This window comes from Theropithecus gelada, chromosome 1 (assembly GCF_003255815.1).
Source record: "Theropithecus gelada isolate Dixy chromosome 1, Tgel_1.0, whole genome shotgun sequence".
Lineage (NCBI taxonomy): Eukaryota > Metazoa > Chordata > Mammalia > Primates > Cercopithecidae > Theropithecus > Theropithecus gelada.
Genome location: NC_037668.1, coordinates 59,495,384 through 59,556,331, shown reverse-complemented (window position 1 = coordinate 59,556,331; position 60,948 = coordinate 59,495,384). Strand labels below are relative to the sequence as shown.

The 60,948-nt window shown below is 44.4% G+C and overlaps 1 protein-coding gene across 5 annotated transcripts; it reads right to left on the bottom strand.

The window, feature by feature from the left end:
- Window positions 1-783: 783 nt before the first annotated feature.
- Window positions 784-46,512, bottom strand: KHDRBS1 (KH RNA binding domain containing, signal transduction associated 1). Of its 5 annotated transcripts, XR_003118499.1 has the most exons (11): window positions 45,834-46,512; window positions 30,924-31,048; window positions 29,700-29,816; window positions 28,009-28,155; window positions 24,966-25,099; window positions 23,972-24,173; window positions 23,392-23,459; window positions 22,438-22,496; window positions 18,972-19,164; window positions 16,309-16,368; window positions 784-1,477 (listed from the first exon to the last, which is right to left on the bottom strand). XR_003118499.1 is itself a non-coding variant. In XM_025378589.1 (10 exons), exons 1-10 carry the CDS (start codon window positions 46,213-46,215, stop codon window positions 19,067-19,069), a joined length of 1,272 nt encoding a protein of 423 aa, XP_025234374.1. In that variant the 5' UTR covers window positions 46,216-46,512; the 3' UTR covers window positions 17,823-19,066. The 5 variants fall into 5 exon arrangements, 3 of the variants coding, with proteins under 3 accessions (XP_025234374.1, XP_025234363.1, XP_025234385.1); XM_025378589.1 differs by lacking the exons at window positions 784-1,477; window positions 16,309-16,368 and having other exon boundaries at window positions 17,823-19,164; window positions 45,834-45,938; window positions 45,999-46,512; XR_003118503.1 differs by lacking the exons at window positions 784-1,477; window positions 16,309-16,368 and having other exon boundaries at window positions 17,823-19,164; window positions 23,889-24,173.
- Window positions 46,513-60,948: the final 14,436 nt, after the last annotated feature.

The following is a 60,948-nucleotide window of genomic DNA, read 5'->3' as shown; positions in this document are numbered from 1 at the left end:
ACAGGGTAACAAACTCATCGAGGCTGGCCTGTGACTTTTCCAGTTTTAGCACTTAAAGTCCCATATCCCAGAAACTCTGTCTTGGGTAAACCTAGATGATCTGTCATCCTAGACGAACCCCTTATGCAAACAAAATGCTTTACTATTTCAAAGCACTTGTGGCTGTGAGAGGTACAAATAGGTCAAAAGAATAGGCCATGAAGTCTGATAGTATAGACCATGAAGTCTTTTTCTAACCATAGGCAAGTTTTTTTATTCTCCTTGAGTCTCAGTTTTTCTCATTTTCCTGGTACATACTAAGAAATAAGTAAATTATTAGCTGTTATTTACAGTAATCAACAATGAAGACAGAAACAGGCTCAGAGGTTAAATAGCTTGCCCAGTGTAAATCAATTGACTTTAAGGAATCCCTTTCCATTATACTTCTGTTCCTGCTAAGGACCAATCCAAGCTCACTAGAATGCCCCAGGCACAGTTAAAATGCAGATAAGCTCTATTCTCTCCCTAAACTCAGTTCTTCCCCTTGTTCCTTTGTTAGGGTAAATAACTAGAAGGCATTAGGGAAGAGTGCAGTATCAGAGGTCCCTAGCCTCTCAGGAAGCTGAGTATAAATCAACCTAGAAATAGGCCAGAGGAAACCAGAAGCCTATCAAAGGCTGACTTTCCAATCCTTCAAGAGAAAATGTCAGAATAGCTGGCCTAGTATAGCTGGAAGGAAAGTGAGAGCTAGACGGGGGCTTTGGCTCTCTCCCAGAGTTGATAGAAGCTACCAGAGTGGGGCCATTCATCACTTGACCAAACCTTTATTGAGCTCCTCAGGGGCAGATACTTGCTGGGGAGAAATATAGTACAGAGGTGGAACAGAAAAAGCCCTACTAGCCTTTATGACCTTTTTGGACAAGGTAAGTAATAAACAATGAAGAGAAAAACAGGTTCAGATGTTAAATAACTTGCCCAAATAAACTGAATCTTCTCACTTGGCTTTCCTCAGTCTTCAATGGAGGGGCGGTGATCACCGTCCTTTGGGAGCCCTCTGGAAGGGTTCAAGGACTCACAGGCTGATACCCGTAACGCAGGTGTGGTAGTGGGGAAACAGAAAACGGTCGTAGGGTGTTTCAGCCAATTCTCTGGGAGGCTAAAGGGAACCACATAGACTGGGAATGGCACAGTCGGAGTTGCCAGTTCATTCCCATCTAGGAGGCCATGCTAGGGATACCCATTAGTCCCCTTCAACTCTTTAAAGTCTTGAACAGTTTAATTGTTAGCACCACAGTCCCCTGCAGCCCTGAGAACTCCATTCTGGGCCTAAAGACTCTTAAGGGATCCTGACTGGCTTTCTCTGGGTAAATCTGACAGATCAAGTAGAGTGAAAGAAAACTGCTGATGATCTCTCCTGGGTTTCTCTGTGTTCAGCAAATGCCCTCAGGCCAGCCTTTATACAGCAGGTAGCTCTCCAGGTTTCCGAGTCCTCTGATAGCTGCAAAGACACAAGGCAGAAAATTAAGAAAGCTCCCCTATTAGGAGGCTTCCCAGCCTCCCACCTGACCAGGCTGCTTCCCTTACAATTGCCCCATCCCACAGCACAACTCTAGTTGTTTCATTCAGTACACAGGTTTCTTGGGTACACAGATGGGTAGAAAACAGAAGTCCACAGCCTATGAATTCTCTTTTTGCTGTCAGGTAATGAAAATGCAGTCTCACACTCAGTATCTCCTGTCCTTGGTCATATATCAGCTGAGTGACCCAGGGAAGAATCAACAAAACCTTTGGGGGGCCTATCCAAGCTTTGAAGCCTCTATAAACAAAGGGAAAAATGCTTTCTGCTGTCCTAGAGATGTGAAAAAGATCAACAAAAATCTTTAAAGTCTGTTGAAGAATGGAAATCAGAAAATAGGCATCTTCTTATCACTATTATTGGTAACTCAATGTTAGGCTCAAGGAGCCATGGATGTTATGAAGGATTCATCCCAGCACCAAATAGGGTGGACTAGAGGAGACACATCTTAAATCTGGGGCACAGGGAAGGGGCTTGATCTCATGCTAAAACCTGTAGCAATGCTCCTTCTTCTTCTTCTTTTTTTTTTAAAGACAGTCTTGCTTTGTCACTCAGGCTGGAGTACAGCGGCAACATCATGGCTCACTTCAGCCTTAGTCTCCTGGGCTGAACTGATCCTCCAACCTCAGCCTCCAAATACGATCACACACACACACACCAACATCCTTGGCTACCTTTTAAATTTTTGTCTCCGTATGTTGCTAAGACTGTTCTCAAACTCCTGGGATCCTCCTAATGGCCTCCCAAAGTGCTGGGATCACAGGTGTGAGCCACCATGCCTGGCCAGTGCTTCCTGTCTTTTAAATGGCGCTACCATCTCCCTAGCTGTTCCAGTCAGTAACCCGGAACCTCACTATGTTCATTCTATCTCCTAAAATATATATATATATGTATTTTTTTTTTTGGAGACAGAGTCTTGCTCTTTTGCTCAGGCTGGAGTGTAGTGGCACAATCTCAGCTCCAGTACTGCAGCCTCTGCCTTCTGGGTTCCAGTGATTCTCCTCACTCAGGCTTCCAAGTAGCTGGAATCATAGGCATGCGTCACCACGCTCAGCTAATTTCTGTATTTTTAGTAGAGATGGGGTCTCACCATGTTGGCCAGGTTGGTCTCAAAACTCCTTACCTCAGGTGATCCACCCGCCTTGGCCTCCCATAGTGCTAGGATTACAGGCATGAGCCACTGTGCCTGGCAAAAGTTCTTGAATTCATTTACCTTCTCTACATTTGCAATATTACTCTACTATACCCTTTTTTGTTATTGGTAAGACAGTCTCACTCTGTCACTCAGGCTGCAGTGCAGTGGCACGATCTCAATTCACTGCAACCTCTACTTCCTGGGTTCAAGAGATCCTCCTGCCTCCACCTCCCGAGTAGCTGGGATTACAGCCACATGCTACCATGCCCGGCTAGACCTTTCTTATTTCTTGCCTAGACTAGCAAGTTTCTTAATAGGTCCTCATAACCATTCTCCACTCATCAGCACATTGAATAATTTCATTTTCCACACCCCCCTCCTCCCATTTAGTTGTCTTCAGTGGGATGTTAGGACTGCCATGTGTTAAGGGACTCTCCTCATATCCTATTCCTTTCCCCCACCCTGTGAATTGGAAACCAAAACTCTATGAAACTTTGCTTTTTTAAAGTCAGCCAAGTGCAGTGGCTCACACCTGTAATCCTAGCACTTTGGGATGCTGAGGTGGGAGGACCGCTTGAGGCCAGAAGTTCAAGACAAGCCTGGGCAACATAGTGATACTTTATCTCTACAAAAAATTAAAAAATAAGCTGGGCCCATGCCTACAGTCCCAGCTACTCTGGAGGCTGAGGTGAGAGGATGGCTTTAGCCCAGGAGGTAGAAGCTGCAGTGAGCTATGATTGCTGCAGTGAGCTATGTTCACTGCAGTGACACCCCATCTGTTTTTTTTTTTCTTTTGAGACGGAGTTTTGCTCTTATTGCCCAGGCTGGAGTACAGTGGTGCAATCTTGGCTCACTGCTACCTCCACCTCCCGGGTTCAAGCAATTCTCCTGCCTCAGACTCCTGAGGAGCTGGGATTACAGGCACCCGCCACCATGCCCAGCTAATTTTTTGAATTTTTAGTTGAGACAGGGTTTCACCATGTTGGCCAGGCTGGTCTTGAACTCCTGACCTCAGGTGAGCCGCTCGCCTCAGCCTCCCAAAGTGCTGGAATTACAGGTGTGAGCCATTGCACCTGGCCCCTGAGACTCCATCTCTTAAAAAAAAAAAAAAAAAAAAAGAATAAGGTCCAGCTAGGTGGACTTTACACCTATAATCGCAACACTTTGGGAGGTTAACATAGGAGGATCAATTTTGCCTAGGAGTTCGAAATCAGCCTGGGCAACATATTGAGATCTTGCCTCTACAATAAATAGAAAAAATCAGCCACCTGCCTGTAGTCCCAGTTACTTGGGAGGCTGAGGTGGAGGATCACTTGAGCCTGGGAAGTCGAGGGTGTAATGAGCCATCATCTTGATACTGTGCTCCAGCCTGGATGACAGAACAAGACCTGTCTCAAAAATAAAAATAAAAAAGGTCCAGATTCTTACCTTGGCTTCAACTTGCTTCAGTCCTATCCTCTGCCTATAAAGTGCTGCTCTATGTCCTTTCCCCAAGCCCTCTGCCTAGCTAAGTCTTCCTTCAGATGTTGGCTTAAACATCATTTCCTCAAGGAAAACCACAGTATTAGGTTGTATACCCTCATCGCACCGTTCTTTTCTTTGTAGAACTTGACACAATTGAAATTATTTGTTATTTATGAGATTATTTGTTTAATGTCTATTTCCACAAATAGACTATAAACTCCACGAAGCCAGGGACCATTTTATATTGTTCACCAGCCACTGGATCCCCAGTGTCTAGCATATAGTAGGTGTTTAATGTATAATAGTGAATGTATTTTTCAAAAGAATGAAAGGAGACATTTGTACTGATTTCTGGAGAGAAGCTTAAAAATAATCACATCAGAGAATAAGATATTTCTCTTTCTCAAAGGCAGATGCAGAATGTGTTTGCTACATTCCAACCCCAGAGCCTGAGACCTGAGGAGCAACCATCTTATACCTAAAGCTAGGCCATGAATAGGAACCATGAAGGCTGCTGGAGTTAGAAGACCCCTGGGAATAATTAGCCCTGTATCTGAACCCAAACTCTTCTATCTCAAGTTTTCACACACATCACGGTGCCTAGAAGAAAGAGACTGGCTACCCTGAGTTTGACAAGGGAACAGTCAATTCAGGCATCTTAATGCAATATTAAGATCAGAAATAGTACCCAAATTTCTGGCAAGGTGCCCTTTTTAGCTGATTAATCTGGGCTGATAGACTGGCTGTGCCTCATACTCTATCTAGAAACATCTCAACTAAGCTGTCTTTTTTAATGAGTCCCTGGACGACCCCCCCCCTACCCCCAATTTGCCCTGAAAGTGACAAGGCCTCCTTGAAGCAAGAAGCTCCCCAAGGTCTAAGGATGGGGTTAGCTTGTGTACACGAGAACTCCTATCAGCCCATTCCCTGTCTGAGATGCAAATACAATCACCACATTACCAGCTAGGAATGAGAAGTATGGTCACTGGTGAGAGGCTAGGGAATCTGTGATCACGGAATACCAAGAAGCTAAACCTCAGCAGCACAGCTATGAAATTCACATCCCTTTCAGATACACGTCTCTCTCCTTTTAGAAGAGAGAGCTGTACACGAAAGCAGAAATTACATTCAAAATAAACAAACAAACAAACAAAAAACCAGAGTGTGAACTGCAGTTTGCAGAACACTAGATGAGAGTGCATCCTCAGCTTCAGAGCCAGAATAGACAATAGAGTAGAAGACCTCCAGCCCTGGGACTGGAAAATGGATTCTAGAGGTCAGTGAACATTCTTCCCCATTACCTCCCAAAAAGGGTTGAGTCTCCTGCTTGAAGGCAGCCTCCTTAGGAGCCAAGGGCAGCAATCAGGCTACAATAGGACTAGGGTGCAGTGCCCCCATAGGCTTGTGCTCCTAAGGGGCCTTGAAAAGCCAGGTCTATTTTCTAGGCCAGGGAACAAAAGAACGGGTAGTTAAGGCAGTGCTGTGCACTTCCTCCCCTCCCCCTAAGCAGCTGCTGTCTCAGACAGCTGTTTGCAGCCTGTCTGCTTGATGCTATTAAATATTCATCAGATGCTTGCTAGCTTTAAACATGCAACGACTATTAATCCAGGGAGCAGGAGGTACATGTGGGTCTGAAGAGAAGAGGGGAGGGCTCATAAGGATCCAAGTCTTTTTTTTTTTTTTTGAGATGGAGTCTTGTTCTTGTCGCCTAGGCTGGAGTGCAATGGTGCGACTGCGGCTCACCATAACCTCTGCCTCCCAGGTTCAAGCAATTCCCCTGCCTCCGCCTCCAAAGTAGCTGGGATTACAGATGTGCAACACCACGTCCAACTAATTTTTGTATTTTTAGTAGAGGTGGGGTTTCACCATGTTGGCCAGGGTGGTCTCAAACTCCTGACCTCATGATCTGCCCACCTTGACCTCCCAAAGTGCTGGGATTACAGGCGTGGGCCCCCGCACCCGGCCCAGAATCCAAGTTTTTTAACTTCAGGAATCTGGAAACCAAGCCAGGGGTACCAGTCCTATACACCAAAGCCAGGAACTACTTCGGTGTAAGCTGATCATGTGGCCACCCTAGGTACAGAGAAGACCAGCAGCTGAGGAGGAGCATAAAGACTTCAGTCTAATCTCCATCTCTTGGACTCTATGGTTATCTCAACTTCTAGACATACATTTCTCACTCTGTATGCCACAGATAATCATTGCTTCACAGGGTTGTTTGTGAGAGTTAAATGAGATACTGTGTAATTCAGAGGTGTCCAATCTTTTGGCTTCCCTGGGCCACATTGGAGTAACTGTCTTGGGGCACACATAAAATACACTAACGACAGCCGATGAGCTTAAGAAAAAAATTGCAGACAAATCTAATCATGTTTCAAGAAAGTTTATGAATGTGTGTTAGGCTGCATTCAAAGCTGTCCTGGGCCACAGGTTGGACAAGCTTGCTGTATATGAGACTCCCAGCACAGAATTAGCACATAATTAAGAGCTTAAAATGGAGGCAGAGACCTTATCCATTGAGGACTTTTAACAATCTGTTAAGAGCAAAGTTTCTATTAGTAGACACTCAGGAGTTTTGGTTTCCATTTCACAGGGTGGGTGAAAGGAATACGACACGAAGATTCCCGTAACATCGGGCAGTCCAGACATCTCATCCTCAAACAACCCAAGTACCAGACAGGAGAGATGAGTCTCCTTTCTGAAAAAGGCAGGAATTAAAAGGCCTTCAGGCAGAAGGGAAGGCGGGAGGACAACAAGGGGAGAATATCTCCTTCACTCTCCCACAAAGAAGTAGCGCCACTTTACAGAAAGTTTCCTTCCCTTATTTTCCCTACCTTGCCGGCACACTGGTAAACAGATGTGATATAAGTCACTCTCATGCTTAAGGCATTAAATAGCTCAAACTTTAGAATAAAGTTCAAACTCCTTGACTAATATGTAGCTTCCAAAATCAGCACCAACTTATTCTTCCAATCTCTATTTATAGCTAATATTTGAGTGCTTACTACGTGTCACGTTGAATGCATTTTTTTTTTGAGATGGAGTTTCGCTTTTGTCATGTGCAATGGTGTGATCTTGGCTCACTGCAACCTCTGCCTCCCAGGTTCAAGCGATTCTCCTGCCTCAGCCTCCAGAGTAGCTGGGATTACAGGCATGCACCACCATGCCTGTCTAATTTTTTGTGTTTTTAGTAGAGACGGGGTTTCTCCACGTTGGTCAGGCTGGTCTCGAACTCCTGATCTCAGGTGATCCACCCACCTCGGCCTCCCAAAGTGCTGGGATTACACACGTGAGCCACTGTGCCTGGCCTGTTGAATGTTTTATATGCATTAGCTCACTCGATCTTCCCAACGATGTTGTGAAGTATGTATTATCCCCATTTTACAAATGATGAAATTGAGACTTGAAACTGAGGCAGAATTTGAAAGTAGTCTGCTTAGGCAGGGTATGATGGCTCATACCTGTAATCCTTACCACTCTGGGAAGGTGCTTGAGGCCAGGAGTTTGAGTCCAGCTTGGGCAACATAGAGACCTGTTTCTATAAAAAAAAAAAAGTCAAGTGGGCATGGTGGCCCATGCCTGTAGTCCCAACTACTTGGGAGGCTGAGGCAGGAGGACAGCTTGAGCCCAGGAGTTCAAGGCTGCAGTGGGCTATAATCACACCACTGCACTCCAGCCTGGGTGGCAAAGCAAGACCCCACCTCTAATTAATTCATTAAATTAGTCAGCTTAAAGCTATAATAAAGTGTTATTATGCTAAACTATCCATTTGTCTGCCTGGCAAATTTTGGTTATCCTTTAAGATGCAACTTAAATGCGATCCCCTTTCTCTGGCCCTCCCTAAGCCTTTCTCAGGCAGCTCCTCCGGCCCTCCCTAAGCCTTTCTCAGGCAGCTCCTCCAGGCTCCCTGGTATTCAGTTCTGCAAGAGAACATGATGATACACTACTATGATATTTTTTTAATTTATTATTTTATAGATATATTAGTATTTTTTGAGACAGAGTCTCACTGTCACCCAGGCTGGAGTATAGTGTCATGATCATGACTCTCTGCAGCCTTGACCTCCTCCTGGGCTCAAGCAATCTTCCTGACTCAGCCTCTCAAGTAGCTGGGACTACAGGCGTGCACCACCACATCTACCTTTTTTTTTTTTTTTGGTAGAGATGGGAGTCTCACTATGTTGCCCAGGCTAGTGCCGAACTCCTGGACTCAAGTGATACTCCTGCCTTGAGGTTACAGGGTGAGCCACCAGGCCTGGCCTATTTAAAATTTTCTGGTCTCAGTTTCATCATGTGTAAAAATGGGATAATAACATTTACCTCACTAGTAGAGAAAACTACATGGCACAGAGTAAATAGTCAATACATATCTGAATTCACAAAATGTGGTAATAATATAATTTTTTTTTCAGGATGCATCTTGTATTTGATGTGAAAAGAAACCACTATGTCAGCTTAATTGGCAGTCTTTTTCCTTCTCTCCCTCCCTTCCCCTCCTCCCCTCTCCCCTCTCCCCTCTCTCCTCTGTCTGTCTCTCTCTCTCTCTTTTTCTTTCCAGCACTTAAAGACACAACTTACAATAAGCAGTCTCTTGGGGTCAATGAAATTTGGAATTACAGAAGCAGCAAGCTTTCAGCACAGAGAATGGACTCTGCTGTACAAAAATGTTGATATGCACCCTGTCCTAACGTGCTATGCAACCATGGGGTAAATTACCTCACCTCTTCCAGTATCAGTTGCCTAATCTATAAAAATAGGGACACACAGTAGGCATTCAAATTGGGCTCTTCTCCCTTAGCCAAGCAAAGCTGCCTATTTTCCCTATCTCACTTTCCTCTTCTTTTAAATGTGGTCAAGATCAGTGATGGCATAAACTGAGAACAAAATGAGGGAAAAAAATGAAAATGACTACTTACTAGTAGTACCGCCAGCAAACAGCAGCCTCTGTAGGGTCATACAAAGTACAGAAACATATCAAGAAGACAGTGAGTCCATGTGTTGCCTAACACACTCTGATCCATATCTTTGGTGGCCACAAAGTCCTATCAGGTGTTAATGCATCTCTAACTTCATTCTTAGCCTGGGACAGGAGATGGGATTTGGTGGAAGACAGTATAAAGGCGGGACAAACCCTAAGCCTGTATCTGTACTGTACGTAAAGAAGGGTCAGAGTATTCCCTCAGTAGTAACTGTCACTGCCAAGTGTCCACCCTGGAGACTATGGACAGTGGTGGGGGAAGAGAGGGCTAGGAAGGGAGGAAGTTGATGGTGGGAGATGGGCATGCTGGAGCACAGCCTCTGAGCCTCTGGAAAACCACCACCTATGACCAGGCATGGCAGCTAGAACAGCCTCATTCCCATTTTAGCGCCTGCAGTATAATACAGAAAATAAAGGCATGCTTTGTAGTCACCCATACTTGGGATCAAATCCTAGCTCTATCACTTACAAACTCTCAGTGATGTAAAAATAATCTGATCGGCTATTATTTATTATTGAACAGCAACTGCCAGAAATTGTATTACCACTTTAGGTAATAACTACTTCAAAAGGCAGTAGACCTACATACATCTGTGGTTAACTGATTTTTGATAAGGGCGACAAGACCATTCAATGAAGAATGAATAGTCTTTTCAACAAATGGTACAATGGGATATCCACATGTAAAAGAATGAATTTGGGCCAAGCACGGTGGCTCACGCCTGTAATCCCAGCACTTTGGGAGGCTGAGGCAGGCGGATCACCTGAGGTTAGGAGTTCCAGACCAGCCTGGCCAACATGGCAAAACCCCATCTCTACTAAAAATATAAAAATTAGCTGGGCGTGATGGCGGGCGCCTGTAATCCCAACTACTCGGGAGGCTGAGGCAGGGAGAATTGCTTGAACCTGGGAGGGAGAGGTTGCAATGAGCTGAGATTGAGCCACTGTACTTCAGCCTGGGTGACACAGCGAGACTCTGTCTCAAAAAAAAAAAAAAAAAAAAAAAAGAATGAATTTGAACCCCCACCCCAGACCATGCACAAAAGTTAACATAAAATGAATCATAGACCTAAACGCAAGAATTAAAGCTTAGCATGGTGGCTCACACATGTAATCTTAGCACTTTGGGAGGCCAAGGTGGGTGGATGGCCTGAGCTCGGGTTCAAGACCAGCCTGGCCTGGCCAACATGGTGAAACCCCACCTCTACTAAAAAATACAGAAAATTCGCCAGGCATGGTGGCACGCACCTGTAGTAGCAGATACTTGGGAGGGTGAAGCATGAGAACTGCTTGAACCTGGGAGTTTGAGGTTGCAGTGAACTGAGATCATACCACCGCACTCCAGCCTGAGGGACAGAGTGAGACTCTGTCTCCAAAAAACAAACAAATAAAAATAACCAAAACTAAAAAATGGAGAAAAACACAAACAGGTACAATCCTGACCTTGAATGAGACAATAGTTTCTTATTATTTATGACAAAAAAGAAAAAAAACATAAACTGGACTTCATCAAAATGGAACATTTTGGTAATTTAAAGAAAGTAAAAAGATCACTGAATGGGAAAAATATTTGCAAATCATGTATCTGGCAAGGGTTTAGCGTCCAGAATACATAAAGAACTTGGCCGGGTGCGGTGGCTCAAGCCTGTAATCCCAGCACTTTGGGAGGCCGACACGGGCAGATCACGAGGTCATGAGATCGAGACCATCCTGGCTAACATGGTGAAACCCCGTCTTTACTAAAAAATACAAAAAACTAGCCAGGTGTGGTGGCGGGCGCCTGTAGTCCCAGTTACTCGGGAGGGTGAGGCAGGAGAACGGCGTGAACCTGGGAGGCGGAGCTTGCAGTGAGCTGAGATCCAGCCACTGTACTACAGCCTGGGCGACACAGCGAGACTCCATCTCAAAAAAATAAAGAAAGAAAGAACTTACAACTCACTAATAAAAAGACAAATTATCCCATTTAAAGGTGGGCAAAGTATTTAGATAGACATTTTTCCACAGAAGATATATAATTGGCTAACAAGCACATGAAAATATGCTCAATGACATTAGTCATTAGGGAAATGCAAATCAAAACCACAGTGAGGTACCACTTCACACCCACTAAAGATAGCTATAATAAAGTAAATGCTGGTGAGGCTATGCAGCATTTGGAACCCTCATACATTGCTGGTAGGAATGGTACAGGCTCTGCAGAAAACAATTTGACAGTTCCTAAAAAAATTAAACAGGCCGGGCATGGTGGCTCACACCTGTAATCCCAGCACTTTGGGAGGCTGAGGCAGGTGGATCATGAGGTCAGGAGATTGAGACCATCCTGGCTAACACGGTGAAACCCTGTCTCTACTAAAAATACAAAAAATTAGCCAGGTGTGGTGGCACGTGCCTGTAGTCCCAGCTGCTTGGGAGGCTGAGGCAGGAGAATCACCTGAACCCAGGAGGCAGAGGTTGCAGTGAGCTGAGATCACACCACTGCACTCCAGCCTAGGCGACAGAGTAAGACTCTGTCTCCCAAAAAAAAAAAAAGAAAGAAATTAAACAGAGTCCCAGTATGACCCAGAACCCAGAAATTCTTCTAGGTATATACCCAATAAACTGAAAACATGTCCACACAAAAACTTATATACAAATATTCAAGGCAGTATTATTCGTAATAGCCAAAAAGTAGGAACAATCCAAATGCCTGTCAATGGATGAATGAATAAATGAAACGTAGTATATGCACACAGTGAAATCGCATTTAACACTAAAAAAAAAGAAAAAAAAAAGAACAAAGTACTGATACATGCTACAACATGGATGAACCTTGAAAACATCCTAAGTGAAGGAAACCAGTCGGCTGAGCATGATGGCTCACATCTGTAATCTCAAACTTTGGAGGCCAAGGTAGGTGGATCACCTGAGGTCATGAGTTCCAGACCAGCCTGGCCGACACAGTGAAACCCCACCTCTACCAAAAATACAAAAATTAGCCGGGCATGGAGGCACGTGCCTATAATCCCAGCTACTCAGGAGGCTGAGGCAGGAGAATTGCTTGAACCTGGGAAGCGGAGGTTGCAGTGAGCTGAGATCATGCCACTGCACTCCAGGCTGAGTGACAGAGCAAGACTCCGTCTCAAAAATAAAAAAATAAAAAAAAAAAAAAGGAAGCCAGTCACAAAAGACCACTTATTGTACTATTTCATTTGTATGAAATTTCATTTGCATGAAATTATACAGAAAGTGGTCTTCTGTGATTGGTTGAACCCTTGGTCTTAGCCTTCTGGAGGCTAAACCCTTGTCATCTTTAGTGCATGTCCACAGCAGGCAAGTCTATAGAGACAGAAAGCAGAGTAGTAGCCTATGGCTGGAGGGATAAATTGGTGGGAGACAGACAAAAGGCATGGTGTTTCTTTTTGGGATGATAAAGACATTTCAAACGGACCATAGTGATGACTGAATGACTCTGCATATACTAAAAACCACTGAATTGTACACTTTAAGTGAGAGAACCGTATGGTATATGAATTCTATCTCAATAAAGTTGTTATTTTAAAACTCCCCCAAAACTCTAAACTTCTTTGCCACTAGGACAGTTATGTCTGTCCAAAAAGAATCACTTAAAAATGCTAACATGAGCCGGGCGCGGTGGCTCAAGCCTGTAATCCCAGCACTTTGGGAGGCCGAGACGGGCGGATCACAAGGTCAGGAGATCAAGACCATCCTGGCTAACACGGTGAAACTCCGTGTCTACTAAAAATACAAAAAAAAATTAGCCGGGCGTGGTAGCGGGTGCCTGTAGTCCCAGCTACTCGGGAGGCTGAGGCAGGAGAATGGCGTGAACCCAGGAGGCGGAGCTTGTAGTGAGCCGAGATCACGCCACTGCACTCCAGCCTGGGTGACAGAGCAAGACTCCGTCTCAAAAAAAAAAAAAAATGCTAACGTGGCCGGGCGCAGTGGCTCAAGCCTGTAATCCCAGCACTTTGGGAGGCTGAGACGGGCAGATCACGAGGTCAGGAGATCGAGACCATCCTGGCTAACACGGTGAAACCCCGTCTCTACTAAAATACAAAAAAAATTAGCCGGGCGAGGTGGCGGGCGCCTGTACTCCCAGCTACTCGGGAGGCTGAGGCAGGAGAATGGCGTGAACCCGGGAGGCAGCGGAGCTTGCAGTGAGCGGAGATCGCGCCACTGCACTCCAGCCTGGGCAACAGAGCGAGACTCTGTCTCAAAAAAAAAAAAAAAAAAAAAAAGCTAACAGGACCTTTAATTTATACTAACAGAAGCTAACCAGAGGTTGCAAACTGGTAGGCTAAAGGCCACATTTGGCATGCAGGAAATGTATTTTATTGGGACCAATAGTATTTTAAAAACTTTCTACCCAGGCTGGAGTACAGTGATGTGATCATAGTATACTGTAACCTCGAACTCCTAGACTCAAGTGATCTTCCTGCCCCTGCCTCCTGAGTAGCTAGGATTAGAGGTGCAAGCCATCATGCCCAGCTAATTTTTTTACTTTTTGTAGAGACAGAGTCTGCTATGTTGTCCAGGCTGGTCTTGAATTCCTGGCCTCAAGTGATCCTCCCACCTCAGCCTCCCCAGGTGTTGGGATTACAGGCATGAGCTGCCGTGCGCAGCCAAGCCAAGAAAATTTTTAGAGATGGGAAAGACACAGCAATGAAAACGATCTTCAAATACCTGAAAGGATATTGCTTCAGGGGTCCAAAGCAGATTCAGTTTAAATTACTGAGTACAGGTCTCATTCAAAATGAGAGATAAAATACTTAGAGCCGTCTCTAATGAAACGGGCTGCTTTTGGAAGTAATGTTTCCTATGACCAGTATGAAGTACTATGTTACATGCTATCAACTGGATGAACCAAACACTATGCAAAGTCAAAGAAGCCAATTCCAAAAAGCATGTATTGTATGATTCCATTTATATGGAATGGTCAGAATAGGCAAACCCACAGAAAGATTAGTGGCTGCCAACAGCTGGGGAGAGAGGGGAGTTGGGAGTGACTATTAGCAGATATAAGATTTCTTTTTAGAGTGATGAAAATATTCTGGAATTAAATAGTGGAAATGGTTGCACAGTACAAATATACTTAAAACTACTGCATTGTACACTTCAAAATTGTAAATTGTATGCTGTGTGAATTTTTCCTCAAAACAGAAACAAAGGTAGAAAGGGACCAAATGAGATACTTATTAACTCTGTTAGGATATTATGATGCACACAGTGATAAATGTCAGGTATTATCAACTTCATTTGATGATAAATGAGGCACTGAAAGGGTTTTGTTTCTAAGGTGACAAAGGCTCACATGAAGCAGAGCCAGGATAGATACCCAATCTTGATCTTGCCTGTCTCTAAAGCTTACAGAATTGTAATAAAAATTTACAGGTTGGCTGGGTGCAGTGGCTCACACCTATGATCCTAGCACTTTGGGAGGCTGAGGTGGGTGGATTACTTGAAGCCAGGAGTTCAAGATTAGCCTGGCCAACATGGTGAAACCCCATCTCTACTAAAAATATAAAAATTATCCAGGCGTTGTGGTATGTGCCTATAATCCCAGCTACTCGGGAGGCTGAGGCAGGGGAATCGCTTGAACCCGGGAGGCAGAGGTTGCAGTAAGCTGAAATCACACCACTGTACTCCAGCCTGGGCAACAGAGTTGAGACTCCACCTTAAAATAAATAAATAAATAAATAAATAAATAAATAAATAAATAAATAAAGTTCACAGGTTGTGACAGACAGAATTTTACAGAAAATACTTGGGTCAATGGGCGAAGCTAAACGTCCAGAACAGGCAGAACACCAGCAGGCCTGGGTCCACAAACAACAGAACCTGCCTTTCCAAGCACAGTCCAGATGAAAGGTTTCCCCAAACTTCTAATCCATTTTTCTTCTTCAGACTACCCTAGGAAGAGTGGAGACTAAATTCTCTACATTCAGGGATTCCCCCCTGCTAAATTTCCTAGCCATTCATGTGACCAACATCAAACTTAGGACTTGCCAGGTGCCCAGAAACTTGTTCAGCACACATACCCCTCCTTAAAGCTTCCAGATCTCTCAGAGGCTGAGAGGCAGGTTTGGAAGAAAAAGAAATTCCAAGAAGTCAAATTTCACTGTGAAAGGTTCTATGTGCCTTTGGCTTACCTAGTTAGGCCTTTCTCCTCAGTGTCATCCTAATCCTAACACCTCACTCAGAGCAGAGACAAAAATCAGCCAGTTAGTTGCTTAATGGCTTCAATTAACAGGAAAGCTCACTGTTGTCACAGCCCCCAACTATACAAACCAGGGAGTTAAACTTTAGGAAAAGTGTTCTGTAGGCTCCATGTCCTTTCTTCTATACCACAATTATCCCTATGAAGGATCTCCTAATAAGGAGACTAAAGACAGTATAGTCTCCCTAGACTAAGGACAGTATAGTACAGGGTTAAGATGACAGGTTTTGGCAACACAAATCTTGGGCTTGAGTACTAGCCATACTAATTATGTGACCCTGGGAAGTTACTTAACTTCATTAGGTCTAAGTTACTTCTGTAAAATACGGGTATTACTGGACAATTGTTTCTGGTCTGCCCAGCATCCATTTCCCTTTCCTAATAACTCCCCAACTGCCTTTTGAGGAATTGGTTTTTTCTTACACATGTGACTCAGCTAATCCAGTCTGATATTCCTTCTCTAAAACCTGACTCTTGAGGCAGAAAGAGACCCGACATAGTTTCAGCTGTGCCCAAGGAGCCAGTTCTTGTTTCAAGATCGTTCCTTTGGTCTACCATTGTTGTCCCAGTTCCCTGTAGCCACTACAGTTCCCACACCAGATTTTTTAGCCTTCACACTAAACGTTGAGCCCCTAACACCTTTCTAATAAAGTCTCTTTTATTTACATTAGCCACTTCATTGCTTGCAACCAATGAACTCCAAGTGGAATACCGCCTCATCGGGTTATTAACAGGATAAACAGAGTGGGATTCAACAGATCCAAGTTGATATTGTCTGGCCTTATCAACCATTAGATGTAAATCCAGTATGGACATGTAAGTGTGGTCATGTTGTAAATAAGGTAGAAATGACCACAAGAAAGATTAACCCATTGACCACCTTATAGTCCACCTCCTAGCACAACTGTTTTACAGTTATGATACAGTTACATGGTCCTTAATAGAAAACCACCTTAACATACCTGACATGGGTCTTCACTACCCATTCTAGTCCAGGTAATGCCTCAGGAGTTTTCAATCACCTGAAAATGGAGAAAGAACAGATCAGTCTTTTGAAGAGGAAATTTTTTTAAAGACATACAAAATAAAAGATAAAGAGATCCTGCATGCAGTTTACACATTACAGGAGAAACATGCAACTTTTAAGAAATTTTAAGTAAAGTTTCATTGTGAACATCAATATGGGGACCTACAGGGACTCATCCTTACACAGTTTTAAATAGCTGAGCAGAAAGCTTTTGGGGTGCAGCAGGAGGTCTAATCTACAGTCATTGAAATTTTACAATGTGTCATTTAAGATGTCAGACTTTGTGCCCAGGTTACATTACAGTTCACTTGTGATGGGCAGGATTATTAAGAGTTATGGCTAATTTATGCGGCAACATATGGTTTTTCTTTTTACAGCTATTTTTATTAAACAAGTTTTGCAAAGTTTTAACATTAAAATTAACAGCTAAAGAATTGTTTATGCAAGTTGCTGTCACAGTTTATGTAAAAGAGAAATATGTGCTATTAAAATCAGACATTTAGGTTACCTTTGGTTTTTTGCGATGCATGTTAGCTTTACACATCCTGATTCTCTTGCGATAATTTTCCTTTAAAAAGGGGGGTATAGAGTGATCTCTTTTCATCAAAACAAGACATAATGCCCTGAAAGCTGACTTCAAACCATGGTTGAAAATTCAGTTATTTACATTTTATCACAATCTACAAATACATTTTTTTGTTGGTGTGTTTTAAAAAGAAAAAAAATGTCCATCATGCACTGCTGCAGGCAGCTTGGCACTTCAATACAAGAGGATTTTTCACCCCCGAGCAGTTTAGGTGGCTCTTAGGGAAGCCATGAGAACCCTGAGAATCAGCATAGAGTAGAAGAGGGACCAACCAATTCTATCACTTCCTCTCTTGGTCTCTTACGAGGGGGTTCAGAGCCAGCCTATCATGCCAAATCCTGCCCCAGCCCAGCTGAGTTATCAGCATTTCTGGGATTCAAAGAGAAACCCTCAAGGGCACCCAGAGTTGGCTGAACTGTCATGTCTAAAGGCAGGTGCTGTCCCCTTCTGAGCTCATACAAATTATTTGGTGTCACACTTTAGAGCCACCTAGGGGCTCTACAGAAGGTGCAAACCAGGCTGGCTCGCACTTTTAAATACTGAGACCTATGTATGGAAACCAATCCAAGTTTCAGCTCAGCTGAGTTGAAAACTCTCCATAAATTATAATTTTTGATAGGATTGGATACAACTGCTTCCAACAACTTCCAGGGGGTGAAAAAGCTTTGGTTATTTTTAAACTAAAACTTAACAACTCCATCAACTTTTTTTTTGGTAAACTTAAAATAAAATCCCCCCCCACCACTTTTAAGAATGTTTCCAACTTTTAACAAGCCCATTAACTTTAGAGTTAATTTAAGTTTATTTGAAAGAGAAAACTATTTTATGGTCCACCCAAAAAAATGACAATTCATCACATTTACTTTGATTAAAAAAGGACTAAACTTTATTGACAAACTGCTGCAGACATTTTGACATAAGTTTAAGCTACCTATTTAGGCAGACTTACACATGTAGCATTTAACCTTCCGAGAACAAAATGGGAGGACGGTACAAATCCAATTAGGACTTTAACTTATGTACAAAGTGGATTTTGATTCCTTTTTCATTCAGCTGCAGTGTCCCTTTTTATATCATGCTAGTGTTGAGACATACTTGACTAACTTGGGAACAGTTCGATATTGACAACCGTCAACTTAAGAAAATCATCAGCTTTTGGCCCCAGCGTCCAAGTGAGCCTTTCATGGAGTGCAGAATCTCAAATGGACAAAATATTTTGTCTTTTTAAATACCGAAAATTTAATTATTAATCCTATGACTGAAAGATTCTTCATGGCTAAAAAGGTCTGCATCAAACTCAATTCAGGAGGCCTTCCCTCCCCACCACCATCAACCTCTTCAAAACCTACTCCCTCCCCCTAAGTATCTCTCAACACAGTATGTCTGGGGCTAGATTTCAAAACCCACGTAATGAAAAAGTCAGTTTTACAAGCCTAATTTTGTTGTTGTTTTATATCAATTAACGTTAAAAATTGCATCAACTATTTAATTCATGAGGATCTTTCGTATTAAAATTTAACCTTAAGATTCAACCGCCATGTGCTTTTATAAAGGAAACATTTTTTAGAGACGTCTGAGCTCACTTTTACATGGTGGTGCCTACTGCCGTTAACGTTTGTGATTTTAAATCTTAAACAGCCCTGAATTTTGAAATGTAGCCTAGTTTGGGATTCTGCAACTACAACTTTACGGGATGCCTCAAATCAAAACTAAGAGAAAGTTAACAAGCCTTTACTTCAGAACCTTTAAGCAAGCAAAGTCACTTTTGAAACTAACAGGTTTGTGTTTTTTTTTTTTACTCAACTTCTTTTTTTATTATAAAAGGTACACTTCTGTTTATATTTAAACAACAAAGAAAAAAGCATCTACACACTTAAAAAATTAATTCAATATTCCTAAATCTATTTTAACTCATTTTAAAATACTACGTACAGAAGCCAGAATGCAGAGTTAAGAATGGAATAAGGTGGGGAGAAGAAGGGGACCACGAAGAAAAACACTTAGACAATTACTTGTCTGTTGTGGGTAAAGCAACAGGAATCCTGGGAGATACAAGAAATCAGTAACAACTTTGCTCATAACTGATATTTTCCCCTCATGTTTGTTTTTAATAACGTCCATATGGGTGCTCTCTGTATGCTCCCTTCACTGGCCTAGCAGGAGGGGCCTTCAGCGACGGCCTGGTCCCATTCCAGTCGTCCTGGCCTGTGGGGAAAACAAAGACAGTTTATAAACCATGTGGCACTTAGGGATGAACAGGGATAGGTCACATAGTAAACATCACCAAAAACACTGCGTTTCTTCTAATGTCTTGACACTTCCCCGGTGTTCCTTGCTTTCTACTTGGCTTGGCCCTATTGGGCAGTCTGGGCAATTTTTCAGTTTTGAGTGGAAAGACAAAAGGGAACAAATTCAAAAAGGCTGCCATTGACTCTGGAGTAATCTCCCACAACAAGGTTCTTCATAGACAAACGTGATCTATACTCCAGTCCCCAAACCTGGAGATACCCAACACACCTTGCTTGAGATAGTGAGAAAGTCAATTTTATGAGTCTGCAATGGCCTTTCCTGTTCCAAAAACAATTTGGCAGGCAGCTCAGGTAAGGCGGGAAAACTTCTCGAAGTCTTTCAGATTGGAAGCAGGCAGCCAGCCCCACTTCCACGCAACAGTAAGTCATGTTTCCTTTTGGAGAAGTGTCCTCTAGCTCTCTGGGAAAAGCAAGCAAGGGCCACTTTCCATGGGGCCCTCCACCAGCAGAGCTGATACTGCTCGCTCTGGTAGAGGGATGTGCAATCAAATGCTGCACTGACAGCACTGTTTAAGATAATTCCAAGGCTGGGCACGATGGCTCACACCTGTAATCCCAGCACTTTGGGAGGCCAAGGCAGGCAGATCATGAGGTCAGGGGTCCGAGACCAGCCTGACCAACAGGGTGAAACCCCATCTCTATTAAAAATACAAAAATTAGCCAGGCATGGTAGCGTGCGCCTGAAATCCCAGCTACTCAGGAGGCTGAGGCAGGAGAATCGCTGGAACCTGGGAGGCAGAGGTTGCAGTCAGCTGAGATTATGTCACTCCACTCCAGCCTGGGCGATAGAGCCAGACTCCATCTCAAAAAAAAAAAAAAAAAAAAAAAAGGTAATTCCTTATCTCCTTTCTTAAGTCGACAGTTGAGAGAAGCCAGACAATGTGGTTCACATCCTCAAATGTTTCTCCTTTGTGACAGGGAAAAGCCTGAGGAATATGATCACATATTTCTAGAGGTGACCTCTTACGAAAATAAATTGCATTTAAGCTTATTCTTCCCACACCTTACACACTCTAGTTCATCCTGAAGTATTTTTCCAGCTGCCTGTATTCACAAGTATCTGCCTCCATCTTTATAGGCCTCAAACTCCTATATAGATCTAAAGTCACACAGAACCCTAATTATACCCCTAGTGTAACACATATGTCCATCACTTTCCAAGTGGCTTCTGGGTATCAACAAGACAGTTTCTTTTTTTTTCCTGACGTATACAGATCATCCTGGACAGTTTATTTTTCTAATTCTGTTAATCAAAGCAGAGATCAGAACAGATTAACTGTGGCAACATCATATCAGGAGCACAAAGAAAAGCCTGCCTCTTCAGTTTGGTCTTTTCTCCAGCAAAACAGAAATGCAATTTAGTCAAACACATACAGAGGCCCCACTGTACTGCCTCACTGATGGTGGGAAATACTTGGGTGCAATCACACTGCCCTTCTTTTTTTTTTTTTGAGACGGAGTCTTGCTCTGTCACCCAGGCTGGAGTGCAGTGGCCGGATCTCAGCTCACTGCAAGCTCCTCCTCTCGGGTTCACGCCATTCTCCTGCCTCAGCCTCCCGAGTAGCTGGGACTACAGGCACCCGCCACTTCGCCCGGCTAGTTTTTTGTATTTTTTAGTAGAGACGGGGTTTCACCGTATTAGCCAGGATGGTCTCGGTCTCCTGACCTCATGATCCGCCCGTCTCGGCCTCCCAAAGTGCTGGGATTACAGGCTTGAGCCACCGCGCCCGGCCTTGCCCTTCTAAATAGTGGTATATGAGCAGAGCAAAGCCGTCTTAGTGACTGGCAACTGTCCAGTGCTATTTCACTAAAACTGGTAAAAACAGTTTCCTTGGGCAAGCAGCTGATTGGCTACTTCATACTGTGCTGAGTTGGGCTCAGCTTGTCTGTCTCTGGGAGGCCCTAAGGGGCTCCTCTTTTTCAGCTAGGGATAAGGGGAGATTGTCAACCAGTATCTTAGTGTGAATTGTCAATTGATGAGCCCCTGCCAAGGACTCTCTGGAAGTCCCTCAGGTATGCTGAAAATACCTCACACTAAAAAGGTAGCTCTAGCTGCATCCACTGCCACACAGTATTCCCAATGAGGCCTATTAACACAGGGCCATAACTGGCTCTTGAGGACACACATGAGCTATGTGTTTTTAACCAAACCTCAGGGAAGGCACCCTTGTCCTGATGCTGCTGCAGCCTCCATAGCTCTTTTGGGATCAAGGACTGTGTGGAGATGTCTTCAAACCAACAAGGAGCTTGGTGCCAGTACTGTCCTGAATTGGCTCTTGCCCCTACAGCCTCTAATCTGATTCCAATAGGCACTATTTCTTTTTTTTGAGATGGAGTTTTGTTCTTGTTGCCCAGGCAGGAGTGCAATGGTGCGGTCTCAGCTCACTGCAACCTCCGCGCTTCCCAGCTTCAAGTGATTCTTATGCCTCAGCCTCCCGAGTAGCTGGGATTATAGGTGCCTGCCACCACGCCCGGCTAATTTTTTGCTAATTTTAGTAGAGACAGGGTTTCACCATCTTGGCCAGGCTGGTCTCGAACTCCTCACCTCAGGTGATCCACCCACCTCGGCCTCCCAAAGTGTTGGGATTACAGGCATGAGCCACCACGCCTGGCCCTAATACTATTCTTGCCCCCCACACCTGGTCTGGCTAGCTGCTTGCCATCTAGGTCCCTTTCAGCTGACATCTCCTTTACAATGACATTCTTTTCAATTAGATCTAAATTTATTTTTTTAATGAAATGGGGTAGATGAGTACAGTTGTGTATGATTAAGTTCTTGTTATCTACCAAAGTGGCCTAGATATTGGCAGCAAAGGCCCAGAAATACAACCCAGGTCTAGCTATTTCCCTGCCTAAAGTAGAAAAAAAATCAACATTAGCTTATAAGTCTGCTGCTCCAATCAGACCAAGCTGGTCTTGAGCCTTCGTTTAAGACACACACTACCCTTCCAAGAATGGCGATACCCCACCTCACTTTAGCAGTCCCTCTTTCTACCATGTACTGCAAAATTGAAGTACCGTGGAACTCTCACTGTCACATCTAGCAAAATCTTGGCCTTCTAAAGGTTTATCCTTAGGTGTGTTTGCCTGACTCTCAATACTTTAGTCACCAGCATTCTCCCAGGCACTTACTTGTACATTCTGCCCCACCACAGAGATAAAGACATACCATAAGCTTCATAAGAATCCTGAACCTCCCCATGTCCATAGTCATAATATTCTGAGTCCCTGAAAGCCAAAGACAGAGTGTTAGGAAGCTACAGAGTAACTATGTTTTAGTTTCACCTTTCTCTCAAATACTTCCACATTTCAGTCATTTTACTATGTGTATTAATACAGGAAAATACTTATTCTGCCCCATCCCTAAACCACAAAATATTTCCAATATATGTATATAGTATGTACTTATAAAATAATTATGACAACTACTGCAAAGAAAAATGGATACCACAGAATATAAAGTGAAAAAGCACAATCCTAAATCGACCCTTTTAATATAGCATACATATACATGTACTCATAGGGCTCACCAGAAGGAAAAAAGAACTGTCTTATCACTGCTGTAGAATTCTGGGACTCTTTTTCAATCAATTCACAGGTAAGCTATATATATGGACACACAAGGAAATAGTCTTAAAGAGAAATGCAGAAAAGAAGCTAAGTTATGGTAATGGAATTCAAGTTTCTTGTAAAATTTTATCAACTTTAATGTGGTTTTGATATTTTAAAATAATAAATCAAAATAATGTCAAGGCATTTCTCCTTGTTTCCATGTAGTCAGCTTGGAAATTTTTCATCTGTTACTCTCAGGTTCTAAATTAAAATTTAAGGTTCAGTTATCCAAATTTACAAACCCAAGTGTGTGCTTCACAGATGTCAAAAGCAGAGGAAAGCATTGCATGGTGGCATGCACCTGTAACCCCAGCTACTAGGGAGGCTAAAGTGGCAGGACTGCTTGAACTCAAGTTCAAGACCAGTCAGAGTTGTGGGGGTTGCACAGGAGATATCCTCAAAAGGTGAACCATTCTGCTCCTCAGGGTTGTGCTGTCTAAATCTCTCTGTTCCTCCAACTCCCTCCATCCATCCTTAGGACACAAAACAGTGCTTATACTGCCTGACTCACCCTTGACTCTGGCTGTAATAGCCTTCGTAGCCTTCGTAACTTTGTTCTGCATATGTATCATCATATCCCTAGAACAACAACCAAAAAAAAAAAAAGAAATAAAAGATCAAAATCATAGAGTAGGAAAGGTAATTACATCCCATGGGAGTAGGTAGGCTTCTGAATTAAAAGGACATGACATTTCCCTCCAAAATGTTAATGCCTAACTGTAGGATAGCCAAAAGAGAAAGGGTTACTAAACAAAGAAAACCCAAACAAATACGATATGCCATAGAACAAGTGTGGGCAGGAAGTACAAAATCGAACTTTAGTATTATCAGTACTAGTAGTAAGAAATTCATTATAAAACACTACATTAAGGTACATCTTATTTCTTGTTTAATCTACAGGCCTATAGTAAAACCATGCCTAAAATGGAAAAATCTTCTAATAGTTCAACATTCACTGCAAGAGAAGAGGGCAGATTGCAAATCTTACAGGCAGCCCATGACACCCACATAAAGGACCGAGGCCCTGTCATTCAATTTCCTTTGGCAGCCTTCTAGGTATTGGGAAAGGGCACATTGTTCAAATTTCTTACATATTCTTCATATGTTTCTGGTGCAGGAGGTGGAGGCAAAGGTATCCTCTGGATGCCCGCTGTCCGTGCTCTTGGTGCTGGAGCACCCCTCACAGTAGGTGGGGGTGGCACGCCTCGAGTCACAGTGGCACCTCTGGTGATGGCTCCCCTTACTGGTGTACCACGTACCAAAGCCCCCCGAGGTGGTCCAACACCACGGCCCCTACAAAATGAAAGTTTATTTTAAATGGAGCTTTTTATAAACAGACTTTTATGTTCTGATTTGTTTATAAATTCTGGAGTTAAGCAGATTTCATGAAGCCTTAACTATTATTAAAGCACGGAGGAATTTACAGGGTAAAGGACCCACACTGCAAGATCCCCCAGGTCCTACAGTGGACCAGTTCATCACTGCACTGCCTTGGGTAGGTCTGGAGAGTCTGAATACTCCATAAAGGTCAGTCACAAAAGGTAGAATTTTAAAGTCAGACCATTAGAAAATGCTAGGATTGTCCAAAATTAGACGACCAAAAGTTTCAGCTAGACTGCAGCACTTGGCTATCGTCAAAGTGCCCAAGAGCTAGAACTTTTTTTTTTTTTTGAAATGGAGTCTTGCTCTATCACCCAGGCTGGAGCGCAGTGGCATGATCTTGGCTCACTGCAACCTCTGTCTCCTGGGTTCAAGCAATTCTCTTGCCCCAGCCTCCTGAGTAGCTGGGATTACAGGTGTATAGCACCACACCTGGCTAATTTTTGTATTTTTAGTAGAGACGGGGTTTCGCCACATTGACCAGGCCGGTCTCAAACTCCTAATGTCAGGTGATCTGCCTGCCTTAGCCTCCCAAAATGCTGGGATTACAGGCGTGAGCCATCATGTCTGGTTGTAGAATTCTATTCTCGATGCAACGTACAAATCCTGAGACCCTTCCTAAGCGAGACATAAGAGCACCACTAAAAGAGATGATACTAGTAGTCAAATTTACATCTTATTTCTGGGTGTCTCCATTATTTTTACCTGGGAACAGGTGGTGGAGGAGGTGCAGCTCCTCGGCCTCTCACTGGCACCCCACGTCCACGAGAGGGTTCAGGTACTCCATTCAAGTAGGACAGCTCTAGAAATTGCTCCTGGCAGATATCATCCATCATGTCCTGGGAATGAAAGATACGAGTATTGTGTAATATCTACAGTTTCTACTGAGAAACCATCCGGCCCATGGGAGCCTTGAATTATAAGAACAGCTTTGAGAGCCCAGATGAGGTCTCACATCATTCATTCTCTGAAGTCAAATGGCACCCTACCTGTCACCTCTTTGAGAAAAGTCTTGACGGCAGACTCCTCATTATTCATAATGTGCTCCCTGCCTAGCTCTCTGGATCACTTCCATTCGTTCTATATATATATATAACCTCCCCACAAGCCAGACTGAACAACTTGTAGTTCAGAGCCTGGCATACTCTTACACATCCATTCTTTGCAAATAGTTTCCTCTTCCTGGAATAATAAAAGCCACTACCATTAATGGAGCTGTATGCACTTGGCTCCATATAATAAACTTTATATAGACTTTTCAGTTTTATCTTCAAAATGTCCCTGAAGTAGGCAGATCTCCACATTTTACAGTTAAGAAAACAGACTCAAAGAGTATACATCAACCAGCTTAAGAACATAGAGCTAATAAATGGCAGACTCTAGATGTGAATTCAGAATTACCTGTCTCAAAATCTAGGTGTTGGATCAACAGGCTTTTTTGTCCTTATACTGTCTTTTTTGTCCACCTGAGGGATTCTTAACTCATCCTTGTAAGACTTGTCTAAATAAGTGTCTCTTGAAAAACCTTCTTTGATGCCACTCCTACAACTCCTCTTTTCTCAAAGTACCACGTAATTCCCTACATGCAAGCACTTACCACATCATTTTAGAATTGTCTGTCACTAAACTGTAAGCTCTTCAGGAGCCATTTTTGTAACTTTACACCGAAGCATAGTCTCAGACATCTGACAGATATTTAAGAAATGTTTGGATGAAAAACCTGAAGTTCAGAAAAATGAAATGATAACCTGTCCAGGAAGACATACAGAGACGGATATACATGGTCCAGTGCTCTTTCTACTGCACTGTGAGGCATTACTGGTAAAATTAATTATTCTAAGGGGAAAATGGAGGGCTCTGGTCACAGATGCAAAAATCATCTCACTTTTTTTTCCTCCACAAGAGGGAAAAATCAAGCCAAATGCCATTTGCAAATCTTTTCACACTTCCTGTTGAGAGCCATTCAGTCTTAATACTTCATGCATTTTTACACATCCCAGATGTATACAGTTTCAATAGATGATGCTAGTCTTTGATGCCCCCCTCAATTGTCCGGCTCCTCCTACCTTACACATTACTGCTGCTTGAGACTCACACCTTGGAGAATCAAGTAACTAATGCCAGACCATTCCTCAGACTCCTCCAACTACCACAGCAACACTGAGGAAACCCACATCTCCCCGGCAGGCATCTTTTTCAAAAGATTCACTTACATGGAAGCCTCATAAACCTAACCCTTCTGAGGAATATGAGGGAGACTAACAATAAAGAGAGGAGATGGGTATTCCCTCTGTAGTCCTTTGGAAATTGAATGCTTGGGTGATCAATAGAACACCCCAAAAAGAGTAAAAAGAATTCCCTTGAGTAAGATTAACCAGCTGTGTTTTTCTCTAGGATACGTCAAATGGTCTGTTTCACGTCGAACATTCTAATGAAGATGAGGTACTTGAAAGCAAAGCAGCTGCGAAGACATTTGAGACTGTTGGCATCCTTGGAGTTCAGCATTACGGGTACAAAATGCCTGAAATTTTTATTTTCTTTGGAGAAGGAGTTTTGTTGCCCAGGCTGGAGTCCAATGGCACAATCTCGGCTTACCGCAACCTCTGCCTCCCGGGTTCAAGCGATTCTCCTGCTTCAGCCTCCTGAGTAGCTGGGCGCCACCACGCCCGGCTAATTTTTAGTAGAGACGGGGTTTCACCACGTTGGTCAGGCTGGTCTCGAACTCTCAACCTCAGGTGATCTGCCCACCTCGGCCTCCCAAATTGTTGGGATTATAGGCGTTACCCACCGTGTCCGGCCCACACTGCCTATAAATTTTTGCTCTATCAATTTTCACATCCTCTGACACTACATTTAGTTCCAACTCCCTCATTTAACATTCAAGAAAACCAAGGACTGTATCTTACCTCCTCTCAGTTTTCTGATGAACACATGACACTTACTCAATTCTAGTTGAATAATATTCCAAATCCTTCATAAGCTTCCAGATTCATCCTTGTTATTAAATATTCAACAGTAGTATGTTAACTCTGACAACCACCTGGCCTTGCTAAAAGGCAAAAACAGTACCATTTCCTATTTATTCAAAGTAACGTTCCAACCAAGTATTCAAAGACAGTAATAAGCAAGATAGATAAACTGGCCTGTCCCATCTCTATCTAGTCCTCAGTTATAGTCTGAAAAAAGCTGCTCACCAATCCGTGAAACATCAACAGTCAACCTCTTCCAAACCAAACTCGTCCTCAGCAAACTCCTCCAGGAAAGAAATCCCTGAGTGTGCTCAGGTCAGAATTTAACTCAGTAACACTAGATGCTATAAGCTTCTTGCTGCTAGCCTCTACTCTCTACAGCATAAACTTCTCGAGTGCAGGGACGCACCTTAGTCACCTTCTTAATACAATCTCCTTGTTCCACACTACTACCAAAATACTCAGCTAGGTGAAGACCCTGTTAAACCGTAGTTAACCAAGTATCAGAATGCAGGCACATTGTGGACCCGAGATACTGACAACAGATACCGGTACACAATGACTACCACATTAGACAAGGAGGGACAGAGTGGCCTTGGAGCATAATGCTTGGAGAACTAGGTACAAGCAATGAACTACCGCAGGAAAATGAACATAAATGCAGAATTTGGTATACATACAGGTTATGCAGAGACCTTAGTTAAGAAACCCTACCTTCACAACAGCATAAGATCCCAGTTCTCTTTTGCTCAGAAGACACAGGATATGGATTTCCTTACCGGTACTAGAAATTTCTTGACTTCCTCCATGGCATGGGCCATAAGAGCATAAGCCTCACATGGGGGTCCAAAGACTTCAATGAAGACATGCAGATCCATATTCAAGTGGGCATATTTGGGGTCTCCACCTTTGCGCAGCTCTTCCTCCTATGGAAAAATGCAGAGAAACGTCACATCACATGGACTAGGGAGAAAACAACACCTTTACCCCTAAGCCAAAGGAACAGCAAGAAATATCCCCAATGTCTAATTAAACTAACAGTAAAGTTTAATTGGTATGAGCTGAGAAGAATTTAAAAAAAAAAAAAAAAAGAAAAAGAAAGAAAAACAGTAAAGTTTAAGAAAGTAAAACAACAGCCAGGCATGGTGGCTCATGCCTGTAATCCCAGCACTTTGGGAGGCCGAGGTGGGCGGATCACTAGGTCAGGAGTTCCAGACCAGCCTGACCAACGTGATGAAGCCTCACCTCTACTAAAAATACAAAAATTAGCTGGGCATGGTGGTGCTTGCCTGTAACCCCAGCTACTCAGGAGGCTGAGGCAGGAGAATCGCTTGAACCCGGGAGTTGGAGGTTGCGCCACTGCACTCCAGCCTGGGCAAGAGCAAGGCTCCGTCTCAAGGAAAAAAAAAAAGTGAAACAAGCTCTGAAGAACAGTAATTTGCACAGCCTGCTAAACTTGCACATGGTCTGCTGCTAACAGTTAACTGTCATCTTAAATCCCTGAGATATCCACTGGAGCTCTTACTAAAAGCATAAAGAAGAAAAACTTAATTCTAGTCTCTATTCAGATAATAGCTGTGTGCCAAGCATTTGTTTTTAAATCTCAGGTAGAGCTGTTAATCACCACGAGCTCTGCTTATCTGCTTATATGGTCTAGGGAGTGCTAGGGGAAGAAAGAAGTCAGGACAGAGAGAAGAAAAGCTCATGTAAATCTCATTAGCTAGAACAACACACTTCAGCCCTAACTATATGCATCTAGTAAGAAATGACCTGAGAAAACAAACACGTGTCCATTAGGCTACATAAAAGGAGGATTGAAAGAATAGGTTTTCGGACTGTAGCAGGCATATCTCATCAAATAAGGTGACCCCAGAAGGCTAAGACCATTCTGTTTTGGTGAGAAGTTTCTTGTCACAGAGTACACAGTATATGCGGCTATGGCATGGGAAAAGACTCATTAGATTCTGTAGTCAGGATTACTCATGGCTCCTTTTGGAATACATTCTTTTAGTGAGCCTCACATTCCAGCCGGCTATAAAACCAACCAACTCATCCTCAAACTCTTCTGCTCTCACAACACTATTGTTCTCACTTTTCCAGGTTACAAAAAAGGGGGTGTGCTGTTTGCCTTTTAGTGTCTTTTGTCTGCTTTAGACTAAGTTTTAGTATATCCAGCTCCCCTTTCAAGTTTTCCCAGACAATCCTACCAATGCGCAAGATGCTACTGCTGTGTCTATTACTATGCAGTCAAAAGTCCAAAAGAAAACTATCACCAGGGCACACCTAGGCTCTTCCAGGGTTGCCAAGCAAGTAAATTAACTTGGTGTATAATCTCTTGCACCCAATGCAAACTTAAAGGAGCCACATTCTGTACATACACAAAATTCTTGCCTCTATAAGGCATCTATACTGCATTCTGGACAAGTAGAAGGCATTAGGATGTCCTCTTGCCTCACTAATGTGAGCTTACCTTGGCTTTGTCTCTCATTGAGCCCTTTCCCAACACAGAGATCTTTGCACCAGTTTCTTCCTGCAGTCTTTTGATTGTATTCCCTTGTGGTCCAAGAATCTTCCCCACAAAATTGAACTGACAGAAAATAAAGGATTTCTAAATATACATGCTACTATATAAAAACATCTCCACATAAATTACCTCATTTGATTTTAAACAACCCTGCAAAGGTAGAGTATTACCATTCCCGTTTTACTGAAGGACGCTGAAGCCATATTAATAAAGTGATTAGTTTAAGATTATGAAACTAGAAAGTGGCAGTTCCTAGACCTGAATTTGGCTTTTCTGATGTATTCTGGCCATCTTCCATAATACACTAAGACCTTTACTATTTTATTTTTTACTTTATTTTGAGACAGGCTCTCACTTTGTTGCCCAGGCCAAAGTGTAGTGACATGATCATGGCTCACCGCAGCCTCGACTTCCTGGGCTCAAGTGATCCTCCCGCCTCAGCCTCTGGAGTAGCCGGGACTATAGGTGCACATCACCATATCAGGCTAATTTTTGTATTTTTTGTAGAGATAGGGTTTTGCTATGTTGCTTAGGCTGGTCTTGAATTCCTGGGCTCAAGTAATCTGCCTGCATTGGCCTCCCAAAGTGCTGGCATTACAGGCATGAGCCACTGTGCCTGTTTATGCATGCCTTAACATACATAAACATTGTTAACGCAGTGACCTCAGAACAGAAGAGACTATATAGCACCCTTTGATAGCATGCTGGATAAACTAAATGTAACTAATTGCTTTCCTTAAAAAAAAAAAAAAAAAAAAAAAAAAGGAAGAAAAAAAGCATTTACTTAAAAGTAAACTTTTAGTAAGAAAATAAAATTAACTTCATCCAATTGAGGATTTGTATTATATTTCCTTTTATTTAGATTTCAGGTTAGTCTTTTGACAGAGAGCAACTCTTCAGGTTTTATTTTTTTTTTTCTTTGAACTTGTAGCCTGAGCAGTCATTAGAGAAAGAAACTTTTTGATAATAAAAAGATTATTACATTTCCTTCCTGGCTATAACTATGTTTAGTTAAGAACTTAGATATTTCAATTGCCAGAAACAGGTACTGCAAGCATGAAAGAGAAGCTTCACAGGCTTAAGTTTCTAAAGCATCACAATCCCCAAGAGTCCATGATTCTCTCGTAACTATAAAGATAACTCAAAGATGCAAGGCACTTTTTGCCTTACCTTGGGATACTGCTTGACAGGTATCAGCACTCGCTCTTTCAGTTTCATGTTCTTATGAGAAAATAAATCCAAGTAATTCTCTTCATCGTCCTTTTTTGAGTCTCCTTTCTGAATCTTCTCAATTTCTGAATAGGAAAAACAATTTAAATTTTTGCTCTGGTAAATAAAAGCAAATTTTGAAGTCTGCTTAAAGCAATAACATGAAGTACCATATAGTGAGACCAAATAGTACACATGAATGTGCCAATTTCAGAAAGAAACTAGCTGAAAGTACTAAAGTTATATGAAGTTGATTAGAAAGCCCAAAGCCTGCTTCTAATAAAAGCAGTGCTCTTCTAACCTCACCTGAAGCCTCACGTGAGAATAGAGACATTTAAATGTTTCTTAAATCGATTTAACAAAATTAATTGGGTGAGATGGGGAAAGGAGAATAAAGAAACAAACAAAAAATTAAAATCTGCATCAAGACAAAATATAATCTTACCTTGAAAAAAGCAAAAATCAATAATCTAAATATACAATGGATAGTTCCATTAAAGTTCCACAGTGACATTAGTACTCTAGATACTAGTCCTTAAGAGTCTGAAAGACCTTGTTCTTATTCTGCTCTCACTAGTCGTGTGACGTAAGAGAAGTTAATAAAATATGTAGATATGCCTAATTAAAGGCAATTTTTCATAAAGTACTTAATATATTGTCACCATTATCTAGCCCAAATTCAGCCAATGTCTAAACGATACAAAATGCACCAGGTACTTTTTTGAGACGGAGTTTCACTCCTGTTGCCCAGGCTGGAGTGCAATGGTGCAATCTTGGCTCACCGTAACCTCTGCCTCCTGGGTTCAAGCGATTCTCCTGCCTCAGCCTTCCAAGTAGCAGGGATTACAGGCATGTGCCACCATGCCCAGCTAATTTTGTATTTTTAGTAGAGACGGGGTTTCTCCATGTTGGTCAGGCTGGTCTTGAACTCCCGACCTCAGGTGATCCACCTGCCTCAGCCTCCCAAAGTGTTGGGATTACAGGCGTGAGCCACCGCGCCCGGCCAGCCACAAAGTACTTTCTAAAAAAACATTTTATTGAAGTATAACTGATATGTAAAAACCCATACATAATTAATGTATACAATTCATGATGAGTTTGGAGATAAGTATACACCCATGAAACTATCACCACCATCATGGCCACAGACATATCCATCATCACCCAAAAGTACTTTCAATTCGCAGGTTAAGACAGTTTCATTAGATAGAAACTTGGCATACAAAAAGATTTCCTACCATTAAGGAACTTCATTCATTGAGTGACTGCAAGTGTTTGAGTGCTTCCTACGGTATGGAGAGGCAGATGAAAGGAGAGCTATAATAGGTACAATCATTAACCACTATGGAGGACTTACTAAGAGCCAGGCATCTGTCTTGCAAAGCACAGGAGATACAACAGAGCGAGTCAGACTGGTCTCTGTCTTCACTGTTTATATACTGGAGTTCCCAGACTATAGGGGTGGCAATGAAGTATAGTTAAGTGCTATAACAGGAGTTCTAATAGAGATGAGGGAAAAGTGCCAAGGAATGAGCAGCAACTGAAAGCTTATATGATTCACTGAGGATAGTTAAAATACATATACTCCCTAAAATCAGTGGAACATTCTAAATATCAGAGAATAGTCTGTAATAGAATATTACATAATATTCCCATGTTCTAGAATTTTAAGACTAGGGTTCCCAAACTTCTTCATGCATCAGAATCACCTAGAAGAGGGCTTATTAAACTAGACTGCTGGGCCTCAAACCCAGTCTGGGATTTGTGTTAGGAATTTGCAATTCCAACAAGTTCCCAGGTAATTCTGATACTGCTGGTGCAGGGACCATACTTTGAAAATCATTGGCTTAAAGTATAAACATACCCTACCTCAAACACGTTCTGCAAATGTATACCCTTAACAGTTTTTATTTATTTACTAATTATTATTATTTTTTGAGACACAGTCTCGCTCTGTCACCCAGACTGGAGTGCAGTGGCACAATCTCTGCTCACTGGAACCTCTGCTTCCCGGGTTCAAGCGATTCTCCTGCCTCAGCCTTCCAAGTAGCTGGAACTACAGGCATGCACCACTATGCCCGGCTAACTTTTTTTTTTGTATTTTTAGTAGAGATGGGGTTTCACCATGTTGGCTGGGCTGGTGTGACTTCAAGTGATCCACCCACCACAGCCTCCCAAAGTGCTGGGATTACAGGTGTGAGCCACCGCACTGGGAGTTTTTAAAATAAATGTTGAGAGAGGTGCAGCTCTGAAATATATAGATGAAGCAAAGTAACGGACTCAGACATGCTATATAGAATTTAGAATTTCAGACTGAAGTCTTGTTTGTTAAAAAGCCTAATTTCAGATGCTATACTATACCATGAACTAATAGAGCACATAACTCTCTGGTTTCCTGACAATTAAAATTGCTGACGAACTATAAATATCCTTAATTAAAACCTTTAATCCTACAAGAAGAACTGTAAATGACAGTACTCTTCACAATCTTATGTTTCACTGCCTGGAACAGAAAACAAATTTGACCTTACAATTAATAGAGTAATGCTTCATTCAACACTTTACTTGTGAAGGTAATCCTAACCCTAACCCCTACTGTTTGGTGGCAGATCCTGACCTCTACCTCTTTTCTCCTGCTGTTAATATAAACTTTTTCTGATCAATCTTTTTGAGCCTACTGTACTTGACTACACCACTTTCTAAGTTCTCAGACTGGAAAACTTAGGTACTCAATCCTCGAAGTCCTAGAAGAACAAAGATGCCATAATTCTGATCTGAGAACATCGCCAAGGAGTTTTTAATAACATGGAACAGGCCGGGAGTGGTAGCTCACGCGCATAATCCCAGCACTTTGGGAGGCCAAGGTGGGCAGATCACCTGAGGTCAGGAGTTCAAGAACAGCCTGGCCAACGTGGTGAAACCCCGTCTCTACTAAAAAAAAAAAAAAAAATATATATATATATATATATACATATATAGGCCAGGTGCAGTGGCTCACGCCTGTAATCCCAGCACTTTGGGAAGCTGAGGTGGGCGGATCACTTGAAGCCAAAAATTCGAGATCAGCCTGGTCAACATGGTGAAACCCTATCTCTGCTAAAAATACAAAAATTAGCCAGGCATGGTGGCATGTGCCTGTAATCCCAGCTACCCAGGAGGCTGAGGGAGGAGAATTGCTGGAACCCGGGAGGCAGAGGCTGCAGTGAGCCAAGATTGTGCCACTGTACTCTAGCTTGGGCGAGAGGGCGAGACTCCATCTCAAAAAATTATATATAGGCCGGGCGCAGTGGCTCACGCCTGTAATCCCAGCACTTTGGGAGGCCGAGGCGGGCAGATTACGAGGTCAGGAGATGGAGACCATCCTGGCGAACACGGTGAAACCCCGTCTCTACTACAAATACAAAAAAATTAGCCAGGCGTGGTGGCGGGCGCCTGTTGTCCCAGTTTCTTGGGAGGCTGAGGCAGGAGAATGGCGTGAACCCAGGAAGTGGCAGAGCTTGCAGTGAGTGTGAGCAAACATCGCACCACTGCACTCCAGCCTGGGCGACAGAGCGAGACTCCGTCTCAAATATATATATATATATGTGTGTGTATATATATGTGTGTATATATGTGTGTATATATGTGTATACATATGTGTGTGTATATATGTACATATGTGTGGGTGTGCACACATATATACACACACACATATAAATAGCCAGGCATGGTGGTGGCTCACACCTGTAATCTCAGCTACCTGAGAGGCTGAGGGCATGAGAATTTCTCGAACCCAGGAGGCAGAGGTTGCAGCAAGCTGAAATCATGCCACTGCACTCCAGCCTGGGCAACAGCGCGATACTCCATCACAACAACAACAAAAGAAATGTGGAACAAATTAGATACTTCATTTTATCTATGTCGCTTTGTGCTTCCTAGGGCTACCATTGAGTTAGAACTTTCGGCTATATTTTATACCACTTTCCAGAAATCTTGGTCAGTGCAAGACAACTCAAAGTCTGTTAATCTGTTATACTCCTACAGGAAGGTGTGTTTATATGCAATGTAATACACTCTGTGAATTTAAGGCCTTTCATTTTTTCATTTCTTAAAGACCATTGTGATAATATAAGACCTTTCTATAACATGGATTCTTCTATTTTTGAACTAGTCAGATCTTAGAATCCTTCTGTCATATGATTTCACAACTTTTTAAAGAACAGCAGTGGCCAGGCATGGTAGCTCACACCTGTAATCTCAGCATTCAGGGAAGCTGAGGCAGAAGGATCACTGGAGCCCAGGAGTTTGGGACCACGGCAGGTAACATAGTGAGACCCCTTCTCTACAAAAAAATAACAAATTAGTCAGGCATGGTGGTATGTGCCTGTGGTCCCAGCTATTTGGGAGGCTGAGACAGGAGGATAAGGAGTTGGAGGCTGTAGTGAGCCAAGATCATGCCACTGCTCTCCAGCCTGGGTGAAAGAGTAAGGCCCTGTCTCAAAGAAAGCAAAGCAAAGCATTTTTAGAGAATTCAGAGAAGGATCATTTAAATAAAACAGAGGGTTGAAAAGAGAATCCGAATTTTAACCTACAAAGCAAAACACTGGTTGGGCACAGTAGCACGTGCGATTGTAATCCCAGTGCTTTGGGAGGCTGAGGCAGGATGACTGCTTTGGGCCCAGGAGCTTGAGATCAGCCTGGGCAACACAGCGAGACTCTGTCACTACCAAAAATAAATATATAAATAAATAAATATTTTTTAATTAGCTGGGTGTAGTGGTACATGCCTATAATCCCAGCTACTCAGGAGGCTGTGGTGGGAAGATCGCTTGAGCACAAGAGTTCAAGGCTGCAGTGAACTATGATGACTGTGCAACTGCACTCCAGTTTGGGTGAGGAAGGGAGACAGGAGAGCAGAAGGGAAGGAGAGGGGAGGGGAGAGGGGAGGAAGGGAGAAAGGGAGGAAAGGAGGGAGAAAGGAAAGGAGGAGGGAAGAGAGGGGGAACGAGGGAGTGGGCAAGGAGGGGATGAAGGGAGAGAGGGAGAGGGAAGAAAAGGAAGCAAGCAGAAGACTAAGAAGCTACTTGAGCTTTCAAGACAGGTGGAGGGGGCCAGGTGCTGTGGCTCACGCCTGTAATCCCAGCACTTTGGGAGGTTAAGGCGGGTGGATCACCTGAGGTCAGGAGTTCAAGACCAGCCTGACCAATATGGTGAAACCCCATCTCTACTAAAAGTATAAAAACGAGCTGGGCGTGGTGGTATGCTCCTGTAGTCCCAACTGCTTGGGAGGCTGAGAGAACTGCTTGAACCCGGGAGGCGGAGGTCACAGTAAGCCGAGACTGCGCCACTGCACTCCAGGCTGGGTGACAGAGCAAGACTCCGTCTCACAGAAAGAAAAAAAAGGGGGGGGGGCACTTCATTGTTCTCTTTTTTTAAGACAGGGTCTCACTTTATCACCCAGGCTGGAATGAGTGGCACAATCATGGCTCACTGTAGCCTCAACCTCCTGGGTTCAGGCGATCTTCCCACCTCAGCACCCCCAGTAGCTGCAACCATAGGCGTGTGCCACCACGCCTAATTTTTTTTTTTTAATAGAGACGGGGTCTCCCTATTTTGCCCAGGCTGGTCTTGAACTTGTGGGCTCAAATGATCCTTCCACTTCGGCCTCCCAAAGTGCTGGGATTATAGGCGTGACCTACTGTGCCCACCTTTTTTTTTTTTTTGAGACAGAGTCTCGTTCTGTCGCCCAGGCTGGAGTGCAGTGGCGCGATCTCGGCTCACTGCAAGCTCCACCTCCCGGGTTCACGCCATTCTCCTGCCTCAGCCTCCCGAGTAGCTGGGACTACAGGCGCCCACAACCGCGCCCGGCTAATTTTTTGTATTTTTAGTAGAGACGGGGTTTCACCGTGGTCTCGATCTCCTGACCTTGTGATCCGCCCACCTTGGCCTCCCAAAGTGCTGGGATTACAGGCGTGAGCCACCGCACCCGGCCTTTTTTTTTTTTTTTTTTTTAAAAAAAAAGATGGGTTCTCTACTGCCCAGGCTGAAGTACAGTGACACCATCATAGTTCACTGCAGCCTCGAACTCCTGAGCTCAAGGGATCCTCCCACCTCAGTCTCCCCAGTAGCTAGGACTAAAGGTACATGCTACCTGACCCAACTGGGGCTGAATATTTATTTGATGCCTACTATGTATCAAATATCATAGAACTATTACCTCACTAATCCTCAAAAATAACTCAGTGAACTGAGTTACCTACATCTGAGGAAACAAAAACTCAAAGAGGTTAAATAACTCAGTGAACTGAGTTACTTACATCTGAGGAAATAAAAACTCAAAGAGGTTAAATAACTATCTCTAGGTCATAAAATTGTTAAAGTAACAGATTAAGAATTAAAAACCCAGGCCTGGCTGGGCACAGGGGCTCACATCTATAATCCCAGAACTTTGGGAGGCCGAGGTGTGAGGACTGCTTAAGCCCAGGAACTTGAGACCTGCCTGGGCAACAGAGTGAGACCCCATCTTTACTAAAATGTAAAAAAAAAAAAAAAAATTAAATTAAATTAGCTCGGTGTGGTGGTGTGTATCTGTTGTCCCAATTACTAGAGAGGCTGAGGCAGGATGATCACTTGAGACCAGGAGTTGGAGGCTGCAGTGAGCTATAATGGCGCTACTGCATTCCAGCTTGGGTGACAGAGCAAGACCCTGTCTCTAAAAAAAATTTAACAAAAAACTTTAGAAAACCCCCAAAACTCAGGCCTTCTCGCTCTTTTTTTTTTTTTTTGAAACGAAGTCTCACTCTGTCGCCCAGGCTGGAGTGAAGTGGCGCAATCTTGGCTCACTGCCACCTCTGCTTCCCGGGTTCAAGCAATTCTCCCTGCCTCAGCCTCCCGAGTAGCTGGGATTACAGGCGTCTGCCACCATGCCCAGCTAAATTTTGTATTTTTAGTAGAAACAAGGGTTCACCATGTTGGTCAGGCTGGTCTTCAACTCCTGATCTCAGGTGATCCACCCACCTAGGCCTCCCAAAGTGCTGGGATTACAGGCGTCAGCCACCACACTGGGCCTCTTCTAATTTCATGCTTTTCCTATTGTCTCTTGATGAGTGTGTGTTTGTGGGGGCACACTTTATTTAAGCAAGGAAGAGCTGATTTTAATAAAATTTTGGGAAGTACAATTTATACCCTCAGACACTGGTATGTAGCCTAAAGGTAATAAAGAGGCTTTATGGGTGTCTCAGATGTTCAGTGGTCTGATGGTCTTTCTTTTTTCTTTTTCAACTCTGTATGTCTCTCCTTGTCCTTGCTTTCCCTGGAGAGCTAGGGTAGACTGAAACGGGAAGAAAAAAAATCAAGGAGGAGTTTCCTAAAAATGGTTCAACCTCAGGCAAAAGTACTTTCTAGATAACCCTTTTGGAACTGACTCCTTTAAGTAATCTCTGCTTGGGTCTCTGGAGACCTTGGATGTCCCAAGAGCCACAGAAAACAAAGCTGAGGTGTAAACTACACAAGAGGTGACCCATTTGTTTCCTGGCCACTTAGAATAATCATCTTATCCACTGCCTTCTATATGTCAGGAATTTTGTATTTATTATCTCACTTCGTCTTTGTAACCAGTATTATCTTCATTTGACAGATGAAGAAACTCAGGCTCAGAAAAGTTATATAACTTGTCCAAGATCTCAAAACTAATTAGTGACATAGCAGACACTTAAACCCAAGTCACTTCTTATACCAAAGAGAGTAAATTCAATTAACCTTTTGACATTTCCTTCATCTTTTACTATAACTTAACCTTTCCCACCCCCCCCTTTTTTTTTTTTCCCCCAACCAGACTGCAAGCTTCCATGTTGCTTAATACGTCTCCGAGGAAAGAACACAGGTTTTGAAGCTAGACAAAACGGGTTTGATTCCCAGCTCTCCTACATGCTTGGTGTATGACTTTAAAAGAGAATGTTAATAAGAAAAACGGTAAGAGAAAAAGAGAGAGGGCGAGAGAGAGATGTAATGTATTAAAAAATGTTAATACTAGAGAAGTTTGGGAAAATTACATACGAACTTTATCAACTAGGCTGGGTTAACTAAAAACAAATTACTACAAATATATCATTAACTGAACTTTTTTTTTTTTTGAGACAGGGTCTTGCTCTGTCGCCCACACTTGAGTGCAGTGCACGCTTGAGTGCAGTGGCGCAATTTCAGCTCACTGCAACCTCTGCCTCCTGGGTTCAAGTGATTCTCCTGTCTCAGCCTCCCAAGTAGCTGGTGACTACAGGCACGTGCCACCACATCCGGCTAATTTTTCTATTTTTAGTAGAGGCAGGATTTCACCACGTTAGCTAGGATGGTCTCGATCTCCTGACCTTGTGATCAATCCGCCTTGGCCTCCCAAAGGGCTGGGATTACAAGCGTGAGCCACCGCGCCCGGCCAACTGAACGTTTGATATGGCTTACATAAGGAATAAGATAATGGTCAAGATTTTCTAAGGTGTCCAGAGCAAGTGTTTCTAGAAGAGCAAGATTCTCAGCAGAATTGATCTAAAAGGTCAGGGTTCATTTCATACCCCCCTCTAGAGCCACCCAATATACTTGGTTCCACACTTCTAAACACAGCACTTCTCCTTTGCCTGTTGTTTAACAATCTCTGGATTCCTTCCACTGCTGAGTATCTATAATTCTTAGTACAGAACAATGCTTGATACACAATAGGGATCTATAACCATTAACCAAATTAAAGAAATGTACTGGCTGGGGCGCGGTGGCTCACACCTGTAATCCCAGCACTTTGGGAGGCCAAGGTGGGTAGATCACGAGGTCAGGAGATCGAGACCATTGTGGCCAACATGGTGAAACCCTGTTGGGGTTTAGTTAAACCCTTTAAAGATTTAAAGACTTACTCTAGCTAAATCTAAAAATTGGGCGTGCTGGCGTGTGCCAGCATTTGCCTGTCGTCCCAGCTACTCAGGAGGCTGAGACAGAAGAATCGCTTGAATCCGGGAGGCAGAGGTTGCAGTGAGCCAAGACTGCATTACTGCAGTCCAGTCTGAGTGACAGAGTAAGAACCTGTCTCAAAAAAAAAAAAAAAAAAGAAGTACTGTTAACACCCTCAACTTCCCTTAAACAACTCACATAACTTTATCATCCCCAAATTTGTAATTCTCACCATTTCTGTTGGTATCATCTTTTAGAATCAGAAGTCCGGTAAGCTTACTATTACGAAACAACTTCATTCGTTCTATTTAACAAATTACTGTTTCGAGCAAGAGCACAAGGCCAACAGGTTCTTTACCTTTTTTGGAATCATGGGTCCCTTTGAGAATTTGATGGAAGCTACTGATTAGCAACCCAGAAAAAAATACAAATTTACAATATATTATATACAATATTGGCTATGGGTATAGAAAGCTTGGGTATTGGTTTAAGAAAAAAAATCCCCCAAAGGCCTGTTAAGAGCCCTTTCATAGGGGCTCAAATGTTTACATTCCAGGACAGTAGAATACTCTGCCATACCGACCATGGTCTCCCAAATCTTTTCCTTAGTGCACAATTTAGAGCTTAGAGCTTCGTGTCTTTGAAAAAAGTTTTTTTTTTTAAATTTTAAGGCAACTGTAGATTTATGTGCAGTTGTAAGAAATAACAGTGATCCTGTATACTTCAGTTTTCCCCCTAACATTTTGCATACCTGTATCACAATCAGAAAATTAACATTAAGAAAATTTGTTGTACAGGTTTCATTAAAAAAAAACAAATTAAGAATTCATTGACTTTATTAGGATTTCACCAACTTTACATGCACTTATTTGTTTGCTTAGCTCTATGCAATTTAATCAGATTCATGATTCATGATTAAACTGACCACCACCACAGTCAAGATACAGAACAGTTCCATCGTGAGGATCCTTACCCTTTGATAGCCAGTCACCGTCTTCCCTCATCTCTCACCACTGGCTACCACTAATCTAGTCTTCATCTCCACTATTTCATTTCTCAAGAATGTTATATTCATGAAATCATACAGTACATAACCTTTTGAGACTGGCTTTCTTTACTCAGCTTAATTCTCTTGTGATCAATCAAGTTGCTACATTTATTAACAGTTCCTTTTTTTTTTTTTTTTTAAACTGCAGAGCACCATTCCATGGTATGGGTGTGCCAGTTTATTTACCTACTGGAGGCATTTGGTTTGTTTCCAGTTTTTGGCTACTACAAATAAAGCTGCTGTGAACATTCATGTACAGGTTTTGTGTTAACCTGAGTTTTAATTTCCCTGAAATAAATACCCAAGAATGCAACTGTTGAACTATATGGTAAGCACATTTATTTATTTATTTTTGACACAGGGCCTCACTGTTGCCCAGGCTGTAGCGCAGTGGCATGATCTCAGCTCAAGGCAGCCTCGACCTCCTGGGTTCAAGCGATTCTTCCACCTCAGCCTAAGACCAATCTCCTGGGTTCAAGCGATCCTTCTGCCTCAGACTACCGAGTAGCTGGGACTACGGGTGTGTGCCGCCATTCTCAGCTAATTTTTAAATTTTCTGTAGAGACAAGCTCTCACTGGGACTCAAGCAATCCTCTCACCTTGGCCTCCCAAAGTCCTGGGATTATAGGCATGAGCCACCAGACCCAGCCAATAAGCACATTTAGTTTCGTTAAAGACAAACAAACAAACAAACAAACAAAACCTGCACTGGTCTGGGCGTGGTGGCTCACACCTGTAACACGGGTAGTCTGAGTGTTAGTACAGTGGGAGGCCAAAGCGGGAGGATCACCAGGTCAGGAATTCGAGACCAGCTTGGCCAACATGGTGAAACCCCATCTCTACCAAAAATACAAAAAGCAGCCGGGCATGGTGGCGGGCGCCTGTAATCCCAGCTACTCGGGAGGCTGAGGCAGAATTGCTTGAAACCGAAAGGTGGAGGTTGCAGTGAGCCGAGATTGCACCACTGCACTCCAGTCTGAGTGACAGAGCAAGACTCCGTCTCAAAAACAAAAACAAAACTGCATTATCACAGACAAATGTATACTTAATGATATTCTGCTTAATCTTACTAGGCTTTGTTTTACAGAAATAGTATTATACCATATGTAGTCTTATGGGATGTACTTTCTTCATATAACATTAGATTTTGGAGATTTCTCCATGTTGTTGCCTGTAGTTCATCCATTTTCACTGCTGTACAAATACTTTCTTTTCTTTTTCTTTTTTCTTTTTTTTTTTTTTTGAGATTGAGTTTCACTTGTTGGCTAGATCTCAACTCACTGCAACCTCTGCCTCCAGCGATTCTCCTGCCTCAGCCTCCCAAGTAGCCAGGATTACAGGCACCTGCCACCACACCCAGCTAATTTTTGTATTTTTTGTAAAGACAGGGTTTCACCATGTTGGTCAGGCTGGTCTCGAACTCCTGACCTCAGGTAATCCACCCGCCTAGGCCTCCCAAAATGCTGGGATTACAGGCATGAGAAACTGTGCCCAGCCAAATATTTTCTATTGTAAATCTATCACATTAGCCAATGAATGGTGACACAAGTTGCAACATTTTGTGAACAAGGCACACCATTTTATGAATCAAGTACTCATGTATAAGTTTCTTTGAGCACATTTCTAGAAAAGGTGTTCTCGGTTTTTTTTTTTTTTCCAGACAGAGTCTCGCTCTGTTGCCCAGGCTGGAGTGCAGTGGTGCGATCTGGGCTCACTGCAACCTCTGCCTACTGAGTTCAAATGATTCTCCTGCCTCAGCCTCCGAAGTAGCTAGGATTACAGGCACCCACCACCACGCCCGGGGAAATTTTTTGTATTTTTAGTAGAGAAGGGGTTTCACCAAGTTGACCAGGCTGGTCTTGAACTCCTGACCTCGTGATCTGCCCACCTCAGCCTCCCAAAGTGCTGGGATTACAGGCGTGAGCCACCGGCCCGGCCCTTATTTTCCAGTTTCAATAGCAGGTTTTGCTAGCCCTGTGGAATGAACTGGGAAGGTCTTAATGTATTTCTAGAGAATATTGTAAATAAAGGAATTAACTATTTTGAAGTTTCAACAGACTTTGTAAAATGTTTTCCACTTTTTCCATCCTTCTGAAGGATGGATTTTTGATTATCCCTCCAAGATCTTTTGCAGATTGCTAATCTATTCAAAATGTTTATTCTTGAGTCACTTATACTAACTTATATTTTACTAATTGTAGAAAGTAGAAAAAGAGGCCGGGCGCAGTGGCTCATGCCTGTAATCCCAGCACTTTGGGAGGCCCAGATGGGCGGATCACCTGAAGTCAAGAGTTCGAGACCAGCCTGACCAACATGGAGAAACCCCGTCTCTGCTAAAAATACAAAATTAGCCGGGTGTGGTGGCACATGCCTGTAATCCCAGCTACTAGGGAGGCTGAGGTAGGAGAATCGCTTGAACCTGGGAGGCAGAGGTTGCGGTGAGCCAAGATTGCGCCACTGCACTCCAGCCTGGGCAACAAGAGCGAAACTCCATCTCAAAAAAAAAAAAAAAAAGAAAAAAAAAGAAAAAGAACACTGACATATATAACAGCATTTTACTTAGTATATAAATACATTAACACAATAAGGTAAATTATTTCTCTTCCAGAAAACAAAGATGGATGATTGAATCCTTATGTCTGCAAATACATTCGACTGTCGTCGCTGCTAAATATCAATCTGTTTAACACAGAAGTCTATATTCAAAATCTACATCCCTCAAAGTTTTGTCTTTTTTTTTTTATACTTTCAAATACACTTTTTTTTTGGGTCACCTATCATCCCAGCTAGATTTTAATATTTTGTCCAATTATAGCTTACTTTTAAAGTACAATTTGCAGCAGGCACTACAGTGAGGGAACGGGGAAGGTGTGTAGACTGACTAAAAACCCTGGTTATGCTGCTTACTAATTTTGTTACCTTAGGCAAATTATTAATCTCTGGGTGCCTTGGTTTCCTCATCTGTAAAAATGAGGATAATAAAAGTTCTCATTTCATAGGTTAAATATTTAATGTAAAGTGCTCAGACCTCAAACATGAAGTCTTAGCTATATTTTTCTTCCATGTGTTCTTTCTTCCTCTCCTTTTTTGCGATGGAGTTTAGCTCTTGTTGTCCAGACTGGAGTGCAATGGCGCAATCTGGGCTCCCTGCAACCTTCGATTCCCAGGTTCAAGCGATTCTCCTGCCTCGGCCTCCAAAGTAGCTGGGATTACAGGCATGCGCCACCACGCCAGGCTAATTTTGTATTTTTAGTAGAGACGGGGGTTTCACCATGTTGGTCAGGCTGGTTTCGAACTCCTGGCCTCGTGATCCGCCCGTCTGGGCCTCCCAAAGTGCTGGGATTACAGGCGTGAGCCACCGCGCCCGCCCCTTCCATGTGATCTTACCAGAGCTTAAATACTACTATTCTATCTTCTCAAAGTCTCACTTCCTCACAATGGGTTGCGACTTCACTGCAATCCCCTTGCAAGATAATTCAGAAATACCTTAAAAGCCAGGCTCAACATATACTAACACTTACCCATGCTAGAAGGAATTCATACATCCCAAACCAACATTACCTCAACCACACTTCTCCAATTTCAGTTGGGTTTAAAAAAAAAATACATCCAGAAAGCCCAGGTTAAAAATAAAGAGCGCTCCTCTCTTAGTTAAGCAGTGAGGGAAGGCTGAAAATTCTAAGTAACTTTTAAGGATCAATAGTTTTTGACAGTTATCTTAAGAAAGCATATAAAAGATGAACACCACACTGGTAAAGATCCCTTACCTTACAGTGTTGGGAGACAGAGAACAAAGAGAGGTAGATAATATTTTCATAATGAACTGTCCATTAACCTTCCCAAAGAGTCCAACTACTCATTCAGTGTTGAAGGATGTGAATTTTTACTTGCTTACTAAAATTTAGGTATCATAATATTTATTAAAATAATGTTTTAACTTGAAGCGAAGGTCACACAGCTTTAGGGAAAAATCAGAGCGACTAGGTGACTGGCTAGTGCTGATCAAGAAAACAGCGCTAATCTACAGAACAAAGACTCTCATTTCTAATTTATTTCACTACTGAATCAAAAATGTAAAAAAACAGCAACAAAAAGACTAAGTCTTTCAGTACAAGCATCATGCCACTTCTCTCAATTTCTGTCCATCTCGTTGGGAAACGTTATGTGAACTACGCGGGAGACCCTATCGTCCCATTTCACTGTCTCTAGGGTTATTTCACTCCTTCTTCCATGATAGTGAACACACGCTGTAAAATGAAAGAGGACAACCTTCAGGCTCAGTAGCAATTCTTACTTTATCAGCCTTAGTCGGAAATCTGATTCGGAAACCTCAAGTTCCGATCCCATAAATCGCTCCTTCCTCCCAGCAACTTAAGCTGCGGTTACCGCTAAGTCCGGCTCGGCCCCAGCGACAGCGAGGCGCTGGACAGGGTATTCCAGCCTCACCCCACCTCACCTCGGCCCTTCCTCCCACGGTCCCTCCCCGCTCCGGCTGTCTTCACTTCCTACACCTCGGTCGAGGCGCTCATCGCCACCCGCGATCAAAAAGGGTTTCCCTTCGGGAAAGGGGGAAATACAGGTTAATTTCTGGAAGAATCTGTGCGCCCGGCAGCCGCAAGAGGAGGGAGGAGGGAAGAGTCGGGAAAGGGGCGGGGAGCTCAGCACCATCCATCAAGACGTTAGCGCTAGGAGATCGCAAAGTCGCCTTTGGGCCTCCACTGCAGCCTAGAAATTCTCCCACGCACTCCGGGTTGAGGTGGGAATGTGGAATCCAGGCTCCCAAAGATGAGGATGACACCGGAGCTCCCGACTGCCTCGGTCCCGAGGGGGCGGGAAGCGAGAGGAACAAAGCCAGGGCCACTCATGCCCCAGGATGGCCGGGCGACCCAGAGGGACCCAGGAGGCCCCCTTACCTGCCGTCAGCAGCTGCATGGCGTGAGTGAAGGACGGGTCGAGCGAGTCCTTCTCGGCCATGAGTTCTGGCAGGTACTTGTTCTCCGGCTCCATCTTCACCGAGGCTGTGGCCGAGGGGGGCAGCAGCGGGGTCGGCGCTGGCCCGCCCACTGTCGCGTCGGGACCCGTGGCCGAGGGCGGCAGCAGCGGTGGCGGCTGCGTAGCGGGCGAGGCCCGGGCGCCCCCGCGGGACCCCCCTCCGCCTCCCCGGGATCGGTGAGGCAGCGGCGGCTGCCGAGACGGCGTCTGACGCACCGAGGGGTGGGCACCGGAGGGGTCCATGGAGCCGCTGCGGCCCGAGGACCGGCTCATGCGCGCGGCGGGGTCGTCCCGGCGCTGCATCGGGGAGGATGTGCGAACCAAGGAGCGAGAGAGCGACGCGGCAGCGGCGGAGGCCCAGGTGGCGGTTGGCGGGGGTGGGAGAGCGGGAGCAGTAGCGACCGAAGCCGACCCGAGCGACCCAGCGAGAGAGAGCACCGGAAATGAGGCGGCGCGCGTGCGCAGCCAGTCACCGGCACCGCCCTTGGGTTTCTCCGCGGAGAACAAAGTCCCCAGTCCGGCCACGGCGCCTGCGCACCGCCGCGGCGTCCGAAGAAGTCGCCCCCTGACTCTGGCTTTCCCTCCGCGCCCGCCAGGCCAGAGCTTGACGCGCATGCGCGGGAGGCCGCAGGCTCCGTTCGTTTCCTTTTCCACGTGACTCGGCGCTAGCGGGACACGTGTCTCCTCCCTCTTCTGGCCTAGTGCGTGGAGGGGGCGGGAGCTGTGGAATGTCTTTGTCTGCGCGCGGGCCCGCGGAGTGTGGGGCGGGAGACCTGTTACTCGCGGGGCCACGCCCTCTCCAACGGCTGAGCAGCGGAGGGAGGCTGTGGGGAGTGGGGTGGGGAGTGGGGTGGGGATGGAAGTGGGGTGGGGGGCGGTCACCGAAGTAAGGAAATAAAAGGAGACTGCCGTGAGGGACACGGAAAGGGGAGGGAGAGAGAATTGAGACCGCCTGGGGAGGAAGACAGGAGGGAGAAAGGAAGGCTAAGGGAGAGTCCGATGCAGGAGGGGAAGTTGGGGAAGGGAAACCTGGAGGGAGAAATTGAGAAAGGACGGCTCGGTGGAAACTCTGAAGGCTACTGGAGGACATGAGCTAAGAGGGATGGCTCGGATCAGAGATCTGAAGTCTAGCAAAGAAAAGGGCCCCAGACATAGGGAACACAAGAAGTCGTTTCCAGTATATGTATTTCCAGTATTAGATCTCTTCCAGTCGGTTCTAAAACGGTTGCCGTTGTTGGTCAGGGAAATCTTAAGCAGCATTTTAGCTCTTTTTATATATTTTACTGCTTTCTCTGAATTGTGTTTTGTTTTGCCGTTGTCATTGCCAATTAAGTGATTCTTCTGCCAAAAAGTGGAGTAGAGACCAGATCCTTAATCCACGTTGCTTGCATCATTAGGGTGGCTCCTTCTACCACTCCAGACTTGCTCAAAGAGACCCTTGCCACTACTCTCAAAGGCCAGATGGCCAGTCTCCCACGGCGTTCTCCACATCCTGGAGTGCTATATGCAGGTGGAGCGTTAGGTCCCTACTTGTCCCATAAACCATCAAAAGCTTAGTGCTGTCTAACTTTTCGTTCCCTCCACAGATTTTTTTCTTCTTCCATTTAAAGCACTCACTCCCATCTCTTTTTCTTCTGGATCAGTTCTCCTAATGAGCCCACACTTTTCAAAAGTCTTTGGGGCCTCGTGCGGTGGCTTATGCCTGTAATCCCAGCACTTTGGGAGGCCTAGATGGGAGGATTACTTGAGGCTAGGAGTTCGAGAGCAGTCTGGACAATGTAATGAGACCTCATCTCTAACAATAAAAAAAGTTTCCACCGGGTTCGGTGGCTCACGCCTGTGATCTCAGCACTTTGGGAGGCCGAGGTGGGCGAATCACCTGAGGCCAGGTGGAGACCAGCCTGGCCAACATGGTGAAACCCCGTCTCTACTAAAAATATAAAAATTAACGGGGTGTGATGGTGCGTGCCTGTAATCCCAGTTACTTGGGAGGCTGAGGCAGGAGAATTGCTCGAACCAGGGAGGCGGAGGCAGCAGTGAGCCGAGATCGCGCCACTGCACTCCAACCTGGGCAACAGAGCGAGACTCCGTTCAAAAAACAAACAAACAAAAAAAAAAAACAAGGAAAAAAAGTTTCTTCGGAAATTGTCTTCTGAGTGCCTGGAAACTGTTGATTTTTGGATGTGAAACTTAGAACCCTTTAACTAGAGAACCTAAAGGCCTTCTTGGGTTAAGGGAGAGGATTTACCAAGTCACCCACAGAAATGAAAACAAAACACACATATCCACATAAATTATATATATGTAATATAAAATATAGGCCGGCTGCGGTGGGTTATGTCTGTAATCCAAGCACTTTGGGAGGCTGAGGTGGGTGGATCACCTGAAGTGAGGAGTTCGAGACCAGTGTGACCAACATGGCAAAACCCTGCCTCTACTAAAAATGCAGAAACTAGCCGGGGGTGGTGGCAGGTGCCTGTAATCCCAGCTACTCGGGAGGCTGAGGCAGGAGAATCGCTTGAACCCGGGAGGTGGAGGCTGCAGTGAGCTGAGATCACACTACTGCACTCCAGCCTGGGTGACAGAGGGAGACTCCTCCTCACAAAAAAAAAAAAAAAAAAAAGTATATATACATTTACTTTGAGGTTCCAAGAAGTGACTCTTGTCCTCAGTCAAGTAGGAAAAAAAAATATTTTTGAGTGCTTGTAATGAATGAAATGTGATGAATGTCAAAAAGATAGTTGAAAATTAAGTGCAGGCCAGGTGCAGTGGCTCATGCCTGTAATCCCAAGGCAGGAGGATCTCTTGCATCCAGGAGTTCGAGACCAGGCTGGGCAACATAGTGAGACCTCATCTTTACAAATAATAAATAAATTAGCTGGGTGTGGTGGCATGCACCCGTTGTCCCAGCTACTTGAGAGACTGAGGTGGGAAGATTGCTGCTTGAGCCTGGGAGATTGAGGCTGCAGTGAGCCACTACTGCCCCCACTGCACTCAGCCTGGATGACAGAGTGAGACCTTGTCTCAAAAAAAAAAAAAAAAAAAAAAGGGGCCAGTGCAGTGGCCCACTCCTGTAATCCCAGCACTTTGGGAGGCCGAAGTGGGTGGATCACCTGAGGTCAGGAGTTCAAGACCAGCTTAGTCAATACAGTGAAACCCCATCTCTACTAAAAACACAAAAAAAGCCAAACGCAGTGGCATGCGCCTGTAATCCCAGCTACTTGGGAGGGTGAGGCAGGAGAATCGCTTGAACCTGGGAGGTGAAGGTTGCAGTGAGCCGAGATCGTGCCACACTGCACTCCAGCCTGGGCAACAGAGTGACTCAGTGTCAAAAAGAAAAAAAGAAGCGAAAAAATTAAGTGCTGTTGGAGTTCAATGCAGAAGATAGATTTTGGCCAAGGGAGAATAAGTTCCAGGTGAAGAGAAGTGGAATAAATGAGCAGAGATGAGAATGTGGGAAATGTGTTCAGGGAATGGGAGTAATCCAGTGTCAGACTTGAAGGAATAGGTGGATTGAGAGAGCAACTGCGTGAAGAGTGGGGAAGGGGCAAGGAGAATTTATAGTTCCCTTGCAACTCATTTCCACTGCCACCCTTGAAGATCCTGCTTGAGTGGTGGTGGTACAAATGGCTGAAGCGTCCTTGCCCTGTAATGAGATGCCCAAATAGAGATCCCTTGGGCTGAGTCTAATAAAACTTTGATAAAGGTATGTCTGAGAAGGAGCTGAGTAGTGGTATCTATGGCCTTTCTAGACTAGAATAAACAGTTACTGCATATACATAGCAAAACATGTTGTAGCCATAACTATATACAATTTTAAAAACACTGGAAACAGAACAAAAAAATAACCCTCAGTCTTTCTGGGTGCTTGCCACATCTTTACTTGCTTTCCCTGAGAGTAGGCTGAGTGGGAGAGATGTGCTCTTCTTCCAGGTGAGAACCCTAAAGGTAATCTCAGGCCCTGAGTGGTTGAGGTTGCAGTGTATGTACCCACTAAGTGATGCAGCAGCCTTCTATTTTGGGGTCCTTCTCGGGGCATTGGGAAGAGTAATTTCTGCCCTGAAAGCCTAGAAGTCTGGAGTTTATTTTGTGTTGACCACAGTATGCTGCCCTAGGTCCACCTGAAAGGTAGCAGCCATGTGAAAAGACTGAGGTTGGAGTGGGGCAAATTCAAAGAACCCAGCAATGCCTTGTCCTCACTGTGTATCATTCGGAAGACCTCTGAAACTTAGTTTCCTCTTTTATAAAGTGGGCTAATGACATCTACCTTGAAGGCTTGTTATGAACATTAACAAATACCAGTGTAAACCTCCTGATGGTAAGGCTTATAAGCAGAAGTAATCATTATTATGCCCTTTAGTGCCTGATGAAGATTTGTGGGTGCTTTATGTTGGCTGTGGATCTGAAAGTCCTACTTTCTGATCTGTATCATTTTCACTGAGTATAGCTAGGCTTGTTTTCGGGGGAGGAGGAGGTTCCAAAAAGAGAAAGTTTCTTCTACCCTTAATCCAGTTACTATGGTATAGGGTACAGCAGCAGTGCATAATGGTTCAGATGGAGGTTGGTAGCTCTGCCTCTTACCTACTGGGTGATTGTGCACAGTGTTTTGCTTTGCTACATTAGTCAGGATTCTTTAGAGAGAATAAACACGGTATATAGATAGATATAGACATTTGAGAGGGGACTTGTGAGGACAATTGGTTCACATGATTATGAAGGCTGAAAAGACCCATTGGAGGCTTTCTGCAAGCTGGAGACCCTGGAAGGCCGGTCATGTGGCTTGGTCCAAATCTGAGATCCTCAGAACCAAGGAAGCCAGTGGTGCGATTCTCAGAGGGTGAAGGCCTGAGAACCCAGGGGCTGCTGGTGTAAGTCCTGGAGTCCAAGGGCTAAAGAGCATGGAGAACTAATGTCCAGGGACGGGAGAAGAAGAGTGTCCTAGCTCCAGGAAGAGAGACAGGAAATCCCTTCTTTGCCTTTTGTGTTCATTCTGGGCCCTAGCCAATTAGCTGGTGCCCGCTCACATTGAGGGTGGATCTGTACCACTCAGTCCACTCACAGGCCACTCTCCTCTGGGAACACAGTCACAGACACACCCAGAAATCATGCTTTATCAGTTCTCTGGGTATACCTTAATCCAGTGAAGTTGACACCTAAATTAACTATCACACTAGCTCAGACTCCTTTTCCCTCTCCTTGATGAAACAGAGATGGCTGGGCGCGGTGGCTCACACCTGTAATCCCATCACTTTGGGAGGCCAAGGCAGGTGGATCACGAGGTCAGGAGTTCGAGACCAGCTTGGCCAACATGGTGAAACCCCATCTCTACTAGAAGTAAAAAAATTAGCCGGGCATGGTAGCACACACCTGTAATCCCAGCTACTGGGGAGCCTGAGGCAGGAGAATTGGAGGCGGAGGCGGAGGTTGCAGTGAGCCGAGATCTCACCACTGCACTCCAGTCTGGGTGACAGAGCAAGACTCTATCTCAAAACAAACAAACAAACAAACAAAAACAGCGGGAGATAACAATGTCTGCCCCAGGGCTGTTAGGGTTAATGGTGATAGTGTCTATAAAGCACTTAGCACAGAGGCTGGCAATTAGTAGGTACTTCATAAGCAATATTGGTCATTGTTATGATCACCACACACATTTATTGAGTACCCTACTGCAGACTTTCACTTTCACATGACTCACTAAGGGAATGACTGAAAGGATTGAAATTTGCCTAGAGCTCCTGAACTGTGTGATCTCAGCAGGTGGGAGATCTGCAGGCCCCATCTACCTCTCCTGCATCACAGCCAGTTCCCAGGAGACAAAAGGCCCCAGCCCTGGGCAGGAGAGTTTCTCTTCCAAGAGTGTAGTTCAGGCGGCACGGTGGCTCACGCCTGTGATCCCAGCACTTTGGGAGGCTGAGGTGGGTGGATCACAAGGTCAGGAGTTCAAGAGCAGGCTAGCCAAGATGGTAAAACCCTGTCTCTACTAAAAATACAAAATATTAGTCAGGCGTGGTGGCGGGTGTCTGTAATCCCAGCTACTCAGGAGGCTGAGGCAGAGAATTGCTTGAACACACGAGGTGGAGATTGCAGTGAGCCGAGATCACACCGTTGCGTTCCAGCCTGGGTGACACAGCAATACTCTGTCTCAAAAAAAAAAAAAAAAAAGTGTAGTTCATTTGTTCAGTTTTAAACACCACTTGGCACCACATATGTGGAGGGAAGGGGAAGGAGATGGGGAGACCAAAATTCAACATTAAGAGAAAGTCCCTACTCTCAAGGAGACAAATATGTAAATCAAGTTGCCATGTAGAATGAAAGGTGTTGTAACAGAAGGCTGCAGACACACACGGGCATGCACAGGAGGGAGTGACTGACCAACTGCCCAGATGAGGTAGGAAAGCTGGGTATTTGGGAAGTGGCCAGGTGGAGAGAGGGCCAGGGCATTTAAATGTTGGGAATTCAGCAAAGCTTGGTCCTGTGCTGGTACTCCCTCCTGCATGTTTACAGCTCTGGAATTCAGATCTCTAACTCAAACTTCTGAATTCCAAATCCAGAAAGCCAATTGCATCCCTAACATCCTCATTTGGATATCTCAGAGGCTCCTCAAACTCGACATGTCCCCAGTAGAACCCAAACTGCAGGCATTAGCAGTGCTGCTCTGGACCCAGCTCTTTCATGGAACTTTTCCTCTCTCCGGCCTGCTCCAGCACAGAGAGAGAGAGAACACAGGGCCAGCAGAATTGAAGGAGTCGTTCACTTTGAGGCTTGCCCTTTGCCAGCCTCATAATAGTCTGAGTCCTGCCCACAGGATCATCAGGCTTTCCCACAGTAGGCACCTTTGGTAGAGGTAGAAGGGATCAGAGCAAGGCTGATGTGACCAGTGACAGCCTTGTGTGAAGAGTCCCTAGAGAAATCCCAGAAATACTTGGAGGAGACTTTGCTGGGGCAAGAACAGGAACTTGGGATGATTAGCATTCATGTAGCTTTGTTTGAATCCACAGACTGCTGAGGCTTGTGTGATGTTTGGATTATAATCATCTTTTTTTTTTTTTTTTTTTTTTTCTGCCTGTCCTGCTAACCAGAAAGTGAGCTGCTTGCCAGGTGCAGTGGGTCACGTCTGCAATCCCAGCACTTTGGAAGGCCAAGGCAAGCAGATCACCTGAGGTCAGGAGTTTTTAGACCAGCCTGGCCAACATATTGAAACCCCATATCTACCAAAAATACAAAAATTAGCCAGGTGTGGTGGTGGGCACCAGTAGTCCCAGTTACTCGGGAGGCTAAGGCAGGAGAATCGCTTGAACCCAAGAGGTGGAGGTTGCAGTGAGCCGAGATTGCATCATTGCACTCCAGCCTGGGCAACAGAATGAGACTCCATTTAAAATAATAATAATAAATAAATAATAAATAATAATAATAAATAAAAATTACCCAGGCATGGTGGCGGGCACCTGTAATCCCAGCTATTTGGGAGGCTGAGGCAGGAGAATTGCTTGAACCTGGGAGGTGGAGGTTGCAGTGAGCCAAGATCGTGTCATTGCACTCCGGCCTGGGCAACAAGAGCAAAACTCTATTTCAAAAATAAATAAGTAAATAGGCTGGGCACAGTGGCTCATGCCTGTGATCTCAGCACTTGGCGGGGGGGGGTGAGGCGGGTGGATCAGCTGAGGTCAGAAATTTGAGACGAGCCTGGCCAACATCGCAAAACCCCGTCTCTACTAAAAATACAAAAATTAGCCAGGTGTAGTGGCACCTGCCTTTAATCCCAGCTACTCAGGATGCTAAGGCAGGAGAATCGCTTGAACCTGGGAGGTGGAGGTTGCAGTGAGCCGAAATAGCGCCACTGCACTCCAGCTTGGGCGACAGAGAAAGACCATCTCAAAATACATAAATAAATAAACAAATTCACACTCTACCCTTTGCCTTCGCCACTGACCTGCTCCTTCTCAGTGTCTGTATCTTAGGGAACAGCATCCCTAACTCACTACACACGCTGGATATCTGAGACTTGTTCTGACTTCCCTCCTCTGCCTCATCGCTCTACCCCCACCACATACAAACCATTCTTAAGTCCTTTGTTGCTTACCTCATAAATACTGAAAATCCCATCCACATTTCTCTGTCTCCCCTGCCTCTGCCTCCATCTGAAGTGCCATAATGCCTCTCTTGAACTTCTGCCACCTCTGACCTGGTCCCCTACTTCCACTCCTTTTCTCCTTTTCTATTTTCTTTTCTTTTTTTTTTTTTTTTGAGACGGAGTCTCGCTGTGTCTCCCAGGCTGGAGTGCAGTGGCGTGATCTCGGCTCACTGCAAGCTCCGCCTCCCGGGTTCATGCCATTCTCCCGCCTCAGCCTCCCAAGTAGCTGAGACTACAGGCATCCGCCACCACGCCTGGCTAGTTTTTTGTATTTTTAGTAGAGACCGGGTTTCACCATGTTAGCCAGGATAGTCTCGATCTCCTGACCTCGTGATCCACCCGCCTCGGCTTCCCAAAGTGCTGGGATTACAGGCTTGAGCCACTGCGCCCGGCCTCCTTTTCTATTTTCAACCCAGAAGCCAGAATAATATTTTTCCTATTGCCTTTAGGATAAAGACCTGAGTCCTGTTAACATGTTTGACCTTCCCCTACCTGCATGCCTGATTTTTCTTTTTTTTCTTTTCTTTTTTCTTCTCTTTTCTTTTTTTGAGATGGAGTTTCACTCTTGTTGCCCAGGCTGGAGTGCAATGGCACAATCTCGGCTCACCGCAACCTCTGCCTCCCAGATTCAAGCGATTCTCCTGCCTCAGCCTCCCTAGTAGCTGGGATTATAGACATGTGCCACCATGCCCGGCCAATTTTGTATTTTTAGTAAAGACAGGGTTTCTCCATGTTGGTCAGGCTGGTCTCGAACTCCTGACCTCAGGTGATCCGTCCACCTCAGCCTCCCAAAGTGCTGGGATTACAGGCGTAAGCCACCACGCCCGGCCTCTTTTCTTTTTTTTTTTTTTTATAGAGATCGAGTCTCACTGTGTTGCCCAGGCTGGAATGCAGTGGCGCCATCATAGCTCACTGCAGTCTCCAACTCCTGGCCTCAAATGATCCTCCTTCCTCAGCATCCCAAGTAGCTGAGACTACAGGTGCCACTGTGCCCAGCTACACCTGGCTTTCTTACCTCATCTCATGCCATTCTCCTGCCTGGTTCCTGTGCTTAGCAGCCCTGGCCTTTTTCAGTTCCTCAAATAAGCCAGACTCCTGCTTCCTCTCGACCACACCCATTCTGGTTCCTTAGCCTAAAACTCCAATCACTGTCCCCCTTACTCCAGTCTAGTCCCTCGTCTTTTCTTTCTTTAGCTCCTCCTCTTTTCTTTAGCTACTGTAATTCCTATATATTCTTCAGATGTAGTCAATTGCCACTTCTTCAGGGAAGGTGTCCAGGCACCCAGGTCGGCTTAGTTCCCTTTGTTACCTGCTTTCATGGCTCTTTCCTAAAACAGCACCTTTTACCTCTTTGGGACTGGATGTGATGGCTCATGCCTGTAATCCCAGCATTTTGGGAGGCCAAAGTGGGCGGATCACTTGAGCTCAGGAGTTTGAGACCAGCCTGGGCAACATGGCAAAACCCTGTCTCTACCAAAACAAAACAAACAAACAAAAAAATTCTCTGGGGGTAGTGATGTGAGCCTGTGGTACCAGCTACTTGCTGAGGTGGGAGGATTGCTTGAGCCCAGGAGGTAGAGGTTGCAGTGAGCCGAGATCATGCTATTGTACTCCATCCTGGGTGACAGAGTGAGACCCCGTCTCAAAAAAAAAAAAAAAAAAAAAAAAAAAAAAAAAACCCAACAAGAATTTACCTCTTTGTGATTATTTGAGTAACCTCCATCTCTACAACTCAAATGTAAGCTCTATGAGAGCAGGAACTTTGTTTCTGGTGTTTCAGGTTATGTCCCCAGCACAGTGCTGGGCCGGATTGGCTAATCAGTAAATATTTGTTGACTCAATGAATATCAATAGGAACAGCACGTGCAAAGACAACAAAACATTACGAAATTTGGTGTGGGTCCCTGGAATGGCAAGTTGCAGTATATGATCTAGATTTGGGTGAGTCGGGAGGGGCTCATGGAAGATGGCAGGAGATAAGGCCAAAAGGTAGTCTGAATCTTGATGCTTAGATAAGGAAATAGAGTGCCAGTGGAGAACAGTGAGATAACGTGATCAGAGGCTGAAAGGAGTGAAGAACACCACGGCTCACAGGTTAGATTTAGCCTGTGCATATGTTTTAAAATTAGGCCTATCTAGGCTGGGTGCAGTGGCTCACGCCTGTAATCCAGCACTTTGGGAGGCCGAGGTGGGTAGATCACAAGGTCAGGAGTTCAAGACCAGCCTGGCCAAGATGGTGAAACCCCATTAATAAAAAAATCCAAAAATTAGCCGGGCGTGGTGGCAGGCACCTGTAATGCCAGCTACTTGGGAGGCTGAGGCAGAGAATTGCTTGAACCTGGGAGGCAGAGGTTGCAGTGAGCCAAGATTGTGCCACTGCACTCCAGCCTGGGTGACACAGTGAGACTCTGTCTCAAAAAATAAAATAAAATTAGGCCTACCTAATTGAAAAAAATTGAATTAGTTGCCAATACTTAAACATGGGGAGATTTCACATTTTTTTTAAGCTCTGGATTTCTAGTTTTTCTTGAAACATCAGATGTTCTAGGGACGTACAGAAGCTCTGGGCTCATACTCCTCCAAGCAATAACTAGCTTCTGCCTTTAGATGGCACTACCTCTAACTTCCCAGGTGTTTATGCTACCAGCCTGCCTCTTTAAGCGTTTGATTGAGATAGTGATCCTGTCCTAGATCATTCCGGTGGTGGAATGGGAGACGAGACTGCAAGGGCAGTCAGAGGAGCCCAGGGAGAGAAGGGAGTTCACCCTCAATTTGGAGATATGTAAACCCAAGGGGCACTACATTTGGGCTCAGTTAGGCTCAGGCCTGGGGTCGGGGAGGCGGATAATATTCAGAACTTAGGGCCACCCTTTCACGTCAGAAGCTTAGTTTGGGGTCAAAGATAATGTAAAAGCAAAGGAATTCGCTGTGATGATAGTTGATCTGAGAGCAAACTTTGGAATTTTAGCAAAATAAATGCCACCTTCTGGGCCCAGGCTCACCTCTGTCTTCTTTATGACTCAGAGAGATAAAAGATGAATAAAGCTGTGGACCTCACTGTAGAAGAAATTGGCAGTCTTGAGGGAAAGGAAGACATTTAAAGAACTAAATAATAGGCTGGGTGCGGTGGTTCACACCTGTAATCCTAGCACTTTGGGAGGCCGAGGTGGGTGGATCACCTGAGGTCAGGAGTTTGAGACCAGCCTGACCAATATGGTGAAACCCCGTCTCTACTAAAAATACAAAAATTAGCTGGGCATGGTGGCAGGCACTGTATGCCCAGCTACTCAGGAGGCTGAGACAGGAGAATTGCTTGAACCTGGGACCTGGAGGTTGCAGTGAGCTGAGATCATACCACTGCACTCCAGCCTGGGTGACAGAGTGAGACTCTGTCTCAAAAAAAAAAAAACCTAAATAATATATGCAAGATAATAGAATGGAGAAGCATTCATTCATTCGACAAATATATTTTGAACATGTACCATGTGCCAGACACTGTGCTCAGTCCTGGGGACATAGTCATGAAGAAGACAGACATTGCACCTGCCCTCATGGCCTCATGGTGCTTATACTAGGTGGTGTGGGAAGTAAGGGGATGATGGAATTAATTATTTTTTTTTTCTTTTTTTTTTTGAGACAGTCTCTCTCTGTTGCCCAGGCTGGAGTGCAGTGGTATGATCTCAGCTCACTGCAACCTTAACTTCCCAGGTTCAGGTGATTATCATACCTCAGTCACCCAAGTAGCTGGGATTACAGGCGTGCACCACCACGCCTGGCTAAGTTTTGTATTTTTAGGAGAGACAAGGTTTTGCCATGTTGGCCAGGCTGGTCTTGAACTCCTGACCTCAAGTGATCCACCCGCTTTGGCCTCTCAAAGTGTTGGAATTACAGGTGTGAGCCACCATGCCCAGCAAATAATGGAATTAATTCTGAAGGAAGTTTACATGGGGTGGGAAATCTGGAAGGCAAATATTTGAGCAGGGCCTAGAAGGAAGAATACAATTTTGCTAGGGACTGGGGTAAAGGATAGAAGGTCTAGTCTGTCAGAGGAAAGAACAGAAAGAGGGGCACAAACTGGTGAGAATCTGTGAGATGCTTGAGGAATAGCAAAGTTGTCAGGCTGGAGTGATTCTTGTAGGAGAGAAGGAAGCAATTATTTAGACCCTGACATGCCTTCTAACCTAAATAACCATTGTGTTGTTTTTTTTCCTAGAAATTGAATTATTCACAATGGAACTGTTTCAAAAATCACTAAAATGAGAAAGCAGTCCAAAAGTGAAAACACTGTTCTTAGTGTATAAAGTTTCACTGTGGGCCAGGCATGGTGGCTCACGCCTGTAATCCCAGCACTTTGGGAAGCCAAGGCAGGCAGATCACCCGAGGTCAAGAGTTCAAGACCAGCCTGAACAACATGGTGAAAGCCCGTCTCTACTAAAAATACAAAAATTAGTTGGGCATGGTGGCGTGCACCTGTAATCCCAGCAACTAGGGAGGCCAGGGCAGGGGAATCAATTAAGCCCAGGAGGTGGCAGTTGCAGTGAGCCAAGATCACACCACTACACTCCAGCCTGGGCAACAGAGTGAGACTGTCTCAGAAAAAAAATAAAAAAGTTTCACTGTAAAACAAGATGATCTTTTAGACGTAACATAACACTGGAGAACTTACACATCGGAATGAGAGGTGCCTGAATTTCTCTTTGCAAATTCCCCATAGAGCCTAAAATGTATTCTTCAGAATATTGACACAGGTGACACATTTTATTTATTTTTTATTTTTGAGACAAGGTCTCACTCTGTTGCCCGGGCTGGAGTACAGTGGCACAATCATGGCTCACAGCCCCAAACTCCTGAGCTCAAGCAATCCTCCTGCTTCAGCCTCCCCAGTAGCTGGGACAACAGGCACGTACCATCATGCCCAGTTAATTTAAATTTGTTTCTTTTGTAGAGATGGGGTTTCACTGCCGTGACCAGGCTGATCTTTAACTCCTGGGCTCAAGCGACCCTCTGCCTCAGCCTCCCAAAGTGCTGGGATTACAGATGTAAGCCACCATTCCCAGCTGTGAATCTGATTTTTTTCTGTAGCTTTTTTTCTTCATGCCATCTTGTCTAAGAGCTTGTGTAACTTTTGAAGTGATCCTGAAGTCAGTTCTAAAAGATGAGGTCCCAAAATACCTTTGAGCAATATGGCACTGTCAGAGCAAGGATAGACACAGCGCCCAATGTGACTATTTCAAGGGCAGCATTTGTTCCATTCATGAGGCATGCATGCATTCATTCATCCAATGAATATTTATTATATATCTACCTAATAGTTGCCAGCCATTGTACTGGGTGTGGGGTAAGCAGTAAACAAGATAGACAGGGTTCCTGCTTTTGTGCTGCTTTCTGCATAGGGGAGACAGATAAACACCAAGTACACAGGGTAGAAATAATTTCTAGAAAGATGATAAAATGGCCGGGCAGAGTGGCCCATACCTATAATCCCAGCACTTTGGGAGACCGAGGCAGGCAGATCACCCAAGGTCAGGAGTTTGAGACCAGCCTGGCCAACATGGTGAAACCCCATCTCTACTACAAATACAAAATTTAGCCGGGCGCGGTGGTGTGTGCCTATAATCCCGGCTCCTCAGGAGGCTGAGACAGGAGAATTGCTTGAACCCGGGAGGCGAGGTTGCAGTGAGCTGAGATCGAGCCACTGCACTCCAGCTTGGGAGACAGAACAAGGCTCCATTTCAAAAAAAACAAAAAACAAAAAACGGTAAGATACTGTGGTAGCGTGACTGAGAAGGGATGGGGTTGCTACTTTAAGCAGGATGGTCTGGGAAGGTCTCTCTCAGGGGTTCCTGATGGGGGAGAAGAAGCCAGCCATGGCACGTACTAGGGGAAGAGCTCTCTGGACAAAAGGTGCAGCAAGTGCAGCTGCCCTGAGGCAGGTACTGGTTGAGTGAATTCTAAGAAAAAAAGAAAGGCCATATGGCTGGAGAAGTCAGTGAGCATAAGCAAGTAGAATTGAGGTGGGTGTGGTAGGTAGGGTCAGAATGCTGCATGGCCATGTAAGCTGTGCTGAGCTTTCTCTGGCTGTTGTCTAGAAATTGGGAGAAAAACAAAAGCATGAGGACCAATTAGGAGACTACTACAGTAAATATGCAACAAGTATTTACTTATTGAGCATTTACTATGTGCCAGAAGTATGCTAGAGGCTAAGGATATGATGGTGAGTAAGATGTGGGTTCCTATCCTCAGGATGCTGATGACGGGGAGGGGGGAACACAGATAAGTAAGTTGGCAATTGCAGATCAGTGTGGGTAAAATTATAAGAATAAGATTAAATACAAGGTGTTATAGGAGTACAGAGGAGGATCACCTAACCCAGTCTCAGGTTAAGGAATGCTTCCTGGAGGAGGTGTCATCTAGGCTGAACTTAATGGACCTCAGGTGTTAGTCAGGTAAAGGACTGGAGAAGTGCAACCCGGGCACATGAGAAGGTGTAGAGGGGAGAGAGAACTTGGTTGTTTGAGAACCTACCTGTAGTTCAGCCTGGCTGGATCTTAGAGGTTTATATCCTGTTAAAAAAGAGATCAGTCTAAGTTTATTTTATTATTTTTTATTTTTTGAGACAGAGTTTGGCTCTTGTCATCCAGGCTGGAGTGCAATGGCGTGATCTCGGCTCCCTGCAACCTCCACCTCCTGGGTTCAAGTGATTCTCCTGCCTCAGCCTCCCAAATAGCTGAGATTACAGGCACCCACCACCACGCCCAGCTAAGTTTTGTATTTTTAGTAGAGACAGGGTTTTGCCATGTTGGCCAGGCTGGTCTCGGACTCCTGATCTCAGGTGATCTGCCTGCCTCAGCCTCCCAAAATGCTGGGATTACAGGCGTGAGCCACTGCACCTGGCCATCCACTGT

Coding starts and splice junctions, on each gene's coding strand:
- KHDRBS1 (XM_025378578.1), bottom strand. CDS start 46,215: ATGCAGCGCCGGGACGACCCCGCCGCGCGCATGAGCCGGTCCTCGGGC. Junction 25,100..28,008: donor TCAAGAAATTTCTAGTACCG/GTAAGGAAATCC, acceptor TTTCATTCCCAG/GACATGATGGATGATATCTG. Junction 19,165..22,437: donor GGATTCTTATGAAGCTTATG/GTATGTCTTTAT, acceptor TTTTCCCCACAG/GCCAGGACGACTGGAATGGG.